We start from the raw sequence: 72,089 nt of genomic DNA, 5'->3' as shown, positions 1-72,089 counted from the left end.
TCGACCTGTTGATTGTTGCAGGCAACGGTATCCTCAATGGTTGGGGCTGTAGCCAAGAAAGACACAAAGATATGAGCGGTAGTCCATTTTGTGGGAATTATAGGGACAAAGATAGGGCTAGCAAGCGCACCAAAAGGTACGAAGGAAGGTATAGTCAGGAGTTTGTTTGAAGAGGAGCTCAAGTGGAGTTTTGTGGTGAATGACAGGAGAGGGGAGGCGATTTATGAGATAGGTGGCGGTGGTGAAAGCATCATCCCAATATTGGTGCGGGATTGATGCAGTGGCCATTAGGGTGAGGCTGGTTTCTACAATGTGGCGATGACGCCGCTCGACAGACCCATTTTGTTCATGAGTGTGTGGGCAAGATAGACGATGAACGATGTCGGAGGTAAGAAGATGTGATTTTAAGGCTTGAAATTCACCTCCAAAATCGGTTTGGACGCTTTTGATTTTGCAATCAAAGTAACGTTCGATTTGAAGTTGGAAATTGATGAAGGTATGTGCAACTTTTGATTTTGCATCAATAGGAAATAGCCATATGAATTTAGAGAAATTATCAATGATGCTTAAGTAATATTTATTTCCATGAATAGATTTAGTGGATGAAGGCCCCCATACATCCATAAAGAGTAACTCAAACGGGGTAGATGAAATAGAATTTGACAAATGAAAAGGTAATTTATGACTTTTCCCTAATTGACAAGCATGAAAAACTGGAAAACTTTTATTATTGGTGACTAATAGACGATGGTTTGAGAGGATTTCTTTCACTGTGCGAAAAGCAGGGTGTCCGAGGCGTGCATGCCATTGAGGAACCGAAACTCTTTCACCAATTGTTGAGAACTTGATGAATAGCAGAGAAAACTAAAAACAGAGGAAGGATTGTGTAATCTGATATGAATTAACTCGATACTTGATGATTAATACATGAAGGTCTATGTAATATTTATACTACACAGAGGAATAAATGTATAACAGAAGTGTAACAGAAATAACTGTATTTTAAATCTTCTCCTTCTCTTTTTCTGCCTTTAGCTTTTCTTCTTTAGACTTCAACTCCATGCTGTCAATGTGAGAGGCTATACTCCAACACCCCCCCTCAAGATGAGCATGTATATTGATAATGTTCATCTTGCGCAAATTATGATGGAAAGGCAGTGATCCGAGAGGCTTGGTAAATATATCTGCTAGTTGTAATCTTGAGGGAATATAGAAAAGCTTTATAACATTCTGCTGCAATTTCTCCCTAACAAGATGACAATCGATTTGAATATGTTTAGTCCTCTCATGTTGTACTGGATTAGTTGCAATAGACAAAGCTGATTTGCTGTCAGTGTAAAGCATTGTAGGCTGAGAGTGATCAACACTGAGATCTTGAAGGGCATATAATAACCACTGCACCTCACAGGTTGTGGCAGCAAGAGCCCTATATTCTGCTTCTGCAGATGATCTGCTAACTGTGGCTTGTTTCTTTGATTTCCATGAGATTAAAGAATCTCCTAGAAAAATTGCATATCCTGTAACACTTCTCCTGGTGTCTAAGCAACCTGCCCAATCACTATCAGAAAAGGCTTTTAATTGAAAATCTGAAGATGAAGAGAAGAACAATCCTTGTCCAGGTGTAGCTTTTAAGTATCTAAGCACACGCATAGCAGCTTGATAATGAGAAACTGCTGGTTTAGCAAGAAACTGGCTAAGGACTTGAACAGAATAGGCCAAGTCAGGCCTTGTAACTGTCAAATATAGTAGCCTGCCAATTAACCTTCTGTAACCCGAGGCATCTTCATAGAGATTAGGATCATCTGTACTAAGTTTAAGAGTAGATTCCATTGGAAATGCAGCTGGCTTGGAACCTGTGAGACCTGCATCTTGAAGTATATCCAAAGTATACTTTCTTTGACAGAGAGAGATGCCAGATTTTGATCTGGCTACTTCCAATCCTAGGAAGTACTTCAATTGCCCCAAGTCCTTGATTGTGAACTTATCATGCAGAAATATCTTGAGTTGCTGAATCTCAATTAGATTATCACTAGCTAGTAGAACATCATCTACATATACTAGTAAAGTAATGAAAGAAGTGGCAGTTTTCTTGATAAAAAGTGAGCAATCAGAATTGCCTTGAGTAAAGCCATATTGAAGAAGAGCTTGAGAGAGTTTGGCAAACCATTGTCGAGATGCCTGCTTCAGGCCATAAAGACTCTTTAACAGTTTACAAACTACATTGGGATGTTTAACATCCAAACCAGGGGGCACTTCCATGTAAACTTCTTCATTTAATTCACCATGTAAAAAGGCATTATTTACATCTAATTGGTGAATATACCATCCCTTAATAGCAGCAACAGCTAATAATAACCGAATTGAAGTAAGTTTTGCCACTGGGGAAAAAGTATCAAAGAAGTCTAATCCTTCTTGTTGAGTGTAGCCTTTGGCTACCAACCTTGCTTTATGTCTTTCTATGGTTCCATCAGCCTTGTATTTCACTTTAAAAACCCATTTACAACCTATGGTCTTTTTATTTTTAGGTAAAGTAACAAGTTCCCAGGTTTTATTTAACTCTAAAGCAGTGAGTTCATTTCTCATAGCAACTTGCCATTCATGAGATTTTGCAGCTTGTTGATATGTTTTTGGTTCTTTGATAATAGAAATTGAAGCTAAGAAAGCTTTGTGTGAAGCTGAAAGTCTACTGACAGAAATAAAAGAGGATATAGGATAGGGATTACCTGTGTTAGAGGAACAACCAATGGAAGCAGATGAGTTGATTGCATGAGGAAACAATGAGGCAGTACCACAATAATAATCCTGCAAAAATTTTGGTGTTTGTTTAATCCTTGATGATTTTCTGACAGCAGGGATAGGATTTGCTAAGTCAGTTTGATGGTTGCTGTCAATATGAGATGAATCTGAACTTTCTAAGTCATTTTGGTGCATGCTGTCAATATGAGAGAAATCTGAACTTGCTAAGTCAGTATGATGGAAGCTGTCAATATGAGAGGAATCTGATTCATTAGGAATCAGTGATGTAATATTTTGATCAGAAGAGATAGGATTGTTTATATGAGAGGAATTATATTGGAATTCTGAAGGAGGAAACAGAAAATTAGGTATGGCAGAATTAACTGGAAGACTTTTGAATGGAAAGTTGGTTTCATGGAACACAACATTTCTGGAAATGATGATTCTATTAGTGTTTAAGTCCATAAGTTTGTAACCTTTGACAGCAGAAGGATATCCTAAAAATAGACATTTTGTTGCTCTTGGATCAAACTTTTGTCTGTGACTAGTAATTGTAGATGCAAAGCATAAGCATCCAAAAATTTTTAAATGAGAAAGATTTGGTGATTTGTGAAATAACATTTCAAAAGGTGTTTTATTTTGGAGAAGAGGAGTTGGAATTCGATTTATGATATGGGCTGCAGTCAATACACAATCACTCCAAAAAATTAAAGGTAAGTTTGCTTGAAACATCAAAGCTCTAGCTGTGTTTAATAAGTGTTGATGTTTTCTTTCAACCACTCCATTTTGTTGTGGAGTTTCTACACAACTTCTTTGATGTACAATTCCATTGTCACCATAAAATTTTGTAAGGAAAAATTCTGAACCATTGTCTGTTCTTATGGTTTTTACAGAGGTATTGAACTGCGTTTTAACCATGTTACAAAAATTTGGTAGTAAAGATGAAACCTCAGATTTAGTTTTAAGCATATACACCCAAGTGCATCTTGTAAAATCATCTACTATAGTGAGAAAAAATTTAAAACCAGAATATGATATAGTAGCAAAAGGACCCCATATATCACAATGAATCAATTCAAATTCTTTATTAGAAATACTTTGTGATACAGGGAAAGAAAGCTTTTTCTGCTTTGCTAGTGGACAAATTTCACAGACATTTGTACAATCAAATGTTATTGAATTGTCTATTTGTCTAAGAAAAGGTATTCTAGAATTTGAGACATGACCTAATCTGTAGTGCCAAAGGTTTGGCTGATTTCGAGTAATGATTGATGCAGAGATTGGTGTAGGATTAAGCTGATTGTGCTGACAAGAATTAGCTTTTGAAGAAGCTTGAGGTAGGTAATAAAGGCCTTGTTTCTCATAGGCAATCCCAATCATCTTCTTCATTGATTGGTCCTGTAAAAGGCAATGTGAATCAAAGAAAGATAGACAAAGATTAGATTCTTTGGTTAGTTTAGAAACAGATAATAGGTTGAATGAAAAGCTTGGAACACACAAGACATTATGCAAATGTAATGTGCTAGAAAGACTTACAGTTCCAATATATAATGCTGGAACAGTTTGACCATTAGGAAGATTTATGGAATTTGTAACTGGTTTAGGAGTAGAAGAATATAGTAGTGGTGAACAGATCATATGATCTGTTGCACCAGTATCTAGGATCCAAGAAAATTCAGATTTTAACTTGGTAGAAACAGAATTGCATTGACTGAAAAGATTACCAGAAAATTGAGTGGTGGCTAGATTTACTGCTGCTGTGGATGTATCAATGTTCTGAGTATTTGAACTCGAATTGGCAAGTGCTATGAGTTTATTGAATTCTTCAGCAGTTAGACTAAACCTTTGGCTCTCATTACTGTTTTTAATAAAGACCTCTTCAGTTGAAATGGCTGCATGTGCAGAAGGAAGATTTCTTTTTCCCTTAGGTCCAGTCCATCCAGGAGGATAGCCATGCAATTGAAAGCACTTGTCAATTGTATGACCATTATAACCACAGTGAGTACAATGCAGTGAGGATTTCTTCAGCTTGTCTTTGATGAACTTGGACTGAGTATTCTGATTGGACTGAGTATAATGCTTGGCCAACAAAGCATGTGTGTCATTACTTGTGAAGTTGGTCAATTGCCGTTGACTTTCTTCTTGAAGCAGCAAAGAAAACACTTTAGCCATGCTAGGCAATGGAACAGCAAGTAACAATTGACTTCTTACTGAAGCATAAGAATCATTCAATCCTACCAGAAATTTCAACACGTAATCTGACTGTTGCCTAAGAAGCAAGAAATTGAACAGATCACAGGTGCAAGAAGCCATCTTGCCACATGTACAAGTTGGAAGTGGCCTATAATTGACATACTCATCCCAAAGGGTCTTGAAAGCACTGAAATATTCTGTAATTGAGGATGAACCTTGGTTTATACAGCTTAGGGATTTTTCAAGATGAAAAACCCTTGGTCCATCACTTCTCAAATATCTTGTTTTTAACTCATTCCAGAGGTCTACAGCAGATGCAACATAGAGTAAACTATTTCTAATATCTTTAGAAATAGAATTCATGAGCCAAGAAAGTACCAAATTATTGGCACGAAGCCAAGCAGTATGATTAAGACGCTGAGTAGTAGGAGGAGCAGTAATTGAGCCATCAATGAAAGCTATCTTGTTCTTCACAGTGAGGGCAATGCTGATTGAACGACTCCAAGCAATGTAGTTGTCTCCTCCAAAGATTTCTGACACCAAGAGAGAACCCGGATTATCACTAGGATGAAGATAATATGGGCTAGAGGAATCATCTGAAGGATTAAGAATACGAGATGAAGCTGAAGAATTAGGGGAGTTTTCTTCTGCCATGTTTCCAAGAATTGGAAAGAAAGTGCAAGAATTGAGAAACAAGATTCTCGAGGAACAAGAATTAAAGATTCTTGAGCAGAAATATGTAATCGAAGTAGAAAGATTGTAATTGAAGTAGAAAGATCAGAGTGTGCAATGCAGATTGCAAGAATATGCGGAAGCAGTGTTTGTGAATTCTCAATCTGATACCATGTTGAGAACTTGATGAATAGCAGAGAAAACTAAAAACAGAGGAAGGATTGTGTAATCTGATATGAATTAACTCGATACTTGATGATTAATACATGAAGGTCTATGTAATATTTATACTACACAGAGGAATAAATGTATAACAGAAGTGTAACAGAAATAACTGTATTTTAAATCTTCTCCTTCTCTTTTTCTGCCTTTAGCTTTTCTTCTTTAGACTTCAACTCCATGCTGTCAATGTGAGAGGCTATACTCCAACACCCCCCCTCAAGATGAGCATGTATATTGATAATGTTCATCTTGCGCAAATTATGATGGAAAGGCAGTGATCCGAGAGGCTTGGTAAATATATCTGCTAGTTGTAATCTTGAGGGAATATAGAAAAGCTTTATAACATTCTGCTGCAATTTCTCCCTAACAAGATGACAATCGATTTGAATATGTTTAGTCCTCTCATGTTGTACTGGATTAGTTGCAATAGACAAAGCTGATTTGCTGTCAGTGTAAAGCATTGTAGGCTGAGAGTGATCAACACTGAGATCTTGAAGGGCATATAATAACCACTGCACCTCACAGGTTGTGGCAGCAAGAGCCCTATATTCTGCTTCTGCAGATGATCTGCTAACTGTGGCTTGTTTCTTTGATTTCCATGAGATTAAAGAATCTCCTAGAAAAATTGCATATCCTGTAACACTTCTCCTGGTGTCTAAGCAACCTGCCCAATCACTATCAGAAAAGGCTTTTAATTGAAAATCTGAAGATGAAGAGAAGAACAATCCTTGTCCAGGTGTAGCTTTTAAGTATCTAAGCACACGCATAGCAGCTTGATAATGAGAAACTGCTGGTTTAGCAAGAAACTGGCTAAGGACTTGAACAGAATAGGCCAAGTCAGGCCTTGTAACTGTCAAATATAGTAGCCTGCCAATTAACCTTCTGTAACCCGAGGCATCTTCATAGAGATTAGGATCATCTGTACTAAGTTTAAGAGTAGATTCCATTGGAAATGCAGCTGGCTTGGAACCTGTGAGACCTGCATCTTGAAGTATATCCAAAGTATACTTTCTTTGACAGAGAGAGATGCCAGATTTTGATCTGGCTACTTCCAATCCTAGGAAGTACTTCAATTGCCCCAAGTCCTTGATTGTGAACTTATCATGCAGAAATATCTTGAGTTGCTGAATCTCAATTAGATTATCACTAGCTAGTAGAACATCATCTACATATACTAGTAAAGTAATGAAAGAAGTGGCAGTTTTCTTGATAAAAAGTGAGCAATCAGAATTGCCTTGAGTAAAGCCATATTGAAGAAGAGCTTGAGAGAGTTTGGCAAACCATTGTCGAGATGCCTGCTTCAGGCCATAAAGACTCTTTAACAGTTTACAAACTACATTGGGATGTTTAACATCCAAACCAGGGGGCACTTCCATGTAAACTTCTTCATTTAATTCACCATGTAAAAAGGCATTATTTACATCTAATTGGTGAATATACCATCCCTTAATAGCAGCAACAGCTAATAATAACCGAATTGAAGTAAGTTTTGCCACTGGGGAAAAAGTATCAAAGAAGTCTAATCCTTCTTGTTGAGTGTAGCCTTTGGCTACCAACCTTGCTTTATGTCTTTCTATGGTTCCATCAGCCTTGTATTTCACTTTAAAAACCCATTTACAACCTATGGTCTTTTTATTTTTAGGTAAAGTAACAAGTTCCCAGGTTTTATTTAACTCTAAAGCAGTGAGTTCATTTCTCATAGCAACTTGCCATTCATGAGATTTTGCAGCTTGTTGATATGTTTTTGGTTCTTTGATAATAGAAATTGAAGCTAAGAAAGCTTTGTGTGAAGCTGAAAGTCTACTGACAGAAATAAAAGAGGATATAGGATAGGGATTACCTGTGTTAGAGGAACAACCAATGGAAGCAGATGAGTTGATTGCATGAGGAAACAATGAGGCAGTACCACAATAATAATCCTGCAAAAATTTTGGTGTTTGTTTAATCCTTGATGATTTTCTGACAGCAGGGATAGGATTTGCTAAGTCAGTTTGATGGTTGCTGTCAATATGAGATGAATCTGAACTTTCTAAGTCATTTTGGTGCATGCTGTCAATATGAGAGAAATCTGAACTTGCTAAGTCAGTATGATGGAAGCTGTCAATATGAGAGGAATCTGATTCATTAGGAATCAGTGATGTAATATTTTGATCAGAAGAGATAGGATTGTTTATATGAGAGGAATTATATTGGAATTCTGAAGGAGGAAACAGAAAATTAGGTATGGCAGAATTAACTGGAAGACTTTTGAATGGAAAGTTGGTTTCATGGAACACAACATTTCTGGAAATGATGATTCTATTAGTGTTTAAGTCCATAAGTTTGTAACCTTTGACAGCAGAAGGATATCCTAAAAATAGACATTTTGTTGCTCTTGGATCAAACTTTTGTCTGTGACTAGTAATTGTAGATGCAAAGCATAAGCATCCAAAAATTTTTAAATGAGAAAGATTTGGTGATTTGTGAAATAACATTTCAAAAGGTGTTTTATTTTGGAGAAGAGGAGTTGGAATTCGATTTATGATATGGGCTGCAGTCAATACACAATCACTCCAAAAAATTAAAGGTAAGTTTGCTTGAAACATCAAAGCTCTAGCTGTGTTTAATAAGTGTTGATGTTTTCTTTCAACCACTCCATTTTGTTGTGGAGTTTCTACACAACTTCTTTGATGTACAATTCCATTGTCACCATAAAATTTTGTAAGGAAAAATTCTGAACCATTGTCTGTTCTTATGGTTTTTACAGAGGTATTGAACTGCGTTTTAACCATGTTACAAAAATTTGGTAGTAAAGATGAAACCTCAGATTTAGTTTTAAGCATATACACCCAAGTGCATCTTGTAAAATCATCTACTATAGTGAGAAAAAATTTAAAACCAGAATATGATATAGTAGCAAAAGGACCCCATATATCACAATGAATCAATTCAAATTCTTTATTAGAAATACTTTGTGATACAGGGAAAGAAAGCTTTTTCTGCTTTGCTAGTGGACAAATTTCACAGACATTTGTACAATCAAATGTTATTGAATTGTCTATTTGTCTAAGAAAAGGTATTCTAGAATTTGAGACATGACCTAATCTGTAGTGCCAAAGGTTTGGCTGATTTCGAGTAATGATTGATGCAGAGATTGGTGTAGGATTAAGCTGATTGTGCTGACAAGAATTAGCTTTTGAAGAAGCTTGAGGTAGGTAATAAAGGCCTTGTTTCTCATAGGCAATCCCAATCATCTTCTTCATTGATTGGTCCTGTAAAAGGCAATGTGAATCAAAGAAAGATAGACAAAGATTAGATTCTTTGGTTAGTTTAGAAACAGATAATAGGTTGAATGAAAAGCTTGGAACACACAAGACATTATGCAAATGTAATGTGCTAGAAAGACTTACAGTTCCAATATATAATGCTGGAACAGTTTGACCATTAGGAAGATTTATGGAATTTGTAACTGGTTTAGGAGTAGAAGAATATAGTAGTGGTGAACAGATCATATGATCTGTTGCACCAGTATCTAGGATCCAAGAAAATTCAGATTTTAACTTGGTAGAAACAGAATTGCATTGACTGAAAAGATTACCAGAAAATTGAGTGGTGGCTAGATTTACTGCTGCTGTGGATGTATCAATGTTCTGAGTATTTGAACTCGAATTGGCAAGTGCTATGAGTTTATTGAATTCTTCAGCAGTTAGACTAAACCTTTGGCTCTCATTACTGTTTTTAATAAAGACCTCTTCAGTTGAAATGGCTGCATGTGCAGAAGGAAGATTTCTTTTTCCCTTAGGTCCAGTCCATCCAGGAGGATAGCCATGCAATTGAAAGCACTTGTCAATTGTATGACCATTATAACCACAGTGAGTACAATGCAGTGAGGATTTCTTCAGCTTGTCTTTGATGAACTTGGACTGAGTATTCTGATTGGACTGAGTATAATGCTTGGCCAACAAAGCATGTGTGTCATTACTTGTGAAGTTGGTCAATTGCCGTTGACTTTCTTCTTGAAGCAGCAAAGAAAACACTTTAGCCATGCTAGGCAATGGAACAGCAAGTAACAATTGACTTCTTACTGAAGCATAAGAATCATTCAATCCTACCAGAAATTTCAACACGTAATCTGACTGTTGCCTAAGAAGCAAGAAATTGAACAGATCACAGGTGCAAGAAGCCATCTTGCCACATGTACAAGTTGGAAGTGGCCTATAATTGACATACTCATCCCAAAGGGTCTTGAAAGCACTGAAATATTCTGTAATTGAGGATGAACCTTGGTTTATACAGCTTAGGGATTTTTCAAGATGAAAAACCCTTGGTCCATCACTTCTCAAATATCTTGTTTTTAACTCATTCCAGAGGTCTACAGCAGATGCAACATAGAGTAAACTATTTCTAATATCTTTAGAAATAGAATTCATGAGCCAAGAAAGTACCAAATTATTGGCACGAAGCCAAGCAGTATGATTAAGACGCTGAGTAGTAGGAGGAGCAGTAATTGAGCCATCAATGAAAGCTATCTTGTTCTTCACAGTGAGGGCAATGCTGATTGAACGACTCCAAGCAATGTAGTTGTCTCCTCCAAAGATTTCTGACACCAAGAGAGAACCCGGATTATCACTAGGATGAAGATAATATGGGCTAGAGGAATCATCTGAAGGATTAAGAATACGAGATGAAGCTGAAGAATTAGGGGAGTTTTCTTCTGCCATGTTTCCAAGAATTGGAAAGAAAGTGCAAGAATTGAGAAACAAGATTCTCGAGGAACAAGAATTAAAGATTCTTGAGCAGAAATATGTAATCGAAGTAGAAAGATTGTAATTGAAGTAGAAAGATCAGAGTGTGCAATGCAGATTGCAAGAATATGCGGAAGCAGTGTTTGTGAATTCTCAATCTGATACCATGTTGAGAACTTGATGAATAGCAGAGAAAACTAAAAACAGAGGAAGGATTGTGTAATCTGATATGAATTAACTCGATACTTGATGATTAATACATGAAGGTCTATGTAATATTTATACTACACAGAGGAATAAATGTATAACAGAAGTGTAACAGAAATAACTGTATTTTAAATCTTCTCCTTCTCTTTTTCTGCCTTTAGCTTTTCTTCTTTAGACTTCAACTCCATGCTGTCAATGTGAGAGGCTATACTCCAACACCAATGTAAGAAACTGGACTGGTGGAGGGATGTGTGAACGTATGCAAAGAGTAAAGGCCATTTTTACTCGATCCTTTGAGAAGGGTAGCGCTCGAGGATGGATCATTGACACAGAAAAAGGAGGGGTGAAATTCAAAATAAATGTTATTATCGTTTGTGAATTGAGAGACCGACAATAAGTTCTTTTTGATTTCAGGAGCATGTAAGATTTTGTTGAGAAAGAAATATTTTGAAGGTAAATAAAGACGAGAAGAGCCAGTGTGAAGAATTTTCAAACCTTGTCCATTGCCCACTTGAATTTGATTAGGTCCAGTGTAGGGGTCAGCATTAAGGGAGAGGTTATTGAGATTGGAGATAATGTGATTGGTTGCACCAGTGTCAGGGTACCAGTTTTGATCATATGTGGGAGCAGGGGGAGGAGGTGTGTGGGATTGGGCTATGTTTGCTTGAGTGTTGGAGGTGGAAGGAGATTGGTATTATTGGTTGAATCTAAACCAACAAGTTGCAGCTGTATGGCCATTTGGATTCAGTGAGGGAAGAGAGAAGGGCACTCAAAATTATTTGATCTTGTTGGGACCAGTGAATGTATTAGGGATTAGGGATATGTGTGGAGGAGGAAGGAATTGTGATGGGTGGGCAGGGAATGGAGCCATCTAGGTAACCAAATAGATTTTGGCCACGAAGATATGAGATTAATTGAGCTCTCCAAAGAAGGAAGTTATCTTGGGTGAGTTTGATTGTGATGAAGTGATGGAGTTGGGTGGGGAGAATAGAAGTAGCAGCAACGGAGGGAGAAGAATTGCTAGAAGAGGAGCTGACAGAGGATTCGCTGGAGGCCATGGATGAAAAGGCCTATGTCTTTGTGAGGCTCTTGATACCATAAAGAATAAAACAATGCAAATGGAAGAACTGTTTTCCTCACTTAACTTTAGAGGATCGTATGCTGTTGTATTTATAGATATTATTGGATAAACCAATCTTGTTACAAATATTTGAAAGTATTTAAATTTACAGAGAGTTTGTTATATCCTAGATTTGTTGCCATGAACTTGATCTTTATCTTCATGCTTGTTTTGAGCTTGATCTTTATCTGTTTATTGAGATTCAGGTGTGCCATTATCTTGAGCAATATCTGTTGGTTGAACTTTATCCGTTTGTTGTGGATTAGTTGTGCCGTTAAGGGTTTGAACTAATTAAAGACATTTGTTATGATACTATGTGAAATCATCATCTGTCTCAAAAACTTAAACTGATGGGATATGTAGATTTAATCATTTTTATTTATCTTAACCCTTAATTACATACCACTTATATAATTGCCATGCATACTGATCAAGAAGCTGAACTCAATGATCAGTATTATTATAAAGTACTAGTGGGTAGGTACGACTTTGAAATTTGAATGTATATGAAATTATGAAACATTGCATATTATTGTCTCTTAGCAAGTGATGTACATATAATTAATAACTAAATATTAAAAGAAAGAGAAACAGTCTGTCTCTTAGCAAGCACCATATATATATATAATAAGTAACTAAATATTACGAAACAGACATGGATGAGACCATGTGCCTGGAATCCAGCTGATCTACCGCACATATTACGATAACATGACCACAAGGGGCCACTGTTTCTAACCCAAACGAAGACTGTACCATCCGATCTTAGCTCGGTGCTAGCTACCTTGGGTTTTGATCAGTTCTTCTAGTTCTAGCTGCCATATATATATATATATATATAAACTGGCTAAACGATCGACATAAGAACGCCAAAACTTTCTTTCAAAACTCATATACTGATGAGAGTGCAATACTGTAGGTGGGTTTGAGCTCAATAATCCCTGTTAATTAATAATTACACCAAACATTATCATATATATTTTCCTTTTCACATAAAAAAGAGTGGTGGGTGAGTACGAGAACTTCATCTTACAAGCATTTCCAGTGCATGTATAAAATACATGTTTGTTTCGACTGCATGTGTAAGTTAATATGAAAGCTTAAGGTGTTAAAATACCTAAGGAAACAGAAACATATATATCTACCTGAAATTGGAATGGAGTTTTGAGTAGAAAACATTATCACGAAGGCTAACAAGAGACGGAAGCAAAGGAGAGCTCTAGTCCTCATCTTCCGCTGCCTCGAATCCTCAATCCCTTAGGCTGCTGCTCGAGGCTTTATGGTCCTCTATCTATTTATAGGGCAGAAAGCCGCTGTGCCTTTGGTAGGACATGACGCGGCTCACAATATATAAATATTGCAAGATTGGAGTTCATCTATCGAGGTGTATAATGTTCTTATGAGAGCCTATGGAGGACATATTTATAAACTGAGATTTACCATATTTATTGTTCATTGTTCATTGTTCATTTAAGGCTGTTTGGAATATTAGTTATACGGATGATAATAAATAAATGTTGTATATATGCATGACTCACTAATTGTGTTTCTTTCCCGACTGCCTTTAAGTTTCGACAAGAACATGAGGGTATCTTTTTAGAATTTACGTCCCCGAATAATTCTTGTTGGAATATAGTCTCACGGATTGAACAAATGGAGTTAAAATATAAAGCTACACGTGTCAAATTGGAAGAGGAGAAGAAGAGTTAGTTAATATAGTTAGTCTATTATTTCTTACTTTGCCTTGTATAAATATAGTTAAAGTACTCTATAATTAATTCAATTCATTCAGGCATTTTTCCAATTCAACTATTATGCTTTCGTCTCCACATTCCTTCCTCACAAACCAAAACCTCAATTCATCTAAGATTTGGCATGGTATCAAATTGAAAATCATTGTGCTTCCGCGATCTCACAAAGATTTTGCTCTGAAATCTTTGTAATTTTTTCTTCTACATACTTTCTTCTATTTCTTGCATTTCTTGCAGTTCTTGGAGAAATTCCAGAAATGATTTCTGATGATGAAGATTCTATCAATTCTCATACTTCTCCTCGCACAATCAATCATTTGGACGATTCATCAAGTTCATACTTCTTGCATCCAAGTGACAATCCCGGTGCATTACTTGTTTTAGAAATTTTTACTGTAACAACTACATCACATGGAGTCGATCAATCACCATTGCTCTACTAGTCAAGAACAAAGCAGCATTCATTGATGGTACGATTCTTGCTCCTCCTGTTAATCAGCGTGTTCTTCACACTGCTTGGCTGTGTGCCAATAATTTGGTTTTCTCGTGGCTAATGAATTCTATTTCAAAGGAAATAAGGAATAGTCTTCTTTATGCTGCATCTGCTGTCGATCTTTGGAAAGAATTGAAAACCAGATGCTTAAGAAGCGATGGTCCTAGAGTTTTTCATCTTGAAAAATCTCTAAGTTCTATTACTCAGGGTTCTTTGTCTATCACTGAGTATTTCAATTCTTTCAAGACCTTATAGGATGAGTATGTTAATTACAAACCATTTCCAACTTGTAGCTGTGGAAAGATGGCAACATGTACCTGCAACTTGTTTGATTTTCTACTTGTTAGATAGCAGTCTGATTATGTGTTAAAATTCTTAGTTGGCTTAAATGATTCTTATGCTTCAATTCAAAGTCAGTTGCTTATGGTTTCACCATTGCCAAGTATGGCAAAAGTATTCTCTTTACTACTTCAAGAGGAAAGCCAGAGACAACTCAACAATTCTGTTAGCAATGAAACTCATGCCTTTCTTGCAAAACAGAATAGTCAGCCATCTATTCTATCGAAATTTTCCAAAGAAAAACAGAAGAGATCCTCTCTATATTGCACTCATTGTGGGTACAATGGACATACAATACAGAAATGTTTCCAACTTCATGGTTACCCTCCTAGCTGGACTGGACCAAAAGGGAAGAGAAATTCACTCACTGCTCATGCTACTATGTCAACCTTTGAGGTCTAGATTCAAAACAATAACGAGGATCAAAAGTTTTCTTTAACCTCTGAGGAATTCAATAAATTGCTAGCACTTGCAAATTCTAACTCATCTCCAATACCTACTCAAACACCTACACCAGCTATAAACATTGTTACTTCTCAATTTTCTGGTAAACCTTCAAACCTTTGCTATTCTGTTTCGTCATCTTTACAATGTGTATCTTTATGGATTCTGGATACAGGTGCAACAGATCATATGATCTGTTTACCACTATTATATTCATCACCACCTAAATCAATCAATACTTCTATAACTTTGCCAAATGGAAACTTTATTCCAGCTTCACACATTGGCAATATTTGTCTCACAAACTCATTATATTTACATGATGTGTTATGTGTTCCCAGTTTCTCATTCAATTTACTTTCAATTTCTAAACTAACAAAGCAGTCTAATGTTTGTGTCTCTTTCTTTGACTCCTATTGCCTTTTACAGGACCAATCAATAAAGAAGATGATTGGGATTGCCTTTGAGAAACATAGACTGTACCACCTATCTCAAGCTACTTCAAAAGCTATTACCTGCAATAAACCCAAGTTTAATTCTTCATCTTTTGTCTCAGCTATTACTCAAAATCAATTAGATACTTGGCATTACAGATTAGGCCATGTCTCTAACTGAAGATTACCTTTTCTTAGACAGCTAGAGTCATCTATATCTTTCAATTCTATCAATGTCTGTGATGTATGTCAGTTAGCAAAGCAAAGAAAGCTTTCATTTCCTGTATCTCAAACTAGTTCAAATAAAATGTTTGACTTGATCCATTGTGACATATGAGGTCCCTTCAATGTTGTTTCCTACTCTGGTTTCAAATACTTTCTTAATATAGTTGATGACTATACACGTTGTACTTGGGTATACATGCTCAAGCTGAAATCTGAAGTTCCTTCTATCCTAAAATTTCTTTTGTAAAATGATAGAAACTCAGTTTAGTATTCCTATCAAAACAGTAAGGTCAGACAATGGACCTGAATTCCTTTTGACCCAATTCTATAATGATAATGGCATTATACATCAAAGAAGTTGTGTGAAAACTCCACAACAAAATGGAGTTGTGGAAAGGAAACATCAACATTTATTAAACACTGTAAGGGCTTTAATGTTTCAAGCAAACTTGCCTCTAACTTTTTGGATTGAATGCGTATTAACTGCAGCACACATTATAAACAAAATTCCTACTCCCATTCTCAAAAACAAAACACCATTCAAAATGTTATTTGATAAACCACCTAATCTTTCTCACCTCAAAGTGTTGGCTGTCTTTGCTTTGCATCAACACTCACAAATCATAGACATAAATTTGACCTAAGAGCTACAAAATGTCTATTCTTAGGTTATCCTTCTGACATAAAAGGCTACAAATTAATGGACCTTAACACAAATAAGGTATTAATTTCTAGAAATGTAGTCTTTTCTAAAAATGTTTTTCCTTTCAAGGCTTTTCCATCTAATCTTGAAACACATACCTTCCTATTTCCTCCAACAAATTCTGTTTCATATTCCTATTCTCATTCTTTTGATATTCATTTTGATCAAAACCTTAATTCAGACTAGACTTGCCTCACCTCAGAAGAATCCTACAAATCCGTAATTATCTTCAGACCAGACTCTTGCAAATACTTAACTATCTTTGAACAACGAATCTATTCCTCAGATAGCTTCACAAACTCTTAGAAAATCCTCAAGAATTAAACAAATGCCAATTTACTTGCAGGATTATTATTGTGGTACTGCTTCACAAGTTTCAAATGCAACTCACTCATCTGCTATTGATGATTGCTCTCATAATAAAAGTATTATATATCCCATATCTGATTTTCTTTCTGTACATCGATTGTCCAGTTCTCATAAAGCTTTTCTAATATCCCTTTTAGTCTCACAAGAGCCTAAAAGTTATAAATTGGCTGCTAAAATTCCTGAATGGCAAGCTGCAATGCAAAATGAAATAAATGCCTTAGAGTTAAATAAGATTTGGAAACTTGTTACTCTTCCTAAAAATAAACAGACCATAGGTTGTAAGTGAGTATTTTGAATAAAGTATAAGACAGATGTAACTATAGAAAGACATAAAGCTAGATTGGTAGCTAAAGGCTACACTCAACAAGAAGGATTGGACTTCTTTGACACTTTCTCTCCAGTAGTAAAGATCATTTCCATTCGGCTATTGCTTGCTGTAGTTGCTATTAAAAATTTGCATATTCACCAATTAGATGTTAATAATGCATTTTTAAATGGTGAATTTCATGAAGAAGTTTATATGGAGTTGCCTCCTGGTTTGGTTGTCAAAGGAGAAAATAAAGTTTGTAAGCTTTTAAAGAGTCTCTATGGTTTGAAACAACCATCTAGGCAATGGTTTGCTAAACTATCCACCTCATTGCTTGATTATGGTTTTACTCAAAGTACTTTAGATTGCTCTTTTTTTTTATCAAGAAATCTGAATCATCCTTCATAGCTTTACTAGTCTATGTAGTAAAGCTTTTTTGGCAAGTGACAGTTTATTTGAAATACAATTACTCAAAAATTTTCTACATGATAAGTTTACAATTAAAGATTTGGGGGAACTCAAATATTTTCTTGGATTGGAGGTGGCAAGATCTAAAAATGGCATATCAATTTGCCAAAGGAAGTATGCTCTAGACATACTTGAACAAGCTAGACTTCTTGGTGCAAAACCTATAGCTTTCCCAATGGAATCGAATTTGAAGCTCACTGCTTCAGATTCTGATTTATATGAAGATCCTTTAGCCTACAGAAGATTAGTTGGGAGGTTGTTATACGTAACAATAACTCGACCTGACCTTGCCTATTTAGTCCAAGTTCTTAGTCAATTTCTATCCAAACCAGCTATTAGTCATTACCAAGCAGCCATTCAAGTTCTCAGGTATTTAAAGGCAACTCCTGGACAATGATTATTCTTTCTAGTTTCATCAGAATTGCAGCTCAAGGCTTTCTCAGATAGTGATTGAGTTGGGTGTGTTGACACTCGAAGGAGTGTAACAGGTTTTGCCATCTTTTTGGGTGATTCACTAATTTCATGGAAGAGTAAAAAGCAAGCTACAATTAGCAGATCCTCTACAGAAGCAGAATATAAGGCCCTTGCTTCAACAGCTTGTGAGATTCAATGGCTCCTTTACACACTGCAGGACCTAAATGTTAACCACAAGCAACCAACTTTGGTTTATACAGACAGTAAATCAACATTATCCATTGCAACAAATCCAGTCCAACATGAGAGAACAAAGCACATACAGATAGACTGTCATCTTATTCGAGAGAAGCTGCAACAAAACATCATCAAGCTCTTTCATGTCCCTTCAAGATTACAACTGGCAGATATTTTAACCAAGCCTCTAGGCTCTCTTCCATTTCACCATACTCTCTGCAAGATGAACATCCTAAATATACATGTTCATCTTGAGGGGGGCTGTTGGAATATAGCCTCACGGATTGAACAAATGGAATTAAAATCTAAAGCTACACGTGACAAACTGGAAGAGAAGAAGAAGTGTTAGTTAATATAGTTAGTCTATTATTCTTACTTTGCCTTGTATAAATATAGTTAAAGTACTCTGTAATTAATTCAATTCATTCAGGCATTTTTCCAATTCAACTATTCTGCTTTCGTCTCCACATTCCTTCCTCACAAACCAAAACCTCAATTCATCTAAGATTTGACAATTCTCACTCGCTGCTCTAGTCAATATTGTCTTCTTCTTCTTCTATTTTTTTTGCCATGTTATATACTACACCACTATCCTAGTTAGGCTAGTTTCATTTTATTTTGTAAATGTTGCACTCTCCATTATTTTTGGATCATCTTTAATGAAATAGAAATAGATTGATCATAGACAATATAACCCCATTACAATGAAACTAAAATACGATTCTAGAAAAAGCTTGGAATCCCCATAGTCTTTTGTAATTAGGGGTGAAAGTTTAAACTGGAAAATCGGCCCAAACCGAATCGGACCGAACCGGTTGTCTCAGTTTTGGATCAGTTCCTATATTTTAAAAACCGGTTAAATCGAGTCCAAAATTGGTTCTTGGCTTTTTGAGACTAGACCGGACCGGTTTATAATATATATATATATATAATTAGTTCTTAATATTATATAAAATATTTTATATATGTATATATAATATATATAATTATATATGAAATTTTTATATATACTATATATAATTATATATGAAATAATTTTATATTATAATTTATAACTTAAAATTTTAATCTTAAATATATATATATATAATTTTTATATGTAATATATATAATTATATTGATAGTTGATTAAAATCAAAAAACTGGATTGGAAATGTTAATACCTGAAGTATTGATTTAGGAGAATAACCGTTCTGAGATCAATTCTTAGAAATGCAAAATCGGTATATACATGTTCGGTTTCTAAATTTATACAAAACTAGACTAAACCAGACCAGTTATACCCTTATTTGTGATTGATGGTTTCTAGCCAATAATGAATGACAACTTTTTTAACTAACCAAAACGTGACTTTTTGGTCCTAATAAATCGGTTCTTAGTATTGCGGGATATAATTGGGATTGTATTCAGTCGTGTTTATCTTTTTTTTAATGCAAAATAATAAGTGTCATCATGATTTAAAAATATATTGTTAATTTGATTTTTGTTACCAATTAATATATAAGTAGAAGCTCTACAAAAATTGATGTGTTACATCACGTTAAGGTCATTGTAAATAATATAACTCGATTTATCTCTTTAACGTTCCTACATATTTACTGTTACATTCTACTAAAATATAAATTAAATAATAAAATATATATCTTTCCATTAGTTTAAGTTTTTTAGACATATTTTATATTTATGGATCAAAATTGAGATCCAGTATAATTAAAATATAAATTAAATAATATATATATATTTCCATGCATCATCTTAATTAAGCTTATGAAACAAGTAGTGATTTAACACAATCTAAATAGGACACTAAAGTAATGAGTTCATCGTAATCCAGATGCATGATCAGCCGATTATGAGGTCTGTCTCTTATAAGCATCATAACAGGCTGAGTCTTGATCATAACGTCTTTTATCATATTTTTGTTTTTCTTCTTGGTACTGTACACCATCGAACACTCCTCCTCTATAAAATAAATTCAATAAAAAAATTTATTTATAGTAAATTAGTATATATAGAGAGTATGTACATAGCTCAATAAAGCCCATTTGGACCATGCACGCGCACCTTGCCAACCCTGATGGTGACTATGCTAGTCGCTAACTTCACCACCAAGAGAATCTTTGTCGACAACGGTAGCTTGGCAGACATTCTTTTGTGGGAAGTCTTCATCCTGATGGAGATAGAAGTTGCTCGACTCCAATCGGCTCCCATGCCATTAAAGGACTTCTTCGGAGAAATGGTCTAGCCAGTTGGGACCATCATGTTGTTCGTCTTAGTGGGTAGCCTTTTTAGTACAGCTTCTATCATGGTTGACTTCTTAATGGTAAAGACTTCTTCATCATACAATACCATAATCGGCAAACCTACCCTTAACAATCTAAGGGCGACGAGGTTGACCTACTACTTGAAGATGAAGTTCTCGACCTCTCAGGGAGTGAGAGAAATTCGAAAAGAACAGGTCTTGGCACGAGAGTGCTACATGTAGGAACTGAAGCCCAGGGCTTGCGGGGTGTGCATGGTCCACCTCTCAACTGCTTAAGAAGGTCAAACCAAATGAACCACTAGAGGTGATCCCTTCGAGCCTGAGCTGCCAGAAAGAAGTCAAATATGCGCCTTACATGAAGCCTTGGCAAGTCTTCATCGATGAGTCCTCCTGCTTGGCTGAAGGGGGAGTGGGGGCACATATTGTTACAGATGAATGGGAGCTAGGCCCTTGATAGGAAGGCCCCAATTTGATCATCGCCAACAACCACCCAAGCTCCTATTGGCTTTGAGACTTCCAAGGGAACGAGCCACCACGCCTCCAGAATGTCGAGCGCCTGCAGAAGTTTTTATTAATAAAAGTTTTATAATTTGTAATTTACATTTCTACGTCAATAGTATAAATTCTATTAATGAAGGTGTGACTTTTAGGAATAAAATATGTAAACTCCCTATCTCCATCAACGTAATCTTCACCGACATTATCACCATCTATTTAATCTCCACCAACTTAAATCTCCATTAGTGAAATATCCAACAACTACTTACCTCCCTGTGGGGCACCAAAGGAATGAGTTATGCAAAAGGCTACTTTATCCCTCTAGCGGTAAAGTGTGGGTTAGCTCTCTGCTGCCTAAGGTTAACGTTATCTCCATCGATGTTATCTTTATCAACGTACATCTTCACCAGCGGAATCTCCAACAACTGCTTACCTATCACATGGGATACTAAAGGGATGAGTGTAATACCTAAGGCTGCTTTTTCCCTCCCGCGGCTGAGTGTGGGCCAGCCCTCAGCTACTCGACAACTTACCTTCTTCATGAGCGTCAATTGGAGGGAGTAGGTTCAGTCCCAAACTACCCGAACAATCTACCACCCCGTGAAGGTCGATAGGCAAGCCCAGCCCTTGCGATGGCCTGACCCCCCCCCCCCCCAAAAAAAAGGAGGAGAGCAGGTTTAGCCTTTCGATTGCTCGAACAACTATCCCGACCTCAACCATGACAAAGAGTAGGATCTGCGCAAGCCTGACCCAACATTTACCTTCCTTGTGATGTCAATAGGTGGGAGTGGGTCAAGTTTCAAATTGCTCGAACAACCTACCTCCTTGTGAGGGTCGATAGGCAAGTCCAGCCCTTGTAACGGACTGACCTCCCTCAAGGAGGAGAGTGGGTCCAGCCTCTCGACTTCTTGAACAACTTACCTTGCCCCCATCACTGTGAAGTGAAGATCGGCTGATCAGTTGTTCGACACTTACCTTCCCCGTGGGGTACCAAAGGGATAAGTGTAATGCCTAAGGCAGCTTTATCTTGGTGAAGCGCGGGCCAGCCCTCGACTACCTGAAAACTTACCTTCCTTGTGAGTGTCAATAGGCAGGAGCGGGTCAAGTCCCAAATTGCCCGAACAACCTACCTCCTCATGAGGGTCGATAGGCAAGTCCAGCCCCTGCGGTGGCCAGACCTCTCCCAAGGAGGAGAGCTGGTCCTGCCTCTCAGTAGCCTTAACAACTTACCTCCCCGAAGGGACCAAACGGATAACGCCTTAGACCTTTGCTGCAATTCAGCAAGCCATCTCAAGTTTGCGAATTTCACACCCGTGTTTAAAGATTGTTTGTGCTAACTAGTTTGACTTTTGCAACATGGATAAACATCTCTTACTTACCTACCTGTTGAAAGTCAACAGGTTGGTCCATCCTTAAGGTGGCCCAGCTTGCCTCACAGCGAGGTGTGGGTTCAATTTCGTGAATGCCCGACGTTACTCCAGGGGTCACATCTCCTGCAGCAAATGCCGACCTCCTCTAAAGGCTTAGGGCGAGTCCAATCTTAACGTCGTGCTCGGCCCTCCTTGCCAAGCGCAAGGGCCAACAGGGGTGAGTCTAACTTGAACGTGCTAATAGGCCTTCTCTAATGGCTTAGGGTGAGTCTAGGCTTAACGCATTGCTCGGCCCCTCTTGCCAAGAACAAGGGCTAACAAGGCAAGTACAGCCTGAACGCGCTACTTGGCCTCCTCTAAAGACATAAGGTGGCTCTAGTTTTATGAGCTGCTCAACCCCTCTCATGGTGGCGAGGCTAGCCCAATCTTACGAACTACTCAATCTCCATCACTCTAAAGAAGTGGGTCCAATGTTTCAACTGCCTGGCTTGTCATCATTTATATTCATACTAGTTTAATTAGAATATGATTATTATGCAACTTATAAGTAAACAACTTAACTATATATTAAGTATAATGTACATAAACTATATATTAAGTATAATGTACATATAATAACTATATTTGCTGGTAACACATTAAATATTCATACCCTTGTGAATTTCCAAATCATTATATTATTAAATATATATTAATTAAGAAAGTAAAATACTCTTCAAAAAAGAGGTATTGAAGCCACCAAATAAGTTGAAAGTTGGAAGGAATAAATTACTCCATATTTAATATAAAATAGAGTAATTTATAATAATGGATCAAATAAATGTTTAATTAGAATATACTATATACTTTTTGTCTATATAAATAAATAACTCACTCAATTAACTATATAGATATTAGTAAACATTTTAGACATAATAACTAATTATAACTAATATGTGCTTCTACTAAGTTATAATATAAAGAATAAGAAAAAAAATAAGTATAAATTATAATAAAATATATATAATAACAATTAAATATTAATAATAACAATTATAATAACAAATACTTTCTATATATAATAACAATTATAATAACAATTATATAATAACAATACTTTTTATTTTTTATATATAATAACAATGTCAAACAAATAGTTGTGTTATTTTGTTAAACTAGAGAGAGATATTGTAAATATGCTCACTAGCTTCCAATCTTGGAGAGAATGATGGAGAATTATCTTGAAGGAATTTCTATCAAGTTGCTAGACTGTCAAAGTCTCTCCGGCCTTGAAAGTTGTCAAGGTTGAATAGTTTGTGACAAAAAGATGGTCATTAATGCTCATCAAAAGATGGTTGGATAGTTTGATAAGCATTAAAAAAAAGATGAAGGACACGATCAAGATGAGGAAAGATATTGAGAGAATGAAAATTAAATATAATCTACATTTGTAGGTGGAAGGCAACAAGGTAGTTATGCAGCATGCATGTTTTACGATGACAAGGGAGATAGTGATGGACTTCTATAAATGGTTGCAAGGTGTGAAGTTGCCAGATGGGTATGCTTCAAACATTGGTAGATGCGTTAGCTTTGATGACTGAAAAATTAGTGGATTAAAAAGTCATGACTGTCACGTATGTTTGCAAAAGTTATTACTGGTGGGAATCCGTGGGAAGTTGACATCTAATATACATGTCGCCATATCCGAACTATGTATATTTTTTAAGGATTTGTGCGCTCGGATAGTAAATCGAGCTATGTTGCGGAAGATGGAAGAAGACATTATTGCTATACTATGTAAATTTGAGTAGATCTTTCCACCATCATTTTTTGATATCATGATCCATTTGACAATACATTTACCTCGGGAGGTACTGTTGGGTGGACCGGTGCAGTTCCGTTAGATGTATCCAGTTGAAAGATATTTGGGTTGATTGAAGCGCACTGTTGGGAATAAAGCCAGAGTTGAGGGTTCAATAGCAGAGGCCTATATACACGATGAATGGTTAACATTTTACTCTCTATATCTTCTTGGCGTTGAGACACGATTTAATCATCAAGAACAAAATGCTGATCTTGGTACTTCGCCTCCTCGTTAGCTATCAGTGTTTTCTTAGAATGTATGACCATTGGGTGCAAAAACAAGTTACGATTTAATTGATAGAGAGTTTGGTAAAGTTTGGTGATACGTGCTAAATAATTTTCGGGAGATCGATGACTATCTCAAGTATGTCGTTGCATGCTTCGAATAATTCTAGTTAAAAAAGTGACTATAACTTTTGTGCCCAATTATATTTATTTGCATTTATATACAGTGAGTACATGGACAAACTTAGGATGGAAAGAGTAGAGAATATAGAGGTAAGACACGAGGAATAATTTTCCTGATGGTTTGAACAACATGTATGAAAAATAATTACATATATGTTATATTTTGAAACTTCTAACTCTGGGTAACTTTTAATAAGTATATACTATTTCAATTGATAGATTTTGGAATAACTGCTCATGATCCTGGATCAGTTTCTTCTGAATTGTATGCATTGTCTCGTGATCCCTCAAATAGATCACTTTGGTACACTGCATACACGGTTTAAGGTTATAGATTCCATACTCTAGACCATGTACGTAGTAGAAAGACTCAAAACTGTAGTGTGTTGGTCAAGGGGAGTCATGAAATAGGTGATACTGACTATTATGGTGTCATACATGATATTATCGGATTGAAATATCTGGGTGGGACGATAACATATGTCTTTAAATGTGATTGGTGGGATCTAAGCAGTGGTCGGCTTTTGATACATAGGGATAATCACTTTACAAATGTCAATATTGCATCTAAATGGTACAAAGATGATCCATTTGTATTGGCTTGTCAAGTTAACCAAGTCTATTACTTGATTGATCCAATGAAAAACGCTGATGAAGATAATGGAGAGATAACTTGGCGAGTCGTATAAAAATTTGTCCCTCGAAATTTATATGAAGTAGGAACGAGTGCGGATTATGAGAATAGTGGAGTTGAAGATGACACTCCGATTGTAGAGGCCTACCAAGAAGATGGAGAGGGTGTTAACTTGTTTGTTGATCTTGGTACACTCGATTTGCTCCCCTTGTGTAGAGATGATGTCCCACCCGTCCATCTCAACCCGTCCGTATTAAATGATCATTCAATTCAAATAAGTGAAGAAGAAGAAGAAGAAGAGTTAGAAGAAGAATCCAATGAGGAAGTGGATAAGGAGGATGAAGAAGAGGTTAATGATGACGACGAAGATGTTATTGAGGGAGAATACATCCAAAGATGAAGAATAAAAGTAGTAAAAATAAGTCCAAGTCCTGAACCAGTTGAGGACTCCCCACCCGAGGAATTTGCTCCTTAAGATCAAGTTGACACAGCAGATAACAACAGCCAATTGACACCTACCAGTAAGGAAATGTCTATGATAATTAATTATATATTAATACTTTTGTCTCAATAACTATATAATTAATTAATTATACTATTATCTATTAGTTGATGCATTTGCTCATCGCGTTCGTGGCCATACACTGGCATTTCTCTAGAAAAAAAATTGAAGGCACGTAAAATGCAAAGTCACCATTCTTGATAATTCTACTGGATGAGTGGATGATAGTGCAGTAGCGCTTTTCTCCTATATTGGCACAATAGTCCGTGTTTATGCTCCATTTCATGTGTGATCATGGAGAGATGTTCCAAATGAGATTAAGGATTACATTCGGAGTCATGTGCTGGTGAGTTTACTTTGAGAATACATTTCTTTCACATAGATTAGTATATCATATTTTTGACGTAATTCACTTATTAGGATGAATTTGACTTCGACTTTGGACGTAGTGAGGATTTGAGAACAATGAATGAGTTAATGGCTACACTATTCCAATGTCAAGAAGTTTGAGACGTTGGAAGAGGCTGCGCAGTCCCCTTTCCAGCAAATGAAGTTAGGTGATTGGAGAAAATGTTGTGATCTTTTTGCATCTTCAGATTATCAAGTATTCTAGATTTATTTCCTTTAATTATTTACATTTATATTCGTTCTATATATTATATGTATATATATTAGAATTAACATTCTTAATTAATATTATAGCACTTAAGTGCTACAAATGCATAGAATAGATTCACTCTGATTATCCATCATTGTGCCGGTTCAAGGTCATTTTACCGTTTTGCTAAAAAAATAGTAATTAATAAATTATAGAATTCATTTATTTTTTTGATATTCTTTTATATAAATACTAACACTATCTTTTTAAAATTGCTAATGTCACTTTGTTAGAAATGTGATGATCCTGAAAACTTTTTTCCCATTCATGTCTATGCTGCTCTCACACTAATGAGCATAGTGAGTGGATGGATCCTACCTCTGCAGATAATTATGTTAGCGGTGTTAATTTTGTTAAATAAATTATGCAACATGTTATCTAGATTATTTTTTTATTTGTATTTTTTTAATATGTTACTTATTATGTGTTTTCTTTCAAATTGCAGGAAAAAATGATGGAAATACAATCAGCTTCTAGGGAATCCTCTTTGAGTGACTCATGCAAGTGCTCAGGCCCAAGTCTAGTATGGCAAGAGGTTTGGGATGATCTTTCAAGCATTCCTTCAGTTCATCTTCCTCAACCTCATCGACTTCACAAATTAATAATTTTACAAAAGATTTAGAAGTTACATGGTGCTAGAACAAGTATATGAGGTCGAGACAGCAAGAGTTGGAGTCCCTCTTAGAGCGACAGTCTCATTTAGAGATGCGATTACAAGACTAGCAAAAAGATCAAAGGAAAGAATGCGCAGTGAAGTCCAAGAGCAAGTGCAGTAGGAGATGATGGTGCAAATGGAGCGTGTTATGTCTTTGCAATAAAATCGAGGTGGGCGAGGAGGAAAGAAGAAGAAATGAAATTTATCAATTTTATTAGTGTTTTAATATCTAATTTTGAAACATTATAAGACATTGTTAGTTGTTAAATGATGGTGTATAAATATGATACAATTTGTATGGTTTTTAATTTTATGAAATTGGTGTTTTTGATCTGTACATTCGAATGTAAATACAAAACATTCGAACGTTGGTTCACCTTCGAATAAACGTTTGAACGTAATTGGAAAGAATTAAAAAATAACGTTCCAACGTACAACTAAATGTTTGAATGTAAACATGCTCAAACTAACAAAACGTTTGAATGTTTAAACAATTAATGTTCAAACAAACATTTGAACGTACACACATTCGTTTGAACACTTCTTCATTAACATTTGAATTAGCCTCCGAACGTTATGTCATACTTTCGAACGTTACTTTCTATGATAATTTTCAACCGTCACAAACAAATTCCATGTTCGAACATTATATCAAATGGAACACTTCCAACCGTCACTAAAAGTACTTTTTATGACAGTTGCATAGTAAACTATCACCAATTATATTCTGTGATGTATATTAGGCGACGGTCGTGGTGACAGTTTCAAACTGTCACCAAATGTATTTGGTGACGTTTTAGTAATTTTTTGTGATGGTTTCCTCTATCACAAAATAAAAATTGTGTTATAGTGAGAATCGCATGAAAAAATATCAAAGAAACCATATATATAAACTCGATCAAAATCATGAAAACAAAATTAAAATGCAGGTATTGCCTTTTTTTCTCATCTCTGACAGCAATAACCTTGATCAGATATATAATGCTCCTTCTAGCCATTAGTTTCGAAGACGTTTCAAAGCAATATTTATGAAATTTCTTGTGTTTTTTTTTTAGATATGGAATTCTACAATGGCCTATGCATAGACGTGTTTTCAAAGCCTTTGCGTGGTCCCGATCACAAAATGTGTTATAATATTTAAAAACATTAATTATAAAATTGATAAACGTACAAGCATGCTTAATCAAGACATGATTCACATAAAAACACAATTCAACTTTTACACGCACGACACTCATTTCTGAAGAATTTTGAGAAATTCTACCTCACAGGATGAGATAGAGTGGTGTGTTGTATTCCATATATAACAATGTTATAGAGTAGCTTTGGTGGAGTTATACAAGGAAGGCTAAAATTTTGTCAAGCCTAAAAAAATCTACAGCAAGTTAAGCATTTACAAATAAACATAACAGCTGGTCTATCGGTGTGGAGGATTATATTGCATGATATCCTCCTCTATTTCCTTAGTATACGTAGTTGACTTGCTGTTCCTAAAACCATGGTTCTTGATTTTAGGAACATTGTCGTCACTCCCCCTCAAACATGGTTGAGGATCAGCTAGGAGGCCAAGTTTGAATCGTAGAGCTTAAAATTGAGCCTTTAGAAGAGGCTTCGTGAAGATATTGGCCAGCTGATTTGAAGAAAACACAAATCTGGTTCAAGAGAACCAAGTGCCACCCTTTCACAGACGTAGTGATAGTCAAGTTCAATATGTTTCATGTGAGCATGTAGAACTGGGTTAACAATCATATAAAGAGCACTGAGATTTTCACAGTGAAGTGAAGGTGGCTTTGACAAAAAAAAAAATTCCCATATCTCGCAAAAGGAAGGAAAGCCATGCAAGTTCAGTTTTTGTCGATGCCATGGAGCGGTACTCTACCTCAGCACTTGAGCAAGCCACTGTGGTCTGCTAATTTTCACTCTAAGAGATGCAATTTGCACCAAGAAAAGTGTAGAACCCTGATGTGGAATGATGAGTCAGGGGGCACTCTGCCTGGTCCGCATCAGAAAAACCATAGAGGTCTAGACTGCTGTCGGCATGGAGATGAAGCCCAAAGTTTGCAATACCCTTAAGGTACCTCAAAATTCTTTTAACAAGTTGATAATGGGTTACTGTAGGTGACTACATAAATTGACATGCAAAATTCACACTGTATGAGATATCGGGCCTAGTGAAAGTGAGAAATTGAAGACCACTTGGGATGCTTCTATACTTTGTGGGTTAAAAAAAAAAGCTTAGAGAAAGACTTGAAATCAGCCTTTTGAGGGCATGGGTGTGGCGTTAGGCTTGCAGTTAGCCATGTCAAAATAGGATAAAAGATCAAGAGCATACCGATGCTGGGTGAGGAAAATATTCTGGCCTAACTTGTGCACTTTAATGCCAAGAAAGTGATGAAGGTAACCAAAATCTTTGATGGAAAATTGTCAGTTGAATCAACCACTCAATTTGAGTGGAGTTGTCACTTGGGACCACCATATTGTCAACATATAGTAGCAAGATAAGTATAACTTTAGCGGAATGACAAACAAAAAGACTAGGATCAGTTAGACTTGAGTAAAAACCAAGTTGAAGAAGAAACTCACTTAGCCTATCGAACCAAGCTCATGAAGCTTGTTTAAGTCCATAGAGAGATTTATGGAGCTTGCACACATAGGATGGATTTTCGGGATCAACATAGCCTGGTGGTTGTTGCATGTACATAGGTTTGGTGAGATTTCCATGAAGGAATGTGTTTTTTACATCCAATTGTTAAAGATCCTAGAGTTTAACAACTGCAATACTCAATACAACACAAATGCTAGTTGGACTAACAACTAGAGAAAAAGTCTCAAAAAAATTGACACCACCAATTTGAGTAAATCCTTTCACAACAAGCCAAGCTTTGAGGCATTCCAAGGTTCCATCAGGTTGTAGTTTGGCCTTGTAGACCCATTTGCAACCTATGACATTCATTTCCGAGTGCTGTGGGACTAAAGTCCAAGTATTATTGTTAGCCAGAGCAATTAATTCCTCTTGGATGGCTGTAGCCCAACCTAAATGTTTCTTAGCTGACACAATGGAATTGGGCACTATAGGGATGGAGAAGACAATGTGCAAGTGTGCATATTTTGGATTTGGTTTACGAAAACCTATTTGTGATTTGGTAACTATGGTAGGTTGAGGTTGTAAAGCAGATGGTGGTGCGAAAGGAGGTGGACTGAGGGAGTCCAATGAAGGCTCACTTGTTGCTGCTATGATAGACCCACTAGCTCTTATTGGTGATGTTGCATTGCAAAAAAAGATACTGGAGAAGGAGCAAAGGTAGTAGCAGTAGGTAGTTGGTCATTCCATTCAAAAAATGTTGAGGGCTCCTCCTCAACTTCAGTTTTCCCATAAAGTTGTGCTGGTTGAGAATATGGTAAAACAAATTCATCAAAAACAACATGGCGTGAAATGTAAATTTGTCCTATGGGGGGATACATGCACTTGTAACCTTTATGTTTAGTGCTGTAGCCGATGAAGACACATGTGAGGGATTTTGGATCCAACTTGTGTTTCCTATAGTCACCAAGATAAGGAAAGCACCATGAACCTAAGAATCAAAGAACACCATAGTTTGGATGTTTCTGATGGAAGTGAAAGAAGGGTGAGTCCATATTTAAGGATTGTGAAGGCAGCCTGTTGAGTAAGAACATTGTTCTTGAACAACAATCAAGCCAGAACAGTTGGTGTTGATTAGCATGGAATAACATGGATAGGCCTAATTCTGTAATACATCAATGCCTTCTTTCAGCCTTCTCATTTTGTTCTGGGTATGTAGATTGGCGTCGAATACCATTTTCTAGCAAATAGTTAGTGAGGGCTTGACTTGAGAATTCTCAAACTTCATCAGATTGGAAGATGCATATTTTGGCACTATATTGGCATTCAACAAATTTGTGAAAATGAACAAGTTTGTCAAAAAATTTTGACTTATGTCAAAGAGGAAATAGCCATGTGAAACTCGTATATTCATCCAGAAATATAGCATAGTACCGACATTTTTCCCTAGAGATAAAAGGGGCTGGACCCCAAAGATCACAACGAACCATGTAAAAAGGAACCTGAATATTATTATCACAAGGCAAGAAAGGAAGCTTGCTAGCTTTGCCCATTTGGTGGCTAGTACAAATCTCAATTATTTTGGAATTAGAATCAGAAGAAATAAGATCTTGATTACAAAGATAATCCAAGACTTTTGTATTGGAATGTCCCAAACGTAGGTGTTAACAAGGTTTATTGGCCTTCCGGAATAAAGTTAAAAGAATAGGCTACAGATCCATTATGGTTGGCAGAGTTGGGCAATTTATTATAAAAAATATAGAGGCCCTTCTATTTCCCTCCCATCGCTATTATCCTCTATGTGGTCATGCCTTTATCAAAAAACAACTTCACCAAACTCAATTGTGAGAGGAAAATTAGAGGTTAACTTGCTAATAGATAATAGATCTTTCTTAATATTAGGTAACACAAGAACATCATTCAGACAAAGTTGTGAAGAGCCTGTACCAATAGTGGCTTGTCCTACATGTGTAATGCACAAAACCTCGCCAGTCCCAATCATGACACCCTCAGAACCATTGTAAGTTGTACGAGTTTGAAGATTACTTGCATTATTAGTCATATGATCTATAGCACCAGTGTCAGGATGCCAAGTGATCTCTAGATTACCATCCACTTTAGAGTTGCAAAATTATGAGGAATGCTATCAACTGTATAAGAATGGTTAAATTGATTAAAGTATTTGATGGTTGTGTAGTTTGTTTTGTTACAAATATGGTAGATAAGAGTGTCATCCTTGGTTGCAGGTGGATTGGATCTCTAGGAGGTATTGCGGGATGAACCACATGATTGATGAGACTTTGAAGGCTTGGAGCTAGTCTGGTCGCCTTGAACAAAGCCACGACCCTTTGAACTAAAGGACTAGTTCCCTTGGTTTCTCTTACTTATGTTTCCTTTATGACCATAAAACACCATTGGTGAGTATGCTTGCGTATCCAATTTATATATCTTGGAATAGCTTTCCAAGAGAGTGACAACTTCAGAATAAGGAGGGATTGGAGGGCAAAGCATGGTGGCTGTGAAGACTTTAGTCTTTCCAAGGCCATTAAGAAGCCACCAAGACTTCATATGATCTAGCACTGGTTTGCTGATGGCTGCCAATTCATCACATATAGTTTTGAATTTTTGCAAGTAGACACTGAGAGTATCTGATCCTCGACTGATGGATGTTAGCCTTTGCTTGAGAGCAAGGCTACTATCAGAAGAGACACGAGAAAAAGCATACACCGATGCATGCCAAACTTTGGCAGTTGTGGTAAGTCCAACCACAATGTGGAGAACCTCCTCAGATAAGGTGGCCGTGAACCATCCTTTAACCAAACAATCTATTTTGGTGAGGTTCAGAATCACCTCCAGCGATCAATTGAGGTGGAGGTTGAGTTTCACCAGTCACAAATCCTTGAAGATCATACCTTTCAAGGATGTTGAGCATTTAAGTCTTCTAAAAGAAGGAAGTTGGTGGATGAGAGGTGGAGAGACACAAAATTTGCAATATTTTGTGTTAAAGGGTAAGGGTATTCTTCAGTGAGGGCAGGGTTGAAGGAAAGGGAAGAGTTGGAAGACATGCTTTGTAGTAGTAAAGGGACAATCTCTCTGTGTCCCTGTCAGTTATGATACCATGAAGAATTTTGAGAAATTCTATCTCACAAGATGAGATAGAGAGGTGTATTGTATTCCATATATAACAATGTTACGGAGTAGCCTCGGTGGACTTATACAAGGAAAGCTAAAATTATATTACAATTCTAAAATAGTTTGCAGCAAATTAACCATGTACAAATAAACACAACAACTGGTCTATTGGTGTGGAGGATTATATGCCATGATATCCTCCTCCGTTTCCTTAGTATACGTAGTTGACTTCTTGTGATTTTAGGAACATTGCTGGCAATTTCTTCTACATGTAAGTTTTGTGCAAATTTTTTGAACAAAAAGCAAGAGCAATTTGAGAAAAATTTCACCATTTCTAAAATGATTTATGAGAGACTTATATGTCTTAAACTTGTATCAAATATGTCACTTCGCACCTATAGTAAAAGGCCTTTGAAATACTTTTAAGCACATACTAAAAGCTCGTTTTGACGTTTGAAGTATCTCAATATTTATAGATAAATAGTAGGTAAAATAATTTGAGTTAAAATATTTTATTAAATTTTGTAAAATGAAAGAGAAAATGTTGAATATTAAAATATTACAAAGTTAAAAAATTATTTAAATCTAACTTTTTAATATTATTTTTATTTTAAAATTAACTTAAAATTAGCTTTCCATCATAGAGTAACAGTCGGCCCAATAAAATCCAAGCCCAATCACTATTTACTGTAGGACATAAATAATCACCCGAGAGAGTGGAGAAGAGCAAAAGTACTTGTGTTACGTTCTATATAGGACACGAAAGGAACAATCCCATCATATTTCCAGACCTTCGGCCAATTATGAGGTCTGTGTCTTGTTAGCTTCGTAACAGGAGTGTCCTGCATCAGATCGTCTTCCATCATTTTCTTTTTCTTTTCACTGTACATGACCATTGAACCGGCCTCCTCCTCTACAAAACAATTTCAATGAACAAATTTATTTATAGTTTACCACAATACTCATGTAATATTAAATTACCCACTACACAATATTAATTACCACGCTGAATGATGAGATGAATTCCACACTCCTTCACTCCAACGTACTCTAGAGCCTGTGAACACTCGAACTCGAAGGACACCTCGATTTCCTCACCATTTGTCATCTCCTGACCATATGGGATTTTACTACCTCCACCTAATCCCACCTGAAGCAAAACTAAATGATTCAAAGACCCTATCGGCTTGTAATAGAATAATTGATGAATAACTTGTCTGTGGCCTTTTGTTTTATTATGGAATACCACGCTAATTTCACCGTGCCATGCTTGCAGACTGTCCTTATTTCTACAAACAACTCCAAATACTAATCCTTTAATCACTCTGTCTTGATCTGAAAGTGAAGGTATATGAAAGGAAATGGAAGACCCTGTTCTCTTATGACTGAACCAATTTGGAATCTCGTCACCATACAAGTATATCTGACGCCTCTCAATCATAAACGGCCACTTCCATTTTTGCCATTTGCGAAAATGTTCAGATTAGATCAGAGAATAAAAGAGAGTGAGTGATAAAGAGAGACCTAGAAAGAAAGAGGAAGTACTTGGAGCTCGAGAAGACTCTTCACAAAATCAATTTCTTCTTCTTGTTCCAAGCATCCTTCCAGGCTAACCACTTTTGTAAATGCCAAATTCTCAAAGCCTTGAATGTCAACTAGTTTGTAGCAGCCTGCAAGCACAAGTGCATCCAATCGGGACTCCGAAATTGAGATTCTTTCTAGTGATTCGCAGCCAAATGCAAATAAGATCTGTAAATTTGCAGGGAGAGTTGAAATTGACCGAATGGATCTAGACTCAGCTAAATTTAAACGGGCTAATTTGGGAAGGTGACAGATGCTATAAGGGAGATGACGAAAATTGTTGACAGATAAATCCAAATCTTGGAGTAAGGATAAGCCCCCAAAATCAATGGGAAAGTCACCTTCCAATAAATTGATGTTACTGAGACCTAGTTTTACCAAAGACCTAAAAACATGAAGGGAAACCCTTAGGAAATTTCTGAGACTCCAAGATCTATTTGGTACGATAATAGTAGTTTTGTCTGTGAAGTTCCGCATATTGAAGCAGCGACCCATGTGAAAATTTTTGAGAGATTTTAAGTTAGAAATGCTTTTCGGAAGATTCATAAGGCTACTACATCCATTCAAATTAAGCAAAACAAGTCCTTTTATATATCCAATAGAGTCATGTAGCTCTACTAAGCTTGTGCAACCTTCAAGTATTAGTTCCTCTAGATTTGGGACTTGTAAGAAGTTCGGTGATTTGGTGAGATCTTCACAAAAACTGAGATTTAGAACTTTCAACTTGCTGAGTACCTGCCAAAACAAAATTTGAAAAATGAGTAAAAAAATCTCGTGAGATCTTCGTTTAACATCAAGTACTATTCAATAAAAGGCACACATAAAAACCAGGAATGGTAAGATTTTGCATACATTATTCTCCAGCGTCCAGACTTGTTTGATTTTGCTATACTGCATGTCAAGCACAACAAGATTGTCAAGATGAAGTCTTGGCGGAAGAAATCTCAAGGGACAGCTATGCCAGCAAATCCATCTTAGCTCTTTGGAAAGATGCTCAATGCATCCTTGAAGTTTTAAATTTTTTACACCCTTGATTTGAAGCAATCTCAAATTCTTCATGTTTGCAAATGCTTCAGATTCCAAAGATATGACTTGGTCTTGATCATGTATGGGCAGATTTAGGCTGAGGCCCTCCACTACTTCCGATCCCTAACAGAATAAAAATGTTCAATTAGGAATGTATTTAATCATTTTTTTTTCAAAAGAATATAACACCTTTGGAATGGATGCATGCTTGATTAACTCACATGATGCATGCTTGCAAAATGACTAAACTTCCATGCATACCTACATATATAGCACGTATATCATGCATGGTTCAGTACTACTTGGACATTCTTATATATATGATATAACAGGGGAAAATATCTCTTACCATATGGTTTTTTAGTACTTTCAACACGTCTTCATGAGACCACAATCTACTACGCATTCCTGGATGACGTGACTCTTGACGAACAATCTCCCTTCCCATATCTCGAATAAGATCATGCATACTCAAATTGGTATTATCAATTTTCACAAGAGACTTTTGAACGAGAATATTGATAGCAATATCTGGAAAAAATCCACATTCCTCCAGTATTTTGAAAACATATTCTATGTTAACACCTATAAAAAAACATGCAATATCTAGAAACACCTCCCTTGTAGTATGGTCTAGTGATTTGAAACTTATTCCAAGTATTTCCTGAATTTGGGCATCTGGACTCTTTCTAAATTTTTCCAATGTAGTTTTCCATTTAGTAATGCTTCTTCCACGCAAATCGGAACCTAAAACTTCTAGTGCTAATGGAAGCCCACCAGCATAATCCACTGCAGCAATGGAAATCTCCCAAAAGTCATCTTCTGGATGGGGCATGTTGAAGGCATGCCAACTAAAAAGTTGAAGCGAATCTGAATGATTCATTTTTTCAACTTTGTAGGAGTAATTTACTCCTAGTTTAACTAGCAAATGTTCATCTCTGGTTGTTATAATGACTCTACTTCCGGGACCAAAAAACCATTCACCATCTGTGGCTAACGCATATATTTGATCGAGCTGATCCACATCATCAAGAACAATAAGAACACTTTTTCGGTGAAGTCTTTGTTTAATCAAACTGATTCCTTTGTCAACATTACCGATCGACAATATTTTCACTTTCAAGATATCAAAAAGAAGTTGTTCTTGTAACTGAATTAGACCATTGGATTTTTCTGAAACTTCTCTAACATTTAAAAGACAACTGCTTCCTTCAAACCCATTGCATATATTGTTATAGACAGCTTTAGCTAAGGTTGTCTTACCGATTCCACCCATCCCATACATACCCATGATGAGAAGTTTAGTAGTAGTACTTGTTCCAAGTTGTAATAAAGTTTTCATCTCTTCAACATGAAAATCTATTCCTACTGGGTGCTCGACAACATCCAAGCAAATGGGGTTTAATTTATACAAAACTTGTTCAACAATCTTCTCGATGAACCTTGCTTCAAACCTGATCATATCAATTCAAATGGGAAAAAGAGCAATGAAATAAGTATGAGAAGAGAGAAAGAAGAATGAAAAATTATCATGAGTGTTATCTTCTCAATTTATTAGGAATAGAAAAAAAATTGAAACATTGATATGCCATGGCCAGAAAGTGAGTTCTAGCTAATTTATTAGGAATTACATTCAAATAAGTTTTTATAGATCAGTTTGCATGGAAATTAATTTTTAGGTACTCCCAAATAACATGCAAAAAATTTTTCTTAAAAATTTTGTCAAGTTAATTATTTTCATCTAAGATCTCAAAGAAAATTAAAGCACAAAAGTCAATATCTAAAAAAACTGCATGAAAAAATACAAGTACTTAGAATAATATATACCCATTTGCGTCACTCTGGAGGTCGAAGCCAGAACAATCCGCAGCTTCAGTGAAAGCCGCTCTCCATCGTTGCACCCTTTCCATATCTTCCTGAAATCTCCCTTCAAGTCTATCAAATGTTTCCGCAAAATTCCCAGTCTGCTTTCGCATATCAGAGGGATTCACGTGGTAAAATATTGGGATAAATATGTGGTTCATGGTACTTTTGCAATGAAGGATCTGAACAAGCTCATCAAGGCACCAACTAGAAGAGGCATAATCTTTGGAGAAAATTACAAGGGAAGTCCTTGACCCATGGATTGCATTGATTAGTTCCTTGGATATATTCTCCCCTCTTGGAAGTTCATTATCATCGCAAAATGTCCGAATTCCGGTTCGCATCAAGGCAGAATAGAGGTGATCAGTAAAATTCTTACGGGTGTCTGCACCTCTAAAACTTAGGAAAACTTCGTAATCCCAATGGTTCGAACAAGGTTTGGTAGATGATTGGACTGAAAATTTACATAAAACCTCAAAGTAAATAGGGAAATGATGAAAAAAAAAAAACATATTTTGAGCCAAATTATAATTTCACACTAAAACATGATAGATGTGATGAGATGGACACATTAATATTTAAAAGAGCTAGAGTTAAACTCAAAAGAGCTTCGTTATTCATTATTCCCACACATTATACTTATTTTTATTTTTCTATTTTATTTTATTCTTCCTAAACTAATTGAGTTTTTTTATTCATCATTCATACATCACACATTTAGTAAGAGAATAAATAAAAAATTAAAAAATTTATGTGTAGGGTAAAGATAATGAGTATAATTTTTCTTAATGAGAATCACTGTAATTAATGAAGTGCATACATATGTCTCGATATAAAATCACCAGCATGTCTACTATTTATAGGAAAATAATAAAGTCACGACTATAAAACAAAGTTGTACAATTACAATATTGATTAATTATAAAACCATTATATAAGATTAGAATTATTTTTAATGAAGTTGTAAAATTACCTTGATTAATTATAAAAATGAGTTACAAAATAGTTGTAATTAAGTATATTACTCACGACACTCATAGAAATTGCACACAAATTGCCCAAAGATAAATCATTTGTAAAATCATATTATTAGAGGAATAACATGAATTAAAGAAAGCTTATGATTCTTGAACCTAACATAAATGTAAGGAAGGGGCACCCATAGTGGGCACCCTTTCCCTTTTTCATGGGGGTTATGAAGTGGTTCTTAAACCACATGAGCCTTGATGGCCAGCCCTTAATGGCCAGCCAGGGTTACATTTAGAGAGGCCATTTACATTGCCCCTCTCCTTTGTGGATGAGGCACTTGCATCGCAAACAAGTTCTCTCTCTCAAATGGTTTTTTCTAGTCCCGAAATTTAGGCTATAGAATATGTGGCTATTGCTTTGGTATATTACCACGTTGCACACTTCACCACATATACGAGAGATTTCGGATGAACAACAACAATGATGGAGAATCTATGGAATAATTGCACTAGATCCAAGATATTTTTGATGTGGTAATATTGTTTCTATTGTGTACTACATGCTACAATGCAGATTTGCAGAAGGTAAAACGTCACTCACTAGTGTCGTGATGCCACAAAATGGTGTGTTGCAGCGAGGGAATTGCTGCTGGGCAAGGTGCACCCTCGAGAGTACGACGATGCTGCTGCGAGCCCCTCGTGTAGAGCCATGCATTGTGATGGTGCAGCAGGTTGATCTATTGGGGGGAGATCCATTTGCATGGCCGCATGCAGAGATACATACTCTGTTGCAAATGGTGGCACTATAGTAGGACAAGAAATCACGGTGGCTGAAGTGCTTTCCAAAGATGCTGTGCACGTCTCGGCCGCATCTCTCCTTGAAGGGTGGTGCAGCAACTAGCATTGTCATGCATAGTGCTGCGCATGAGAGCAATGTAGCCAACGACATTGCGCTTGCCCAGGGTGCTGCGGCAATCATTGTCAGACACCAGGGATAGTAGTGGTTTTTGTCATGGAGGACCGTAGCCCATGACGGCTTCACCTAGAGGTGCGATGAACACCTCAATGTGACTAGCTCAGTTGCATGCACAACCATGAAGACACTGCTAGCACCGCAGTCCATAGCATAGTCTAAGGAGGAGTATCGTTGCACACTATGCTGCGTGGGGTAGCACTGCCATGCCAAAGTTATGGCCAAAATATCAACAAGTGCACAAAATTGCCCCAAATCAAAATGTGCATTTGCTCGAGCTGCGCTTGACAATGGGCTTGAGTGAATCTCAACCCATGATCATTGATTGAGTCTCGTGCAACAATGGGCTCGAGCAAAACTCAGCCCTTGATTTTGTTCGAGTCTCACGCGACAGTGAAAATTCTTTGTATGTCTTTTCTTTTGTGTTCTTCAAAGACTTGCATATGTTGTATACAGAGACTTTGCATTGATAATTGTGTTGAGAATGCTAGGTCAGTCTGTTGAGCAACGTAACAGGGGGCATAAATTGTTAATTTCCAAGCATATTGCATCTCAAAGAAGTACCTTCTCAGATAAACATAGGTTCATCTCAGTTATAATCATTGAAAAGCACATTGAAGTACACATGATCATGTATAGAATCACTTATCTATATATGAAAACATCATGAAAAGTTAGTCCACTAGAGTCTATAGAGGTTGTCCAAAGGAAGACAGTACTTAAAAAAAAAAAAAAAAAGCTTTGAGCTCCTCTATTGTCTATTCAGTTTTCAATTTTTGATGGAGCTTTCCCACCCAAATACACCATATGTAGGCAGTGTTTAACTTATTGCCTACTTTGATATTTTCAACTCAACTTAACTCCAAGTGTTCAATTTAATTAATGAAAAAAATACGTCTTCATCTACCTATAATAACACTAAGAGCAAAGCTAATTTGTCTACATATTGTCATGTGCGCTAATTGTCTACTGTGACCAAGTTTTATCGGCAAATCTAATAGTGGGTTTAGATAAATATTAGCATAATTATTATATTTGGAGGGTTGGCATGCCAGATTGTTATCCAGTGGGGTGTGTTTGACTCTCATTAAACATGTTCTTCAAAGTATTCCCTTGCACAGCCTTTCTATCTTAAGAACTCCTAAAGCCGTGATTGAGAAAATTCATAGAATCATCAGTACCTTCTTCTGGGGTACTGTTAAAGATGGTAAACCTAAGAAAAAATGGCGCTCTTGGGTGGATATTTGTAAGCCTGTCTCGGAAGGCGATCTGGGTCTTCGTAACCTTCAAGACGTCCAGGCTTCTCTTCACATGAAGTTAGCCTGGAACCTTCTGCAAGGTACTTCTCTCTGGTCCAAGTTTTTTCATGCTAAATATATTGGTGATAGACATATTTCTATGGTGGATCATAAGAAAGGTATTTTTGGAAGATGATATTGAACAATATTCCTTTAATGCAAGCTAATTCTAAATGGAAAGTTCGGGAGGGCAATGTTCTTTTTTGGCATGATCATTGGGCTGATGATGCTCCTCTTTGTGATAATATTCTGATTTCTGATATGCCAAATCTTAAATTGGAGGATTGTAAAGCTGGGTTGGGTTGGAATATGGATTTGTTTACTCGATTGGTTGGTCATCACAAAGTAGAGGATCTTATTTTGCAACTGGGTCGGATTAAAAATGGGAAGGATTTGTTGATTTGGCTTCCTAAAGCAGACAGGCTTTTCTCTATTAAAAGCGCGTGGAATTGTATTCGTATAAGAGCTCCTATTTTCCCTTGGGCTAATTGGGTCTGGCATTCCGCTCTTCCCAATAATATTTTGATTACTATGTGGAAGGCCATTCATAATTGTCTTCTTGTGGATGACAGAATCCATAATCTTGGTATTTCTATTGTTTTCCGTTGCGATTGCTGCTCTAATTCCAAGTATGAAGATCTCAATCATTGTCTTGCGAGAGGAGATTTTTCTAAAAAGATTTGGCGTATTTGTTCTGTTGTTCTTGGAATTCTTTGGATGGAAGGTAGTTCTTGGAAACAGAGGGTGGAGTGCTAGTATAGGCAAATAAAAAATTCTAATCGCCCGAGTCAATTACTGGGTCTTCTTCCGGCTATCATTACTTGGCGTTTATGGAGACGTCGCTGTAAAGCTAGAATGGAAGGCTTGATGGAATCGGTCCAACAAGTTTGGTGTTCTTTTAAATATTGGGTCTCTTAGATCGCATTAAAGCTTAAGGATGTCAACTTGCTCTCTTAACATGACGAAGGTGTCTTACATTGCTTTAATATGCCTTTAAATGTTACGAGGAAAGAGTTTATTATTCCAGTCAAGTGGAAGCTTCCTAAGCCAGGTTGGGTCAAATTGAATGTTGATGGCTCTTCTCTAGGCAATCCAGGCCCTTTGGGTGCAGGAGGCATCATTCGTGATGATAACGACAATTTTCTTTGCGGGTTTGTAGCTGCCACTAGGCATAACTCAAACAACTATGCAGAACTGATGGGTTTACTTCATGGGCTTCGTCATATAGGCCTGTTGGGTGTTTCATCTGTGGAAATCGAACTTGACTCCATGCTTGTACTTAACTGGTTGAGGACTTAGAGATATGGCCTGTGGTAAATGGAAGATTATTAGGATGAGATCCAGAGTCGTCTAGCCAGGCTTAATGTTTCTCTTGTTCACTGCTATAGAGAATGTAACTTGGTTGTGGATGGGATTGCTAAAATGGGTGCTAAGGGCCATACCCTCTCATGGTTTTCTTTACCCGATCTACCTGCTACTATAAGAGGCAATATTTGGCTGGACAAAGGGGGTCTTCCCTACATTCAGAAAATCCGAAGACGATGTTAATGGGTTTCAGTCGATGGTTTTATCTTCAGGTATGTCTTTTTCTTTACACTCAATTTATTCTATTCTTACTTTTTGTCTGTGCAAGTTGTTTCTTGCAGGTTGTGGTTCTGCGTCTTTTTTTTATGTTTTTTTAGTGCTTTGTGGTTGTGGTTTTTTTATGGTTTTTTTAGGCCTAGGTTTTGGTTTTTATTTGTAGCCCCCAGGCCAAGGGTTGTAACCACGGTATTCCTCCACCACAAGTGAGGGCTTATTAATAAACTTGGGACGGGGCTGCTATGTGGGTGGCTACCAGCTCTTCTAAAAAAAAAAAGTATCCTTAAAAAGATAGCCTTTTGAATAAATAAACATTAGCATAATGATTTTTGAAAAGAACAATCATTTTAAGCAACCAAGCATACGATTTTTGAAATTAACAAGCATGATGATTTTTGCAAAGAACACTCATCTCAAACAACATATTTTTTTTAAGCCTATATGGACAATGTTGGACAAGTAGGTTTTTTATCACCTAAATCTTTCTCTAAAACTAAAAAAAATTGCATGAGAACAGAAAGTGCTTAAGTAGCACGTTTGCTTCGATCAGTGAAAGTTGTTGACTTTTTGCTTCTTTTTATAGTCCCACACCGGTGGGAAATAAGGAGGAGCAAATCCTTGAAGGTTATAAATAAGAGGCTAAGCCTCTTAGTTTAAGTACACCAGTCAAATGCTTATCTAGTAACTTTTGACTCTAGTTAAATTACTCTGTTGTCCATTTTTGTAAAATGGGAAGATGTGAGTTAAATTTTTGCTAGTGGGGAAAGGTTTGTGGATGTGTTTGGGGTGAGAAGAAAAATTGTGTGATTGTAACAATTTTTTACATAGTAGATTTTCTTCTCTGGGTCTGGTGGTTTTTTTCCTGTTTTGGAGTTTCCACGTAAATATCTTGTGTTGTTATTATTTCTCTATTTATCTTATTATGCCTGCAAATTGTTGATCCTAGGAAGGTGAATTTGGGAGGTCCAAATTTTCAACAAAAGTAAAGTATTTTTGCGGTTGAATATTCAACAATAACAACTAACAAGATTCAAAATTAACCCATGAATCTACAATACGCACGCACAACATCGGGAGAAAAAAAATACAAAACTAAAACCATTGTGAGATTTGTGCATGTCATCTAACAATCCAAGGAACCGCCCTCCATCATCTTCTTCGTTCATGCATGTTTGGAAAAAATAATGGGTACCGAATAGGGATTGTGAATAATACCTCTCGTGTATCTAAGAAAGGTCCTAAAAGCTTGATGTCGGCCACACGAAGAAGCTTTTTCGTTCCTTTGAGCAGTGGCTGATCAGTGAATTTTGGCCAACCAAGGGTTTGGAATGGACTAGCAAGCCTCGCACACACTGGGTTTGGGACCTCCGTGTTCTTTGTTTCTGATATGAAGAGATCTAGTTGTAGCACTTGATTAGATGGAATCCGTAAATAACACCACAGTGATCCCAACTTTTTCCTCGGTGCGAAATTATCCCACCCATCACAACAAAGTTGATATTTTGGCAGCAATCCCCACGTGCCATGTTATATAAATTGGAAGTAAAATATGTTTAGTTAGTAGGAAAATGCCACTAGGTCCCTCATTTTATCTCCTTCATTTTGACTATTTAAGTATTTTTTAATTTTAATTTTTTAATTAGTTTGGTATTATTTTTATTTTTTAAAAATAATATAAGATGTTTAAAAAATATGAAAAAGGAAAAGAAAAAGAAAATAAAAAATGGGGTTTAGTATAAGGGGGCACGCCCTAATTTTGTTCTCGTCATTTTGACCGCTCGTGCATTTAATTTTTTTATTTCTTTTTTTAACTTAATGATTTAGGAAGTGAGTACTAGTAAATTATAATTTTTTTTTAAATAAATATTTAAAGATGTTTAAAAAAATGTGAAATAACTAAAAAAAAAAATCTAAAATTGGGGATTTGGAGGGGAAAACGGTAGATTTTGACCTTGAAAATATGCAAATTGAGTACAGCTAGTGATTATGGCGTGTGTTTCGAAAAGAGTTTTCCGAATTAATGTCATATGCATGTTTCCGATAACTATAGCTAAAGTTATGGCCAAAATTCCGAGAAGTGCACAAAATTGTCTCAAATCAACATGTGCGTTCGCTCAAGCTGTGCTCGACAGTGAACTCAAGTGAATCTCAACCCATGATCATCGATCGAGTCTCGTGCAACAGTGAACTTGAGCAAAACTCAACCCATGGAAATCAACACGCTTTGTTGCAAGTAGAGTCGCGCATTTCTCAACAAAAGCACTATCCTTTGCTATGCACAGAGCAGCGCAGCACCATGGTGGTGCTGTGAGTGCACGCAGAGGAGCACAACAAGCTTCACGACTATGCCTTGAGCTTGAAGGGTGGCACGGAACTCTTTCTTTTAAGGGTTATGAAGTGGTTCTTAAACCACTTCATGAGCCTTGTTGGCTGGCCTTAATGGCCAGTCGGGGGGTACATTTAGAGGGGTTATTGCCCCTCCTCTTTGTGGATGAGGAACTTGCATCGAAAACAAATTCTCTATATCAAATAGTTCTTTCTAGTCCCAACATCTAGTCTGTGAAATATGTAGGTGTTATTCTGGTATATTACCACATAACACACTCCACCATTGATACGAGAGATTTTGGATTAACAACGACGACAATCGAGAATTTGTAGAACAATTGCACTCAATCCAAGATATTTCCGACAAGGTAATATCGTTTCTGCTGTTTACTTTGATCTAGTATTTTTAATAATAAAGTCCATAAATCATGAAAATAAAAGTCGTAATAGACGCAACATCGTATCTATTGTGATCATGTGCCAGAAAGAGTGGGGAAAATGGTACCTTCTTTGCTCATTTGGTCTCCGACAACGAGAACCTTTCGATGTTTGTTTTGGCCTTGGAATCCTGGATCCAGCTTACGCTTCAAGCTTCCTCTCGCAGGGGTAGTTTGGGCACCTTCCATGGTTGGGAAGTTAGATCAATGATAGAAAGGGAGAGATGTTGGGATTAGCAAGGGCCAGAAATTGTAGTAATTTTGGTAATCAAAGAGAAAATATGTAGATCGAATGAAGGCTCAGTTTTGAGTTTGAACCAATATATACATACATATGTATGTGTGTGTGTGCGGGGTGAGGGGGAAGTGGGTAGAACAACACTCCTGTTAATTTTCTTAAGAGGCGTTTCAAAGCATATAGTCTTCTAAGTTGTATTTTTTTTATCCACGGAGGTCAATTCTTAACCATTTAATTCATACAACTCCTAATTTTCCGGTCGTTCAACGATAGATATTAACGATCCTCTTTCCCTCGTTCTAGATGATTTGATTATATACATGAAATTAAGAAGTATCTAGCTATAATATTTACTTGAGGCCAGGGGCCGGTCTTTTAATTCTACCCAAGATCTCAGAGAATACATGAAGTCGAAAAGCAAGAAAATAATAATTCAATGGATGGGTAAGTACGTAGTTGACTTGGCAGTACTTGACTTGGCACGATCAAAGAATAAAATGAACCTCAAGACGCGTTCAAATTATAATTCTCATCAGCGTAAAATTTACGACTGCTCAAGATCGTTCAAAGTCTAAAGTACTGCATGCATGCCTTGGCTGGCACGCAAAACTGGAGTCACACCAGTTACCAACTTTGTTTTTCTTTTCCAACGTTCTAGAAAACCCCGTTTTTAAAATGAGAAATAGATTTTATTTCATTTAATAAAATTAAAATTATAGATGTGACTATAAATATAAACGAAAACTCAAATTATAAATCAAATTACTAATTTGTGTAGAGTTTTTTTATATAAAAATTTCTTTATGACGGATATTGTCTTAATTTCTATAAACTCTTCAATTATAAAATCTTATAAGATATGAGACTCTGTAAAAATAGAATTATTAATCTCGATTTGTCTGAAAATATAACAATCTATAAAAATAGAGATAACTAACTCCCAATTTTCAAAGGATGAGATCAGGATATCCAACGTCCTAGGAAACTAAACGTTGAAACACTTACTTTATTGATCGCGCTCGATTGGTTTGGAACATTAATATCAAAGATAAATAATCTATAAAATCCAATTATAAGTGGAAAATTAATGGAATCACATAAAAAAAAAAAATTATCAAAGAAACCATGCATATATATATATATATAAACTCGATTAAAATCATGAAAACAAAATTAAAATAATAGACGCATATATAATCGTATCTATTTTGATGTGCGTTTATAGAGAGCGGCAAAAATGCAGGTACGCCTTTTTTTCTCATCTCACAATAACCTTGATCAGATATATAATATTGCTCATTTCGGCCACCAATTTTGAAGACGTTTCAAAGCAATATTTGCGAAATTTTTTGTTTTTATTTTTTTCGAGACATGGAATTCCGCAGAGGCCAATGCAGAGAAGCGTTTTCAATGCCTTTGCCCGGTCCCAATCACAAAATGCATTATAATATTTAAAAACATTAATTACAAAATTGATAAACTTACAACCATACTTAATCAAGACATGATTCATGTAAAAACACAATTAAACTTTTATATGCAGAACACTCATTTCTTCTACATGTAAGTTTCGTGTAATTTTTTTTTTAACAAAAAACAAGATCAACAATTCAAGAAAAATTTCACCTTTTTTTTAAAATGATTTATTAGAGATTATATGTCCTAAAGTTGTATCGAATATGTTGCTTCTCACCCATATGGTAAAAGGCCTTTGTAATGTTTTTAGGCACATACTAAAAGCTCGTTTAATACTTGAAATATTTCAAAATTCTATAAATAGTAATGAAATAATTTGGATTAAAGTATGTTATTGAATTTTTGAAAAAGAGAGAGAAAATATTGAATAAAAATATTATAAAATTAAAAATTGTTTGAATTTAATTTTTTTAATATTATTTTTATTTTAAAACTTGAAAATATTGTATTGATTTTTTTAAAAGTTGTATTGATTTTTATGCTTGGATGATGATTAAATGAAAATTTTGAAAATTTGAAAATCTGAAATTGAAAAGTATTTTGTATTTCAATGATATTTGAAAAAAAAAATAATGAAATTTTTTTAGAATTTTATATCTCTATCTTTTTGTCCAAATCATGTCCTTTTAAGTCGGTTAACTAGGAACTTCAAGAGAACTTATCTAACCGTTAACATGACCACAAGGGGCCATAGTTTAATTTGTTTCAAACGCAAAGGAAGACCATCTGATCTTAGCTCGATCGGTGCTGGCTCGCTTGGCTTTTGATCAGTTCTTCTAGTTCTAGCCCGCCATATATATTTGTAAACTGGCTAAACGATGGACATAAGAATACCGAAACTTCCTTTCAAAACTCAGATACTGATGAGGGTGCAATACTGTACGTGGGTTTGAGCTCAATAATCCTTGTTAGTTAATAATTACACCAAACATTAATATCATATATATTTTCCTTTCCACATAAAAAAGAGTGGTGGGTGAGATTGAGAACGAGAACTTCATCTTACAAGCATTTAATTTCCAGTATGCAAGCATGTATAAATACATGATGTTTCTTTCGATCGTGTAAGTTAATATGAAAGATTAATTAAGGAGTTCATAAACCTAAGGAAACAGAAACACATATATGTATATACCTGAAATTGGAATGGAGTTTTGAGCAGAAAAAGTTATCACGAAAGCTAACAAGAGACGGAAGAAAATTTTGTTCATTGCTCAGATTTAATGTTCATTGTTCGTTTAATGTTGTTTGGAATATTTATACGGATGATAATAAGTGTTATATGACTCACTAATTGTGTTTCTCCCAATTGAGACTTTTAAGTTTGGACAAGAACATGAGAGAATCTTTTTAGAATTTACGTCCCCAAATAATTGTCTTCTTTCTTTTAATGATAGAAGATGATCATTTGATGCACCATATTACATTTTATGTTTAACCTTTTCATATCAATCTTATAACCAATGTTATATACTACATCACTATCCTAATTAGGCTAGTTAATTTCATTTTATTTTCTAAATATTGCACTCTCCATTTTTTTTGGATCATCTCTGAAATAAAAATAGATTGCTTGACAATATCGCCCCATTATAATGAAACAAGAGTATATTTAGATAATAATTTTTTTACTAACCAAAACATGGCCTTTTGGTCCTAATTGATCGGTTCTTAGTATTGCGGGATATTATGGGATTGTATTCAGTACTCATGTTTATTTTATTTTTATGAATACGATAAGTGGGATCATAATTAAAAATAAATTGTTAGTTTGAATTTTGTTACAAACTAATATAATTATAAGCTCTACAAAAATTGATGTGTTACATCAAGTCAAGATTGTAAATAATGTAGCTCGATCTATCTCTAGTGACGTTCCTCCCCATTTATCATCTCCTGATCATATGGCCGGATTTTACTACCTCCACCCACTCCCACCTAAAGCAAAAGTAAATAATCCAAAGACCCTATCGTGTAATAGAATATTCGATCAATAACTTATTTGTGGCCTCTTGTTTTATTATGGAATACCACGCTCATTGCACCATGCCATGCACGGACTTTGTTCTTATTTCTACGAGAAACTCCAAATACTAATCCATTAATCACTCCGTCTTGATCTAAAAGTGAAGGCATAGAAAAGGATATGGAAGACCCTTTTTTCTTATGGCTGAACCAATTTGGAATCTCGTCACCATACAAGGATATCTGATGCCTCTCAATCATAGACGACCACTTCCACTTCTACGATTTGCAGAAATGTTCAGATCAGATCAGAGAATAAAAGAGAGTGAGTGATAAAGAGAGACCCAGAAAGAAAGAAAAAGTACCTGGAGCTCGAGAAGACTCTTCACAAAAATCAATATCTTCTTGTTCCAGGCAACCTTCCAGGCTAACCGCTATTGTAAATGCCAAATTCTCAAAGCCTTGGATGTCAACTAGCTTGTGGCAGTCCCTAGGTACAAGTGCATCCAATCGTGACTCTGAAATTGAGATACTTTCCAGTGATTCACAGCTAAATGCAAATACGATCTGTAAATTTGTAGGGAGAGTTGAAATTGAGTGAATGGATCCAGACTCAGCTAAATTTAAACAGGTTAATTTAGGAAGGTGATAGATGCCATGAGGGAGATCACGAAAGTTGTTGACAGATAAATTTAAATCTTGGAGTGAAGATAAGCCCCCAAAATCAATGGGGAAGTCACCTTCCAATAAATTGATGTTACGGAGACCTAGTTTTGCCAAACACCCAAAAACATGAAGGGACACCCTTAGGAAATTTCTGGGAATCCATGATCTATTTGGTAGGTTAATAGTAGTTCTGTCGGTGAAGTTTTGCATATAGAAGCAGTGACCCATGTGAAATTTTTTGAGAGATTTTAAGTTAGAAATGCTTTTCGGAAGACTCATTAGGCAAAACAAGTCCTTTCATATATCCAATAGACTCATGCAGCTCTACCAAGCTTGTGCAACCTTCAAGTATTAGTTCCTCTAGATTTGGGACTTGTAAGAAGTTCGGTGATTAGGTACCAGTGAGATTTTCTCAAAAACTGAGATTAAGAACTTTCAACTTGTTGAGTATCCACCAAAACAAGATTCGGAAAATGAGTTAAAAATCTCATGAGTTCTACGTTTAACATCAAGTACTATCGAATAAAAGACATAAAAAGCTAGGCATGGTAAGATTTTGAATACATTATTCTCCAACTTCAGGCTTGTTTGATTTTGCTATACTGCATGTCAAGCACAACAAGATTGCTAAGATGAAGTCTTGGCAGAGGAAATCTCAGAGATAGCTATGCCAGCAAATCCATTGATGGCGGAAGATATCTTAGTGTTGGCAGAAGATATCTTAGCTCTTTGGAAAGATGCTTAGTGCATCCTTCTAGTTTTAAATTTTTTACACCCTTGATTTGAAGCAATCTCAAATTGTTCATGTTTGCAAATGCTTCCGATTTCAAATATATGACTTGGTCTTGATCATTTATGGGCAGATTTAGGCTGAGACCCTCCACTACTTCCAATCTTAAGTAGAATAAAAATATTTGATTAGGAATGTATTTAATCATTCTTTTTTTTTTCAAAAGATCACGTAAAAGGGTAGATCAGCATGCCTGTTTTCTCAAGAGACGTTTCAAAGCATATGTTCTTCGTAAGTTGTTAGTTTTTTTCCACATAGGTCAATTCTTAACTGTTTAATTCAGTACGTACAACTCCTAATTTTCTGGTGGTTGAACGATGGAAATTAAAGATCCTCTTGCTCTCGTTCTAGATGATCTGATTATATACAAATTATGAAGTATCTAGCTATAATATTTACTTAAGAGGGCAGGGGCCGGCCTTTTAATTCTAGCTATGATCTCAGCAGAGAATACATGAAGTCAAAAGGCAAGAAAAATTAGAAAATAATTCAATGCGTTTTAGTTTTCTATATATTCTAATCTGATCTTTAAGAATAATATGGAAGCTGTAGTCGTTCGTAGTTGATTTTTCAACATTGACACTATTGTTAATGATTACTACAAATTTGGGATTTCAATAGATGGGTCCGTACATACGTAGTTGTAAAAAACTTGACAGTGGATTCATATCATGATCAAAGAAGAAATTAACAAAAGAATAAATTAAAATGAACCTCAAGACCTAATATCATGGGCGATCTCTCCCCCACCCAAAAAAAAAAAAAAACTCTAATATAAAAGTCAATCCCTAGGTACGAAGAATTCTAACTGTTTCCTCTACACTCTCGTAAGAATTACTAAGGTAATACTAACTTAAGCATCGGATACTTCCTGACCTCCACCAAGGCTCCCAGCTCTCTGTGCTTCCTCTAAGTGTGCAGGTGAATGACCAAAGATCCAAGTCACTAGAGCCCAACCCAAGGGTATACGAAACACGAAGTTAACACGCACAACACTCATTTCTTTTACATGTAAGTTTCGTGCAAATTTTTTGATAAAAAACCAAGAGCAATTTGACAAAAGTTTCACCATTTTTAAAATGGTTTATAAGAGACTTATATGTCCTAAACTTGTATCAATATCACTTCTCACCTATAGTAAAAGGCCTTTGAAATGTTTTTAAGCACATATTAAAAGCTCGTTTTGGCACTTGAAGTATTTCTAAATTTTATAAATACTAATAAAATAATTTGAGTTAAAATATTTTATTGGATTTTGAAAAATAAGAGAGAATATTAAATAAAAATATTACAAAGTTAAAAAAATTGTTTGAATCTAATTTTTAATATTTTTTTAAACAATAAGCTTCTTGGCTAGCCTTATAATCTTTTCTTGAAATGTTTGATTTTCATCTTGCAAAAATGTAAGAGCAGAAGTACCTGATAGTGAAATGCATGCGGAGTTCATTAAAAGAGCGGATACCCGCACCTTTTTATGAAGAAAATAGTTAAATATCTTTAAAAATTGAATAAAATGTTAGTTAAATGAAGCTACCTTCGCAAGACCCCTAGATGACGGTAATCGCCTTAAAAGCTAATTTCCGTCATAGAGTAACAGCCGGCCAAATAAAGTCCAATCCATTCTCTATCTACTATAGGACATATATAATTACCCGAGAGAGTGGGGAAGAGCAAGAGTACTACCAGTGTTACGTTCCATATAGGACACAAAAGCAAGTGTAATGATCCCATCGTATTCCCGGACAATCCGCCGATTATGAGGTCTGTGTCTTGTAAGCTTCGTAACAGGAGTGTCCTACATCATATTGTCTTCCATCATTTTCTTTTTCTTTTCACTGTACACCATTGAACCGGCCTCCTCAACAAAACAATTTCAATGAACAAATTTATTTACAGTTTGCCACAATACTTAGGTAATATTAATTAGCCAGTACACAATATTAATTACCACGCTGAATGATCAGGAGATGAACTCCACACTCCTTCACTCCAACGTACTCTAGCACCTGTGAACAGTCAAACTCGAAAGACACCTCGATTTCCTCCCCATTTGTCATCTCTTGACGATATGGGATTTTACTACCTCCACCCACTCCCACTTGAAGCAAAAGTAGAACATCCATAGACCTTATTGTGTGATAGAATATTCGATCAATAACTTGTATGTCGCCTTTTGTTTTATTATGGAATACCACGCTTATTTCACCATGCCATGTAAGCAGACTGTATGTACTTCTACAAACAACTCCAAATAATAATCCATCAATCACCCAGCCATCTTGATCTGAAAATGAAGGTATATAAAAGGATATGGATGACCCTTTTCTCTTATGACTGAACCAATTTGGAATCTCATCACCGTACAAGGATATCTGACGCCTCTCTATCATCGACGGCCACTTCCACTTTTGCCATTTGCAAAAATGTTCAGATTAGATCAGAGAATAAATGAGAGTGAGTGATAAAGAGAGACATAGAAAGAAAGAGAGTACCTTGGGCTCGAGGAGACTCTTCACAAAATCAATATCTTCTTCTTGTTCCAGGCACCCTTCCAGGCTAACCACTATTGTAAATGCCAAATTCTCAAAGCCTTGAATGTCAACTAGTTTGTAGCAATCCGTAAGTACAAGTGCATCCAATCGTGACTTCGAAATTGAGATTCTTTCCAATGATTCGCAGCTAAATGCAAGTAAGATCTGTAAATTTGTAGGAACATTTGAAATTGAGCAAATGCATCTAGACTCAACTAAATTTAAACGGGCTAATTTGGGAAGGTGACAGATGCCATGAGGGAGTTCACGAAAATTGTTGATAGATAAATCCAAATCTTTGAGGGAAGATAAGGCCCCAAAATCAATGGGAAAGTCACCTTCCAATAAATTGCTGTTACGGAGACCTAGTTTTACCAAAGATCGAAAAACATGAAGGGAAGCCCTTAGGAAATTTCTGGGATTCCATGATATATTTGGTAGGTTAATAGTATTTTTGCCTACAAAGTTCTGTATATTGAAGCAGCGACGCATGTGAACAATTTTAAGAGATTTTAAGTTAGAAATGCTTTTCAGAAGACTCATAAGGCTCTTGCACCCATTCAAATTAAGCAAAAAAAGTCCTTTAAGATATCCAATAGACTCGTGCAGCTCTACCAAGCCTGTGCAACCTTCAAGTATTAGTTCCTCTAGATTTGGGACTCGTAAGAAGTTCGGTGATTTGGTGAGACTTTCGCAAAAACTGAGATTAAGGTCTGAGTAGAGGTCTTTTCTTTGCCTTAGTGCAGCTTCTTTTTTCATTCGATTCTCGGTATTTCTCTAGTGTTGAAGGCAACATGGCTAATGATTTAGATTGGTTTTATAAATGTTTATCTTTGACTGAACAAGAGGAGGCAGAAATGGTTGTGGAATCTAGTGAGTTGAAAGATATTTCTTTGTGTAAAGGAAGGGGTTTGGTTATAACTCTTTTTTTTTAAAACATTACAATCGCGAAGCGTTTAAGCTGACAATATAGAGAGCATGGCATCAGGTGCGAGGGGTGCGCTTTCATGATCTTAATGCAAATATCTTTCTTGCTGAATTTAAGGATTTGCATGATAAGGAAAGGGTGTTGAGAAAGGGCCCTTGGTCTTTTGATAAGCACTTAGTGTTGTTGCAGGAGGTTGATGGTAATAAGTAGGTGCATCAAATAAAGATCCAGGAAGCTACTTTTTGGGTACAGATTCATGATCTCCCTTTGGGGGCTCAAAATGAATATGGGGGAGGGGGGGCATATTAGTAAGAAAATAGGGCAGATTGAAGAGGTGGATTTGGATAAGGGGGAGTTTCTGAGAGTATAGGTCTCCCTTGATGTTTTGAAAACTTTGTTAAGGGGTTTAACCATCTAGCTATGATAAATGATCTGATGGAATCCAAGCAAGGTCTTTGCCATAGAAAGTTTAAAACCAGAGAGAACTGAAAAGGAATAGCCGATCTATCCAGTTCGTTCTTCGAAAAAACCACACATACCTTACCGTCAACAGTTTTATGGGATCTCAAGGGAACCACGACCTCAGGAATGGGCTGAGGAGATTCCAAAACCATATCTGCGAATGATCTGAGGCGTGGAGCAGTGACCAAATTGGCCTGGAGGCCATCAGCAGCAGCCATGCATGAAGAAACCCTATGTGCTCACGTTGAGAGAAAAAAAGGTAAAAAACTCTTTTGTCAAAAGGGGAAAGAAGTGGGGAGCATCAGAGTGTTTTTGTTCCTGGACGTTTAATTACATATAATGTGCTTATAGCTTAAGAGTTGGTGCATTTTTTAGAGCAAAAAAAGAAGGGGAAACAAGGGTATATGTCATTGAAGTTGGATATGAGTAAGGCTTACGATAGAGTATAGTTGCGTTTTCTCAAAAAGGTGATGGAGGTGATGGGGTTTCAGGCTGGTTTCATTTCTTTGGTGATGCTATGTGTTCAAACAATCTCTTTTTCTGTGTTGATTAATGGAGAATCGAAAGTGCCAATTATTTCTAGTAGGGACTTGAGACAAAGGGACCATTTGTCCTCTTATCTCTTTCTACTTTGTATTGAAGGGCTCACCTCATTGTTGAATGCAACAGGTATAAGGAAGGAAATTTCTAGGGTTAAAATTTGTAGGGGTGCTCCCAACATTAATCATTTGCTATTTGTGGATGATAGTGTTATTTTTTGTAAGGCTGAGATGAAGAAAAATAGGAGAGTCCAAGCTGTGTTAGATATTTATGAGAGTGTGTTAGGGCAGAAAATAAACAAGGAGAAAACTTCAATGGTTTTTAGTAGTAATGTGGGGATGGATGGAAGGGAAGAGATTCGGTTGCTATGGGGTAATGGTGAAATTCAACAGTTTGAGAAATATCTTGAGTTACCTCCTATAGTTGGTAGATCAAAGTCTAGGGCCTTTCAATCTATCAAGCAAAGAGTATGGTAAAAGCTAAAAAGTTGGAAGGAAAAACTATTATCTCAAGGGGGCAAGGAGATTTTATTAAAAGCTATTGCATTATCCATCCCAACTTATTCCATGAGTTGTTTCCTACTGCCTACTAGTTTTTGTTCAGAGTTGGAGGGTTTAATGTCAAAGTTTTGGTGGGGGCAAAAGAAGGAGGAAAGAATGATTCATTGGATTAGTTGGAGTAATATGTGTGAAGGGAAGTCTAGAAGAGGTATGGGTTTCAAGAATCTTAGAACTTTTAACCTTGCTCTTCTTGCAAAACAAGGTTGGAGATTAGTGCAAAATGCGAATTCTATTTTGCATTAACTACTCAAGGCTATATATTTTTCTAAGACTAATTTTTTGGAGTCTAGACTGGGAAATTGTCCATCATACACGTGGAGGGGTATTTGGGAGGCTAAGAAATGGTTAAGGGAGGGATGTAGATGGAGGATTGGAGATTGGAAGACTACACACTTATGGAATGAACAATGGATTCCAAGACATAAGACCTTGGATCAAGAGCTCGGATTACAACTGCAGAATAGGGATGATGTTGTGGCTTCTGTTATTGATGAGGATCTTCAAAAGCTTAGAACACTCTTCAATCCAATGATAGTGGCATATATTATGAAAGTCATGATTTTTCTAGAAGGCACAGTTGATAAATTGATGTGGAGCCATGAAAGAAGTGACCAGTTTTTAGTGAAAAGCTGTTACAAGTTCATTATGTCTCAAAATGGTTCTGATATAGCAGAGTCTTCTTCAATGGGGAGACATAAGAGATTATGGAAAGTGTTGTGGCGGATGCAAGTCCCTAACAAGATCAAAGTGTTTGCATGGCATGCTTGTAAAGATAGTCTACTTCAAAGGATAAATTGATAAAACAATATGTGATTACAGAAGCAACTTGTAGGTTCTGCTTGCAACTAGTAGAGGACATTTTACAGGCAGTTTTTAGTTGCAGTCAAATTTGTGACTTATGGATTCAGTTCTTTCCTTCTTTGGCTAATCATATGTTTGTTAATATTACTAATTTGGTAATGCAATTTGTTGAGGGAAAGGAATTCAATAATTTGGCTCTATGTTTCTGTCTTGCATGGGGCTTTTGGTATAGGAGAAATAAGTTGGAGTTTGGAAAAATCAGATTGAGTCCCAGCCATGTAACTAATCATTCATTGGGTCTTATGTATAATTTCAAAGGTATTTTTGTGAAATCCCAGGTTTAGCTTAAAGATCAGTTTAGTTGGAAGCCTTCTCCTCCTAATGTGCTTAAGCTAAACACTAATGGAGCTATGTCTTCAAATCTACAAAAGGCAGGTGTTGGAGTTATACTATGAGACTCATCAGGAAAAGTGGTAATGGCGGCATCCAAACTTGAATAAGAGGTTGAAGAGCTAGAAGCAATTAAGCCATTGGCAGTTTTTAGAGGTCTGCAATTGTGTTCCACTATGGGTATTTCGCATATAGAAATAGAAAGTGATTGCTTGTTGTTAGTTACATGTCTGCAGCAAAATAATATGATGGATTCCATTCTTGGTAACTTGTTTACTGAATTGCAGAGATTGTGTAGTTGTTTTGGTAGTTGTTCCTTTACTCATGTGTATAGAGAGAGTAATAAGGCAGCCAATCAGCTTGCCCATAATTCTTGGAGAGTTGGAAATATTGAGATGTGATGAGATTGTATTCTAGACTTTCTTTCTCAAACCTTATGGTTTGATAAATGTGTGTAATTGTTTATCTCAAATGAAGATGTTTATTTCTATATAAAAAAAAAAGGGGGACATAAAAGAATCTCAAGGGACAGCTATGCCAACAAATCCATCTTAGCTCTTTGGAAAGATGCGCATCTTTCGAGTTTTAAATTTTTTACACCCTTGATTTGAAGCAATCTCAAATTCTTCATGTTTGCAAATGCTTCAATTCCAAAGATATGACTTGGTCTTGATCATGTATGGGTGGATTTAGGCTAAGACCCTCCACTACTTCCGATGCTTAACAAAATAAAACTGTTCAATTAGGAATGTATTTAATCATTTTTTTTTTCAAAAGAATATAACACCTTTGGAATGGACTAGGCCAATGATGCAAGCTTGATTGGGTCACATGATGCATGCTTGCAAAATGACTAAGCTCCAATGCATACCTACATAACACGTATATCATGGTTTTGCACATAGAAATTGCATGTAAATTGCCCAAAGATAAATCATTGTAAAATCATATTATTAGAGGAATAACATAAATTAAAGAAAGCTTATGATTCTCGAAACTATAAATCACAAAAATAAAAGTAGTAATAGACGCAACATCGTATCTATTGTGATCATGTGCTAGAGAGAGCGGGGAAAATGATACCGTCTTTACTCGTATGGTCTCCAACAACAAGAACCTTTCAATGGTTGTTTTGGCCTAGGAATCCTGTATCCAGTTTACGCTTACAACTGCTTCCTTTCATAATGGCGGTTTGGCCCTCCATATGATTGGGTAGTTAGATTAGTGGCAGAAAGGTAAAGATGTTGGGATTAGCAAGGGCCAGAAATCATAGCAATTTTGGTAAACAAAGAGAAAATGTAGATAGAATAAAGGCTTAGTTTTTGGGTTTGAACCAGTACATATATACACACACATATATTTATACATACATATATATATATGTGTGTGTGTGTGTGTGCGCGCGGGCTATATAGGGCTGAAAGGGTAGATCAGCACTAGGTCTGTTTTCTCAAGAGTCTAAGGTCCCATTTGGAAGCATATATTCTTCGAACGATGTAGTTTTTTTACACGGAGGTCAATTCTTAACGTGTTTAATTCAGTAGGACTCCTAATTTTCTGGTGGTTCAATGATGGAAATTAAAGATTCTCTTTCCCTTGTTCTAGATGATCTAATTATATACAAATTAAGAAGTATCTGATTAGCGATAGATATATGCGTTGCGAAAACAAAATATATTACCAACGAGTCATTTTTTGTTGCAAAAAATAAATTCTCAATTAGCAACAATTTGCAATCCGTTACAAATAACAAATACATATTACTAACGATGTATTTTCTTTGCAAATACTCTTGACATGAAAATGCAAAATATATCGGAAAATACCAAATTAACTATCACCAATGATAGTTATTTCGTTGCAAATGAGAAAAGTATTATACATTACCAACGAAAGTAACCTCCTTGCAAGAATTTTACAAATTAGCAACGTGATAATTTCAATGCACAAGTGAAACAGAAAATACTAATTAAAAAACTGTTATCATTACCAACAAAACTACATTCCTTGCAAACAATCTCCTCTGCATATTTGTTGTATGAAACCTTTTAGGAGAAACACCGTTTCTATTAGTGTTTTTATCTACTCCAATTCAAAACCCATCAATGGAATGGTATTTCCTACCCTCTATTCAAGCGAACAGCCGATATTAACAAGGATAAAAGCATAGTAAATATTCTCACTCCTACAAGGATCAAAAGGGGACTACGTATGTGTTCAAGCTATTCTCATTCCCAAAATCGCATATAGCAATTAGCAATTATTCTGACAAATTCTTGCTTCCAGTGAAGTCCGTCAACCATAAGGGTATAAATTACCCTAAAGGTAAGCCAGTTTCAATTTTAAGGATTTACTTTCAAATATTGTGCTTACATGACATAGTGCTCATACATAGTAATACCTGACTAAAATCAAGTAGTGGCTGATTTACTTTCGAGTGTTTGATTTTCATCTTGCAAAAATGTAAGAGCAGAAGAGGGTAATCGCCTTAAAAGCTTTTCATCATAGAGTAACAGCAGGCCCAATATAAAGTCCAAGCCCAATCACTATTTACTATGGGACATATTACATCTATAATCGGAAAAATCTTCTTGTCATCCTCACACTTCACACATTATATTTATTTTAATTTTTTTTATTTTTCTATAATAAATATGTAGTGTGTGGATAATAAATAGAATAATTTAATTAGTTTAATAAGAATAAAATAAAATAAAAAATAATATTTTAATATATAAAGTGTGTGATGTGGGATGATGTGTAGCATTTCTCTATATAATTACCCGAGAGTGGAAAAGAGCAAGAGTACTTCATGTGTTACGTTCTATATAGGACAGAAAAGAATCGAGCCCGTCGTAGTCCTGGAAAATCCGCCGATTATGAGGTCTGTGTCTTGTACGCTTCGTAACAGGAGTGTCCTGCATCGTATCGTCTTCCATCATTTTCTTTTTCTTTTCACTGTAAATGACCATTGAACCGGCCTCCTCCTCTACAAAACAATTTCAATGAACAAATTTATTTACAAACTGTTTGCCATGAAGGCATCTTATAAATTGATTTGATTTTTTTTTAATGAGAAATACTAAATGACTACTAGTCTATTATTTTGTTCTCATTTTGATAGCTCATTTATTTTACTTTATTATAATTATTTTATTTTAATAATGAAAGAATTGATTATTGGTGAATTTATATATTTTTATTTTTTTAATATTTAAATATGTTAAAAAAAATTATAAAACAACAAAAAAAGTACAATTATATAAATGATAATTTTGAGAATATAAAATGATGAGACTCAATAATATTGCCATAATCTAAGATTAAGAAATAATAGCTTTTTTAATCATTTTCAATTATTATATCGGTTTTCTAATGAGAGCTCTGCGTACGTACAGTGCGGCGAAGAAGTTTGATTAGTGCTGCAGAGGGCATAAACGGATTGGCTATTTCGGACCTCTCGCACGAACCGTGTGAGACTCTATTGAGAGTGAACTAATGCGGTGCGTAGGGGATGGGGTTGAATCTAAATAGGAAGACCCGTTCAAATTATTCTCATCATCAGCGTAAAATATACTGATAGGGTCCTCGGTTGAGATCCTAGACACCAAGCTGCCGCGCCCCTTCTTGCTCCTCAATGATCGATGTGGGCTGCCACTTGCTTGACCGTGATGGTTATGGGTGGTGTTGGCTGAGTTCGTATGGTTGATCAGTGGCTGATGGTGGGCGAGATTCTAGTGACTGGGCGTGCATGCATACATGTGCAGGAGCTGAATCGTCAAAAACGGTTGTGAATGGGATCAGGTGGTTAAGTGGCTGGCTGACCAAGTCAGGCACACGTGGCTCTTGCTGGTGGGCTGACCCAGTCAGGCACCAGGTGTCTCCTGATGGTGGCTGACCAAGTCAAGCACAAGTGTCACTCGCTTGGGGGGCTGACCAAGTCTCACACAGGTGTCTTCTGATGATTAGGCACATGTGGCTAAGGGTGGTTTAAGTGGGTTGGCCGAGTGGGTGATGGCTGAGCGGTTTAAGGGATGGTTGGTTACTCCCTACAAAGTAGGGGAGCGGTTGTGGCTAGACAGGTGGCAAGGGCTGGGCGTGTGGCTTGGCTGGTGGTTGGTAACTGTTAGCTTGTCCTTAACCTTGCTCTAGATTCGACCAGGGTGGCCTGGTGCAGACCAGATGCCCTTCAATGGCAACTCGTGGCTGCCTTAAGCGATGCCCCACTCGAACGGTTCAAAATAATCAGCAAGCAAATGCGAATGTAATGCAATAGACACAATCCAAAATGTTGAAATACCTCAACAATGCATTAATCAAAGAAAAACAATGGAATGAATGGGTTACCCTGATTCATGAATTGCACAGGGTGAGCCTTCTCCTTTGGGATTCATGGATTGCACCCAATGGAGCCTAAGTGACAAAGCACCAATGTGTCTATGGGGGCTTACAAGCCAAATTCGTCCAAATGTTCCAAGATAAAAACTAAGTGATAGCCTATTGCCTCACTTATATTAGAAAGCAATTAAAATGATTACAAAGGGAAAATGGTTCCCGGCACACCCCTCCTGGTTAAGGCCTCATGCTGTCAGTGGCCCATGGGTGGCCAGGATGACTCACAGCATAGGCTTCATGCTTGCACACATGGGTCTTCAGATTGGCCTGCCGGGCTAGCCTTGGCTGGTCCATGGTCCTTGCATGTGTGGCCCAGGTTGTGTGGGCTAGGCACCATTGATGAGTCGCTGGGTTGGACCGTGGTTGGCTTAAGCATGGCAGGCTGCTGCATGGCCCAGGCTAGTGGGGCTTGGGCGTTGGTCTGCATGGCCTAGGCTGTGGTGCCTGGGCGTTGGTCAGCAAGACCCTGGCCAAAGCCAGGGTGTTGATCAGCATGGCCCTGGTCAAGGCCAAGGCGTTGAGCAGCAAGGCCCTGGCCAAGGCCAGGGCGTTGATCAGCATGGCCCTGGTCAAGACCAGGGCGTTGAGTGGCATGCCAGCATGCGTGGGCCTGCTGGGCAGCCGCACCGTCAATTCCAAGGTGGGTGTGCAAGTGTGCGCTGCGCGGGTGCCTAGGCCATGCATGGGCTTTGTGCCTATGCACGGCCCATGCATGCACGCGGTGTGTGCGCATAGCCCATGCGTGCCCGCTGCGCACGCGCACTAGGCGTGCATGCAGTCTAGCCGTGCGCTGAGTGTGGTGTGACAACCTCGCTTGCGTGCGCGCGCCGACTGTTTGCTACCTGATGGAGGGTGACCGTGGTCTAGCATTCACCAAGGGCTCGGTCTGTGGGCAATCAAGCGACACCAACAGTGCTGCTGGCATGTTGTCCTGGCATGGGCTGGTGCTGGTCAAGGCATAGCCCGTGGCCTCCTGCCTTGGGGTTTTGACATATACGTCCGACTGCTCATCAAGATCATCGTTCAAAGTTTAAATTAAACTGCACGCATACGTACCGTAAATGCAATAATATTACTAATAAATGCAGTCAGTTACACCAGTTACCAACTTGTGTTTGCTTGTTCAACGTCCTAGAAATCATTCTCACTAACAGTACAACAACCAGATTCTTAACTCTGAATAAATAAATGTTGAAACACCTTCTTCTTCTTCTTCTTTTTTTTTTTTCTGCTAAGCAAGCATCATCATATGATATATATATATATATATATATATTATAAAAGGAACATATAGGTATATATGTTGCTTGATTGGTGTGGAACGTTAAATATCAAAGATAAATAATTTATAAAATCTAATTATCAGCAGAGAATTAATGGAATCACATAAAAAAAATATCAAAAAAATCATATATCTTCTATCAGAACTGCTAGATGCAGTCGGCACATGTAAACGGGATGTAAACGGTTGTACGGAATGAATAAAAAAAAGTTATAAAAATAATTTTTTTTTCATGTGGGTCCCATATTAATTTTCTTTTTTTAAAACGACTGCACGCCGCTTGCACAACCACGACTGCAAATATCATTTCTCATCTTCTATATATAAAAAGTGCCTATAAAACGGAATTTGTTGTTTTAACAGAAAATCTTATTTTACCATTAGTTTTATTGTTCCTCATTAAGTGGCAGTTAAGCCACCGTTTGTGGCCATTTGTGTTGTCCGATTGAATTCCATTTCCTAATAACTTAAAATATGCAAGAAAAACAGTGCTAAACTTTTTAAGGGCTTTTGATCTTCCAGTGCTTTGTTTGTTTTTCTTTCGTTTTCACTTTGTAATTGAAGACAATGATAGAGATTGAGAGGCCTGCTTATGTGGACGAATACAAGAAGCTTGTGATTCGAATTAACACTCCCAGGTCAGTTCCTTTTCCTCTTTGAATTCTTAGCCTCTTGGTCTGGATGCATAGAAATGGAAATGGAAAGAGGAAGAAGAAGCAGCAACAACGAAATGAATGCGATTCCATCCCCCTAATCAGAAAAGCACATCCTCAAAAAATCACTAACCCCAAGATTCATTTCTGCTTTGCAAAACCACAAGCCCCGAATCCCACCGCATTCCATCTCTCCCTTCTCATCGAATCCACCAATCCAAGCTCGTTTCATACTTGACGCAAAGCAAAGAACTTGACCCATTCCCAATTCTCGTGAATTTATCCCAGCTTATCATATGGGTTTTACTTGAATCTGATTTGCTCAACTGGGTCGATGAGAAGGGAGACAAGATAAGAAGAAGAAGAAACGGCGCCAACAGTAGGAAATAAAGAAGAAACAAAGCCCTAAGGGCTAGGAAGCAAACGGCGCCATTTTGGGAGAGAAAGGGGGTTGGGCTTAAGGCAAGTGAGCTGGGCCTGAAAATTGAAAGAATTTGGCCTAAAAACAAAGGAAAACCCACTAGAACAAAGTCCACCCGAAATTAAAAATCCAACAAGGTAAAAAGCACTACAAGGTTTTAGGCCTTTTGCAGCGTTTTTTATTTTGTTGCAATTAAAATCGCTGCAATAGATATACTTTTGCAGTGAAATATTTTCCCTTGCAAACTTTTCACATCGACATACGCTTTAATGAAGCGGGGAGCTTCATTAAAGTTGTTGCAGCGAAATAATAATCTATAGCAGCGAAGAGTTGCCTTGGAAGAATTAAAAACTTGTTGCAGCAGAGTAATATTGTTGCAATAGGCTCTGGGCGCCAAATCCCACTGACCAGTTTTTATTTTCCCCCCGAAATCACTCTGTTACCACGCGAGTACCATCTCCACTTCGAGCCTCTTGCCCATTTCTCCTACCTTCAGTGCCCAGGTGACCGATTAACAGAAATACACTGGGGTCGAAATCTAGCTCCATCGTCGACTACGACAACGGGACCCTAGAACGTGCACCACTTCATTTCCCTTCCACGGCAGCTACGGTTCCTGTTTCCTCCCCATCCCGCTCTGTGTGTGTCTGATTCTATGGTCGGAGTGATTTGGGACACCGATTTCTGTTTGAATCGGTAGTTGACATTGTCGAACCAGTTACTTGGGTATACCTTTCGGCACCACAGGTATTGATTCTACTCATTGCTCTCTCTCTCCCCCTTCATCCGAGCTCGTTGCTTAACAAAAATGGGAGCTTTTTCTGGCCTGATCTATTGCTAGATATTTGCATATGAAAGCAGCAATTTTCTTTCAGCATTTTTTACTAGTTCTTCTACATTTTTGCTACGTGTAGAAATTGGTTTAGTAACTGCATAATGGTTGGGTGATATATAGTTTGTATTTGCTGCGTATCCTCTGATTGAGTGGTTTTTTTCTTGAAATCCCTAATTACACCTCTAATTATGCAATATGAAGTTAGGTTGTGAATAGCCTACAAAAGGCCAGAAGAACGTGTATATCAAAAAGCATTAGATAACGGTTTTTACTCTTTCTTCCAATGTGAATGACATGAGCATGAAAGAAAAAAGATTGCTTTTGCAGGGGATCTTTTTTTTCCTTTTAGAAACCAAACATCTATTTTATTTTACATATTTACCATATCATAAAAGTGATAGAGAGCGGAGAGACTCACGTGGTTACACTGGATATAGTCTGAAATAGGAGACAGACACTCCACAGCTAGCTTATGTCCCTAAATTGTTGCAAATAATTATAGAAGATAGAAATAGTAAATAATCATATCCACATTGTATTTGTGTGTGTGTTTTAGGGGGAGATCGAGTGGGAAGTGTGTCACGGTAATACACGGTAATATATGTTTGCTAAAAGCTTAAACAGATCTCAACCTCTTGACTTGAAGTATTAATGATCCGGTCCAACTTGATGAGTCTTTGCTGGTAGTTTTGTTTGAAGTATTTATTGTGTAATTGCTATTACTTATATATATATATATATATGTGTGTGTGTGTGTGTGTGTGTGTGTATATGTGTGTGTGTGTGTGGCTATATATATATATATATATATGGCTGGGTATCTAAGCCAATTTAAATGTAGTTCTAACTGTTTCCTCCTTGAGGATCTTATTCATTAGATAGTTACCTTAGATGATGGTTCAACAAAAATTAGGAGTTTGTTTGGGGTTATAGATCTTTCAAACCAACCTAAGTTTTTTGGTACAATAATTGTTATAAGAAAGCGTCGTCTTCTGTAAGCTAGTTGGAAGAATGGTTGTCATCTTGGCTGCAGCGTTTCTCTGGTTAGATTTTAAAGTTGCTACATTCTGGTTGTATACCAAATTATGATGGGCACAAGCTTTTATTGCCCTGCAGACTAGTATTATCTTTGGGGAATATAACCATATTCCCTCGTGGACGATGTCCCATAGATATTGAACTTGAAGCAGTTGATACAAGTGTCAACTATTAGTACACATTTTGTTGATTAATGGTGTCGACCCTGTTGAAGTGTAAGCATTCATTATTCTGTTTCAGATTCTAGGAGGAGAGCTGAGAAACTTTCACAAGGACTAGATCTTCTTACAAAGGAAGTGGATAGCTTTTTCCACTTGCTTTGTTTTAACTGGGCGTGATGCTCTGCTTTACTGTACATTCAAGACATTGGCAGCTTGTACTACTATTAGTAAGACAAAAATAATACAGAGACTATCCTTTTATTTGTTCTCTGTTTTGTTGCTACTAGAGGATGTGTTGGGCAAATACTTATACATAATCTCTATGCGTGGAATGAGTTGTGCTTTTAAGTACATGAGCTGAGGTTGGAATACCACTTATTATATGGTATTTCATTACAAATAGGTGTTGTACTCATTTAGGAGGTATTTCTTGTTATGCTAACTGCACCCTTAAGAGGTTTAGATTCATTATGCATATGTGAATCTAAAGCTCATTAATTTTAACTTTAATGCAATCTGTTCATGACACTACATTGCTTGGCCAGATGTATTATTATGGGTGATTTGTAGGCTAGCTATTCAAAACTTCTGGCAGCATGTCCTCATAGATATTTTTCTTGAAAACCCTATATTAAGTCCAAACTCATATAGGGTCATAATTTAATAAACATTCAACCTGCTTAGAGATGTGCAACATCTTTGGCAATAACCTTTTTTTGACATGGGGACTCCCTGGCATGCTAACTCTCTTATTTTAGATAAGACAAATAATACATGTAGCTGTACCTAAACACATTAATGATTTTTTTTTAAGGGCATTTGATCTATGGTGCTTTCGATGCATAGTGTTTAAATTGGTGCTTGCTTTGTGGTTTGATATGTGCTTTCTTTGGAAATATTCGTTTGTAAATTGATCTAATGTTGCTTCCTAACACACTTTGAATGGGTTATTTCTAGTTGCTAGGCTTATTTGATTGGATAGTTGGCAAGTATGGTTTGGTCGGAAAAGTATGGAATATTTTGTCAATATGCTAAACTGATAGTGAAGAATGGTTTGGGTGGTTAATTGTCTTCGTGGGTTGGCTATGATATATTACATTGTTCTTTGGATAAGTAGGTTGGCTATGCTAAATGAATGAATATTGTGTGTAGTCTGAGTTGAGGATTGTAAAGTAAATTATCAGAATTATTACAATTCTGTTTTAAAAGTCTATTTAGTTTAATGCATGTTTCATCTACCTTAGAACAGTTTTGTGAAACTGTGGGTTTAGTTGCAAAAATCATATATCTAATTTTTTAGATTAAGTTCTGGTAATTAGAATACAAGGATGATGTTTATGAGGAAGTTTATAAAAATATAAACTTCATTGGATTGTTTTAACTTGGGAAAGCCGATGGCCAGTTGCTCTTCTTGGCAAAACAATGCAGTAATTGGGGCAGAATGCTATCTTAAAACATTAATTGGTCTTATATATGTAACATGTTGATTAATGATGTGAGATTTGTTTTTTTAATATCTCCTCTTGTATGGAAATACTACAACTCCCCTTGATAATTGTTTGCCAAACCAACCGTTTACAACGATTTCTAACGACCGTTTGTTGAAGCTAATATTTGAAATTAAATATTATAGTAAGACTTAAAGATTATAGGAAACAATTCTAGAAACCAACTGCCCAAAATATTATATGCTCATGACTTAAAGATTATACTTGTGTATGTGTTTATGGCTGGAGAATTATTTTTAACAAGTGTACATGCTCAAGTCTGGGTAGTTTGGAGATATCTGTGGCTGGGCAGCAACTATGAGATCTAGTGTTTGGTTTAACATTGATTTTTTGTAAATGTTAAACCAGTTTGGCAGTTGGAAATGGATGATATATGGTTTGGATTTAATTTCATACCTTTTTTTGTATTTACCTTGTGGGGCTGTTGGTGTATGGTTTGGATTGATTTCCAAACTTCTTTTGTATTTGGATTGTGGGCGATTGGCTGGACAGTTTGCTTTTAATTTCAGATATGATTTTGTATTTGAATCGTGGGGTTGATGGTGTACTGTTGGAATATAATTTGTGACCTTGTTTCGTATTTGGCTTGTGGACTCTGGACAGTTTGAATTTATAAATATGCTTAAAAACTGTATTAGGGTTATATTATCATTTTTGCTCTAAATATACCTAGTCTAATGTGGATTTATACTTGAATATATAGCTTTGGATTAAGGTTATGTTTGGATGTTGAGTTGAGCTAGGATGAAAGTGGAAAATGATATAAAATATTGTTAAAATATTACACTGAGATGGATTTCGACTTAATATCTGCATATCTGAGTGCCATCTTTGGGATATTCATTCTTCTTTGCTATGCTTACAAATAAGTACTATTATCAGTTTTTTTGGAGGTCTTTTTGTTGGGGGGGGGGGATTTCATTTAGTATTTGTCATTGGCATTAAAATCGCTGAATAGTAAATAAGTAGAGGATAATTTTAAATCTCCTTTACTACTTATCTTGCATATATTATTTCCCACCTAACATCGATATTTATAGTTCCATACTTGTGCTGAACTTTCTTCCAGCACAAGTATGCTTACTCGCATCTCGGTGAGCTTTAAAGTCCTGAATAGGAATTGTTGGTTAAATATCTCATAATTATTTGAATTCTTATGAGATATTCAAATGAAGATCTCCAAGCATATTGCTGAATATTATCCAAGCTGCATTATGGAATTTATTATGGCCATTTGTGTGATTTGTGGTTTGATGCCTGTGTTATATGTTTACACACCAATTGGTATTATGCAGTGTAAACCTGTTTTCTACTGTACGGTTTTTCAGTTTGCATACGCCAGTTGTTTTAATTTAAAACATGCTAGGTAGCAATGACATTCACCTTTTTCCTGGCTGTGTGACCATTGCTAGATTGTAACGTGCATGTCATATTATTTGGACATCCGGCTAAAATCGTTGCAAGGCTTCTGGACGAGTTATAATTACATTTGAATACATATGCTTATTAGTTGATCAACATATGTATGACCATCCATTCACCAAATCGCTTCCTTTCAAAATTCTAACCTTGTTTGACTTTATGCCTACACTCAGCCATATACCAATTGGTTAATCAATTTAGAGAAAATTGCTAGTGTTATACATGTGAGGTTTAATATTTAGATCTACAAGTCAAACAAGAATTCGTCATTAAAATGTCATCCACATCTCCTGACACGTACTTCCTTGATCACAAGATTCATATATCTTGGCCAAGTACTTTCATTTACACTTGCCTTTCATAATCGCATGAATTGCAATTAAACATCTAGAAAGTAGCTGGAAGTTATAAATACTTAATTTACTGAAGTTTTCAAACTACACGCCAACCTAACCTCCAAACTAGTTCCACTTCTACATGCTTCGTTATTAACATTAAAGTGCCATTCACCAACAATGGCCTTCTTGTACCATGTTTAACATGATGGCATATTCTGCAGCCCTTCAATACTCCTGGCATAGACACACCAAACTGTTCAACACAACTTTTATCATTCCACAACGATCTTCATGACATCTCCGGTTAGTATCATCACCTCCATCTTCTCTTATGATCTACAAGATATGGCTTTGAATAAATAGACAATATTCAAAGCCAACCATGTTAGTTTCTCTAATTAAGATTCCATCTTTCGTATAGCTAAATTGAACCCTAAATACTATCCGAGTAACTAATATGCGGATTTCAACCATTTTAGATGGACAAAAGCTGGATGAACTTGACCAATAGACTTCGATCGCCTGCATACGCCGAAGGGGTTAACACTTTCCTCAACCTGGCACGAAACCATTCTCGAGGAAGTGATCGCATTCGATGTCCATGCCGTTCATGTTGCAATACTCTCTTCTTGCCTATCTTTGATGTGGAGACTCACTTGTACATGAAAGGGATCAATCCAAATTATACCCAGTGGATCTTTCATGGGGAAGAGGAAACACAAAGTTTCAATGACGACGATGATGACAGTGTTGCTGATTATGCCGATGACTACATTGATGATATGGACCATATGTTAGATGACATTCGGGCAGGCCAATTTGTTGATGTTCCCCAAGGTTATGATACTCCACTAGCAACTGGTGGATCTATTCCAGATCCCTCCCCAAGCCAATCTTTTGAGCAGCTATTAGAGGATGCCCGACGTCCACTTTTTTCTGGCTGTACCAAATTCTCAAAACTATCATTCATTGTGAAGTTGTTACACATTAAGACACTTGGTGGGTGGTCAATAAAGTCGTTTGATATGCTACTTAAATTGTTGCGGGCCGCCTTCCCTGATGCTGAATTGCCACATTCATATGAGGAGTCAAGATCATTGGAGCGGGGTTTGGGTATGAATTATAACAAAATTCATGCATGTCCCAATGACTGCATTTTATTCTGGAAGGAAAATGCTAATCTTAATGAATGCCCTATCTGTAAGGCTTCAAGGTGGGTGCCTAATACACACAGGGCTCGTCTTATCCCTCAAAAAGTGTTGAGGCATTTTCCTTTGAAGCCAAGATTGCAACGTCTTTTCATGACAGCAAATATAGCACGTGATATGAGATGGCATAAAATGCAACGACCATCCGACGAGTCTAGTATGAGACATCCTGCAGATGCTGAGTCCTGGAAGAGATTTGATGACGACCATAGTTGGTTCGCACAGGATGCTCGCAATGTTAGGCTTGGTCTAGCAAGTGACGGTTTCAATCCCTTCAACAATATGGCAAAACCATATAGCATTTGGCCTGTAATCCTGGTCCCGTATAACTTGCCGCCGTGGTTGTGCATGAAGGACCAATTCTTCATTACATCCCTCATTATTCCTGGGCCAAAATCTACGTCTAATGACATTGATGTTTACTTGCAACCGTTGGTAGATGAACTGCTTGAATTTTGGGAACATGGGGTACGTACGTATGATGCCTCCACGAAGGAAACGTTTATGTTGCACGCTGCTTTAATGTGGACAATCAATGACTTTCCAGCATATGGGATTCTTTCTGGGTGGTCAACAAAAGGAAAATTGGCTTGTCCATCTTGTAATGAGGGCACAGACTCCAATTGGTTGAAGTATGGGAGAAAACATTGTTATATGGGACATCGGCGTTTTTTGCCTGCCGATCACCCCTGGCGAAAGAGAAAGCATTTATTCAATGGTAAAGAAGATCATCGCAGACCACCAAGGGTTGTAGAAGGCTTTGATATTTTGGGTCAACTGCTGATGCTTGGGGATGTGCAATTTGGTAAATCTCATCGAAAGAGAAAACGCACTGTTGAAGAGCTGAACTGGACCAAACATAGCATTTTCTTCAAGCTACCGTATTGGGTAACCCTGCGTCTTCGACATAATTTAGATGTCATGCATATTGAAAAGAATATTTTTGATAACATATTGTGCACATTAATGAACATTCCTGGTAAAACGAAAGATAATATTAATTCTCGACGTGACTTGGAGATTTTGGGATTCAGAAAAGAATTGCATTTGAAGTATGACGGTGAACGTGTTACAATGCCACAAGCATTGTATACATTACACGGTGATGAAAAGAAAAAATTTTGTGAATGGCTAGTCGATGTGAAATTTCCAGATGGCTTCGCTTCGAACATCGCGCATTGTGTATCTGTACGAGATTGTAGAATCTCCGGGTTGAAAAGTCATGACTGTCATGTTTTCATGCAAAGACTACTTCCTATTGCTGTTGGGGGGTTTTTTAGAAATGATATTGCATTGGCCATGATTGAACTGTGCAGTTTCTTCAAGGGGTTGTGTGCCCGAACCCTGGATGTTAATCAAATATCCCAATTTGAAACTGATATTGCCACAATTCTATGCAAGTTGGAGATGATATTTCCCCCATCTTTTTTCGATATCATGGTTCACTTAGCTATCCACTTACCCCGCGAGGCCATACTTGGGGGTCCAGTACAATACAGGTGGATGTATCCATTTGAGAGATATCTTGGCAAGTTCAAGCGGTATGTTAAGAATAAAGCCCGACCAGAAGGCTCAATAGCCGAAGCCCACATTCACATTGAATGCCTGACATTTTGCTCATTGTATCTCCAAGACGTTGAGACGAAGTTTACTCGAGTGGACCGCAACATTGATGGTGAATCAGAGGATATAGATGGAATCAAAATTTTCAACCAAAAACTGAGGCCCATTGGTACTGCTTCGAACAGGCAATTATCAGATAAACTCCTTACGGAATCAACATGGTACGTCCTCAACAACTGCGCTGAGATTGGACCCTACCTAGAGTAAGCATCCGTTATCCGTCAACTCCAACTTCAAGGAGATTTTATGTCTTTTCCATCAATCATTTTCTGTCGTTTGACTGATGGCAAAACTTACATATATTGCGGCATGGGTTATGTGTTCCCCAAATGCAGGGAGCATTATGAGAAGTGTAAGGTGGACAGGCCAAATTTTATTGATCGAACACATAAATCTGAATTTCCAACGTGGTTGAAGAAACGTGTAAGTTTGATTGAATACAACCTAGATTGATGAACCCGATCCTTTATGATTAAAATGAAAATACTATAAGTGATGACCTTCATACAAACTATTCTTGTAGGTTAAGGACCAGCGTATCAACAACCCACTTGATGTGACCGATGATCTATATGCATTAGCTTGCGGTCCTGAACGGTGGGTTACATCCTATACTGCTTGCATTATAAATGGCAAAAGGTTCCATACGAAAGAACGTGAACTTCGATGGCGAACACAGAATTCAGGGGTGTTGGTAACTGGGGACGAAAATACTAATAATGTAGACTTCTACGGTGTTATAAATGAGATCGTGGAGTTACACTACATGGGTTGGCGTCGGGTGTACTTGTTCATGTGTGATTGGTTTGATGTTGGTGATCCAAGACGAGGGGTACGAGTTGATAACCATATGACCAGTATCAACATGGATAGGACTTGGTATAAGGATGAACCGTTTGTGTTGGCATGCCAGGCTTCCCAGTGTTTTTACGTCAGAGATATAAGGGCAAAAGGGCGATGGTTTGTGGTGCAAACGTACACGAACAGGAATGTATATGACATTCCATCGGGGCCAACGGTGTTAGAAGATATTGATGACTCATCAAGTGATGATGATGCATATCAAGAAACTGAGGAGTCATATGATTATGCACCATTGCAGTGCGATGCATGTCCAATGTCAACTCCACTGAGTAGGAATGATATAGAACCTATCTTGATTGATGCACGAGAAGCTACAAGTATGGCTGGTCAAAATTGGA

General features: G+C 36.7%; 2 protein-coding genes across 8 annotated transcripts; one reads left to right on the top strand and one right to left on the bottom strand.

Annotated features, from left to right (window-relative positions):
- Positions 1 to 32,628: 32,628 nt before the first annotated feature.
- On the bottom strand, positions 32,629 to 45,164 carry LOC122292775 (disease resistance protein RUN1-like). Of its 7 annotated transcripts, none has more exons than XM_043101273.1 (8): positions 44,725 to 45,164; positions 38,641 to 39,509; positions 37,036 to 37,525; positions 35,558 to 36,662; positions 35,035 to 35,331; positions 34,147 to 34,917; positions 33,604 to 34,051; positions 32,629 to 33,514 (listed from the first exon to the last, which is right to left on the bottom strand). In XM_043101273.1, the coding sequence occupies exons 3-8, from the start codon at positions 37,413 to 37,415 to the stop codon at positions 33,306 to 33,308; spliced, it is 3,210 nt and encodes a 1,069-aa protein (XP_042957207.1). In that variant the 5' UTR covers positions 37,416 to 37,525; positions 38,641 to 39,509; positions 44,725 to 45,164; the 3' UTR covers positions 32,629 to 33,305. The 7 variants fall into 7 exon arrangements, with proteins under 7 accessions (XP_042957207.1, XP_042957210.1, XP_042957206.1 ...); XM_043101276.1 differs by lacking the exon at positions 38,641 to 39,509 and having other exon boundaries at positions 34,147 to 34,271; positions 34,815 to 34,917; positions 44,725 to 45,163; XM_043101272.1 differs by lacking the exon at positions 38,641 to 39,509 and having other exon boundaries at positions 44,725 to 45,163.
- A 23,371-nt stretch (positions 45,165 to 68,535) lies between these two features.
- LOC122290905 lies at positions 68,536 to 69,895 on the top strand. Its single transcript, XM_043098585.1, has 2 exons — positions 68,536 to 69,732; positions 69,812 to 69,895. Exons 1-2 carry the CDS (start codon positions 68,536 to 68,538, stop codon positions 69,893 to 69,895), a joined length of 1,281 nt encoding a protein of 426 aa, XP_042954519.1.
- Positions 69,896 to 72,089: the final 2,194 nt, after the last annotated feature.

The sequence above is a fragment of the Carya illinoinensis genome, chromosome 13 (assembly GCF_018687715.1).
Source record: "Carya illinoinensis cultivar Pawnee chromosome 13, C.illinoinensisPawnee_v1, whole genome shotgun sequence".
NCBI classification, from domain to species: domain Eukaryota; kingdom Viridiplantae; phylum Streptophyta; class Magnoliopsida; order Fagales; family Juglandaceae; genus Carya; species Carya illinoinensis.
The sequence above is the reverse complement of the archived record's forward strand: the minus strand, read 5'-3'. Positions and strand labels throughout refer to the sequence as shown.

What these genes read in the sequence shown, in the direction of transcription:
- LOC122292775 (XM_043101272.1), bottom strand. Translation starts at nt 44,845, where the DNA reads ATGGAAGGTGCCCAAACTACCCCTGCGAGAGGAAGCTTGAAGCGTAAG. An exon ending in AGACCAAATGAGCAAAGAAG is followed by an intron (nt 37,526 to 44,724) that starts GTACCATTTTCC and finishes GTAAATTTTCAG; the next exon opens with TCCAATCATCTACCAAACCT. An exon ending in AAGTACTAAAAAACCATATG is followed by an intron (nt 35,332 to 35,557) that starts GTAAGAGATATT and finishes TTATTCTGTTAG; the next exon opens with GGATCGGAAGTAGTGGAGGG.
- LOC122290905 (XM_043098585.1), top strand. Translation starts at nt 68,536, where the DNA reads ATGGACAAAAGCTGGATGAACTTGACCAATAGACTTCGATCGCCTGCA. An exon ending in TTGAATTTTGGGAACATGGG is followed by an intron (nt 69,733 to 69,811) that starts GTACGTACGTAT and finishes ATGACTTTCCAG; the next exon opens with CATATGGGATTCTTTCTGGG.